Consider the following 72,089-nt stretch of genomic DNA (forward strand, 5'->3'; position numbering starts at 1 on the left):
GTGTTCAATCTGTGTGGTACTAACTCCAAAGCACCACTGTCAATGGCCCAAGTAACCCAACAGTAAAACAGAATGGCTAGCACACAGATGAAGGAATTTTCTTGCAATTAAGTTGCTATATTAGAACAAACCTCTGTAGCCAGCAAATTTCGCAACATTTAGGGCGAAGCCCTTTGTGAAGACACTAGTAGAATTATCTGGCTTCACATGGGTCTACTTAAAGGGGTTGTCCCGCGCCGAAACGGGTTTTTTTTTTTTTCAACCCCCCCCCCCCGTTCGGCGCGAGACAAACCCGATGCAGGGACCTAAAGAAAGCTTACCGGAGCGCTTACCTTAATCCCCGCACTCCGGTGACTTCTATACTTACCGGTGAAGATGGCCGCCGGCATCCTCTTCCTCCGTGGACCGCAGCTCTTCTGTGCGGTCCATTGCCGATTCCAGCCTCCTGATTGGCTGGAATCGGCACGTGACGGGGCGGAGCTACACGGAGCTACACGGAGCCCCATAGAGAACAGGAGAAGACCCGGACTGCGCAAGCGCGGCTAATTTGGCCATCGGAGGGCGAAAATTAGTCGGCACCATGGAGACGAGGACGCCAGCAACGGAGCAGGTAAGTATAAAACTTTTTATAACTTCTGTATGGCTCATAATTAATGCACAATGTATATTACAAAGTGCATTATTATGGCCATACAGAAGTGTATAGACCCACTTGCTGCCGCGGGACAACCCCTTTAATGTGCAGGAAAATAGAAAATGCTCTGGATTTTTTTGCATGATGCAATTGCGCACGCTTGTGAATGAACCCATTGAAATCAATAGGTTCTATTTTCTGCATATTGCAATTGAACAAACATCCTGCGCAAATATTCCGGTGTGAATCTGGCCTTATTGTTGGATAACCTGGCCTTTAAGCCTGCCAGGCTGTCTGTGTAAAATCAAAAGTATTGCAGTGTATTATCAGAGTGAATATAGAATTGCAGGTTGAAGTCCCCTACAAGAGAACAAGTAAAAAATAAATAAAAATCCTCATTTTCACACATTCCTTTTTAGGGTGACTACCCACTACAGTTTTTTTTCACTGCGAAATTCGCAGTGTTTTTTTTTCTGCAGGGGTCTATGGGACTTGTAATGTTAAAATCGTGAACGCGCAAAATCGCAATTTACCGCGAAATTGCGATTTTGCACGATTGCGACTTTAACATTACAAGTCCCATAGACCCCTGCAGAAAAAAAAACACTGCGAATTTCGCAGTGAAAAAAGACTGTAGTGGGTAGTCACCCTTATAAAAAAAAAATACATATGTGGTATCACCATATCTGTAACACAATTTTTATCTTTTTATCCTGCAAGGGGAATAATGTAACAAAAACACAATCAAAGTGTTCAAAAAGTGACATGTACCCCAAAATGGTGCTAACAAGAAATTCAGCTTGTCACACAGCTTCTTCAATGGAAAAATAAAAATTTCATAAGCTTTTTACTGCAGCATTGCCAAAAATAAAGAATATTATACACTGCATAGTGAACGCTGGAAAAAAAACAGAATTTTTTTGTGATTTGGAGGTAACAGCACCTGACCAGTGGCTCAGCGCTCAGTAGAGGCTGCTGGGTGATGTGTAATGTAGCACAATGTATTCTAAAGTGAGGGGGAGCGCTGTAGCTGCTGAAATTAGCCACACAGCTAATTCCTGGTCAAAATCCATGGATTTTTGATGTTTTTTATATGCAGAAATTATGCGAAATTTACGGTGGAATTTTCCGTTGCAAACATTTTGCAGCTTTTCTGTTGCATGTGAATATACCCTAAGCGGTAAAAATAATCTTTTTATTTAGAAGTATGTAGCTTGTCCAATTTTATTTAGGGCTTATTCACACGAGCGTATATCGGCCGGTGTTTTCACGGCCGGCCGATATATGCTACTATGTGATGCATGGGCTCGGTGTATATGCCATCAGGCAGGGAGAGACAGTTGAGCTCTACTAAGCTGTCCCCCCATTCCCTTGCCCTCGCTGGCTCGCCTCCTCTCTCCTCCCCTCTGGCTTTTTGCAATGGAAGTGGGCGGGATGCAGGTGGAGCTAAGCTCCTGCACCCTCCCCACCGCTTGTCTACAGCCAGCAAGCTTCACCCTCTCCTGTTGCAAACAGCGGCAAGGGGCGGGGAGGAGAAGTGGGAGGGAGTTCAACAGTTACGCTGCTAAACTCCCTCCCACTTACTTTATCCATCCGCTGTCATTGGCTCCCATAGGAGCGGCCATAGTCCAGCCAGGAAGATAGTTTCCTTTCTGGCATAAAAGCACCCGACAATAAGCCTTTGAGATCCGATGCATTGGAATCCAATACATCAGATGGTAGCGTATATCGGCCAGCCGTGCAAATATGTGCTGATATACGTTTGTATGAATAAGCCCTTAGCATGTGAAAAAGAAGGGATGATAAAAACTTTATGCAATTCCTAAATGGTTAGTGCAATAATTTTGTTAAACTGAATTACAGCTAAAATCTACACATCAATCACATGTTTTTGGCTTCATTGCAAATCCATTGTAGTGATGTACAGAGGCAAAAATCACAAAAATTTTGTCACCGTCCAAAGACCTCAGAATCCAACTTGTCCTGCAGTTCCATCTCGGGCAGATATGCCAATTAGAGATGAGCGAGCATACTCGTCCGAGCTTGATACTCGTTCGAGTATTAGGGTGTTCGAGATGCTCGTTACTCATAACGAGTACCACGCGGTGTTCGGGTTACTTTCATTTTCTTCCCTGACAAATTTGCGCGCTTTTCTGGCCAATAGAAAGACAGGGAAGGCATTACAACTTCCCCCTGCGACGTTCAAGCCCTATACCACCCCCCTGCAGTGAGCGGCTGGCGAGATTGGTGTCACCCGAGTATTAAAATCTGCCCCTCCCGCGGCTCGCCACAGATGCATTCTGACATAGTTTAGGGAAAGTGTTGTTGATGCCGGAGCTGCTATACGGAGAGTGTTAGGAGTGATTTTAGGCTTCAAGAACCCCAACGGTCCTTCTTAGGCCATAGAAATCGCAGATCGCACCTATGTGCGATCTGCGATTTCTGTTCTCTTCTCTATATGCACTCAATGGGGCCGGCGGCAGCAGCGCCGACCCCATTGAGAACATATAGAAGACAAATCATTCTTCTCTGCCACAGCTTTAACAGCTGTGGCAGAGAAGAACGATGTTTGCCCATTGAATTCAATGGAGCCAGCGATACAGCAGGTTCCACTGAAAGCAATGGGCTGCCGGCGATCGCGGGATGAATTGTCGGGAAGGGCTTAAATATATAAGCCCTTCCCTGCAATTCATCCAGAAATGTGTTACAATAAAAATATATACCGGCGTATAAGGCGACGGGGCGTATAAGACGACCCCCCAACTGTCACCTTATACGCCGGCAATACAGCGGAGCAAAGAATAAAAATCATTACTCACTTCTCCTGGTGTTCTGCGCCGCTGCTGCAGGCTGTCGCTCCCTCCTGGTTCCCGGCAGAGCATTGCTTTCTCTACGAAGGGCTTTAAATCCCCGCCTCCAGAAACACACGTGCCTTCAGCCAATCACAGCCAATGACAATGATGTCATTGAATGGCTGTGATTGGCTGAAGGCACGTGTGTTTCTGGAGGCGGGGATTTCAACCACTGCGTCCAGAAAGCAATGCTCTGCCGGGGACCAGGAGGGAGCGACAGCCTGCAGGAGCGCCGCAGACCGTCAGAAGAAGTAAGTAATGATTTTTATTCTTTGCTCCACTGTATTGCCGGCGTATAAGGTGACAGTTGGGGGGTCGTCTTATACGCCCCGTCGCCTTATACGCCGGTATATATTTTTATTGTAACACATTTCTGGATGAATTGCAGGGAAGGGCTTATATATTTAAGCCCTTCCCGACAATTCATCCCGCGATCGCCGGCAGCCCATTGCTTTCAGTGGAACCTGCTGTATTGCCGGCTCCATTGAATTCAATGGGCAAACATCGTTCTTCTCTGCCACAGCTGTTACAGCTATGGCAGAGGAGAGCGATCTTTATGCTGACAGTGGGGGGGGGGGGGGCCCACTCTTGCCGCTATTGTGGCTTAATAGTGGGACCTGGGAACTTGAGATGCAGCCCAACATGTAGCCCCTCGCCTGCCCTATCCGTTGCTGTGTCGTTCCCATCACTTTCTTGAATTGCTCTGATTTTCACAAATGAAAACCTTAGCGAGCATCGGCAATATACAAAAATGCTCGGGTCGCCCATTGACTTCAATGGGGTTCGTTACTCGAAACGAACGCTCGAGCATCGCGAAAATTTCGTCCCGAGTAACGAGCACCCGAGCATTTTGGTGCTCGCTCATCTCTAATGCCAATGATTAGAGTTGTGGTGATTAGATGAACGGTCTTGTCACCTGAGGCCCTAAAAGGTGTTCCACCCTTGGCCTATAAGAGGCTCTCGGAGGCTCCATGTGTGTAGTGACCTCTCTTTCCCCTTGTGTAGAGCTTTTGGACCACTAGATGCCTCTACGATGCAGAGAAGAGATTACGCCCATGTTAGAGAAGCCATAATGCTCATTTATATTATCTTGCCTTTGTCTATCCCAGAGTTAATTTTTTACTTTTCTCTCTTTACTAAAATGCGTATGCAGGTGGTTTGGCTCTTGCATAGAGCACTTAAGAGGAATCCAAGGTCATTTTGCATGAAGAACCCAATTAGCTTGGGTCTAAATTGAAAGTATACACTGAAGGGGGAACTGGGAGGAATAAAACAAATAATAAGAAGTTGGATTCTGTTTTGAGAAACAAATATCTTTGCATAATTGACTTTTACAGCAAAACAGATACATATTTTTTTCTATTTAATATGTAAAACTCTTTGTGTGTGTGTGTGTGTGTGTATATATATATATATATATATATATATGTTTGTATATATCTCTCCATATGTTATTAAATTGAATTTAACCTTTTAAATCCTTAAAATGGATGTACTTAATTTACATATGAAATTTCTATCCTTTATGTAGCCTTAATTGATTAATTACTAAACACTGGCAGTGTATAAGCTTATAAATGTATATGTACTAACTAATTTAATGATCCTAGAAGTAGGTACCATACAAGTATGGCCAGCGAAGAGTTAACTCTGGAGAGTTTATAGACCAACCAAACAAGGACCCAGAGGAATGTTCAGCCTTCTGACCAACGTCACTGCGCACACTGAGTACCAAGGACCAATGATAACAAATGCATTGTAATAAGCTATACATGTTCATAAGCAAAGTGTCTCTTAGCAATGTCTTTGTCTAGAACCTATATATATTACCAGCTGTTCTCAAAATAAAGTAGAAATTGTCTAGTTTGCACAAGCTCTTTGTGGCCAGTCAGTTTTGTGAGCAGCTCCTAAGTCAACCATTTTTTTAATTCGGGAAGCAAGACTATAGCTATGGGGTTAGTTTGCGCTAACAGCCCAGTTGAGAGAGTTTGAGATGGGGCTCATTATTGCAATGCAAGAAGCTGGATGGTCGTATCGATGAATTGCTGCCACCTAGGCCATTCTGACCAGACACTTAGGGCTCCTTCCCACTGACGGATCTCCGCCGCGTTGCCCGCAGCTATTAGGTTCTATTGAACCTAATAGCTCAATGCTCACGGTGCAGAATTCCATCGCGGAATTCCGCACCGTGAAATCTCCCGTCCTCACCCGCAGCATGCTCTATTTGCCGCTGGTGTACGCGCGGACGGATTCCATTGCAGTCAATGGAAGCCGTCCGTCATGCTATCTTCTGCTGTAGCACAGCGGAAGATAGCGTGAAACCGCTTCCCCGCCCACCGCCAGCCGCGTCATTTGATGCCGCCGGTGCGTCATGTGATGCTGTGGGCGTGTCATATGACGCTGCGGCGTGTCACGCGCTCTATTGCGCATGCACGCCGAAGTGTCATGCGGGACGGAAGACACCGGATCCGGAGGTAAGTATTGGGGTCTCTGGGGGGCGCCGTGACAGGCTCCGCCGCGGAATTCCGCAGTGGAGCCTGTCACGGCCATGGGAACCTGGCCTTAGGCCTCATGTCCACTAGCAAAATTCAATTGCGGATTCCGCGGGTGAAATTTTGCCCATAGGAATATCATTGGCCATATGCAGTGATTTAAATTTTGCACCGGCAAATGGCATTTTAATCGATTTGCGTTTTTCACGCACGGAAAAAAAAACGCAGCATGCTCCATTTTAGTGCATATTCTGCGCAGATCGGCCACATTGCGATCTATAGGTGGGGATATCCGCATGCAAGAAAAAATACCATTTAAAGCAAATCCGCGTGGAATCTGCTGCAGAAATCTGCGGGGATTGTATTTTTCTAGTGGACATGAGGCCTTAAGAGTTTTTTTGACCAGTGGATGCATGAGGGCAAACACACAAGGCGACCGGGCTCAGGACACCCTCGACAGACCACCATTAGAGTGGATTATTGTGATAGATATGATGATTAGTCAGTATAAAATGTCTATTGATTTGTATAAACCAAATATATTATGCTATTGTAATGACTTTTAACTTAGTGGAGGGTAATGGCCACACAATCTCATCATGGTATTTGCTAGACAATGGGATGGTGAAAGATGTGTGGTGTAATGTTAGCTGAGTACATAAAGTTGCACAAACAGCCTCTAAGAGTTAAAGGTCATAGTGTTATATGTATACTTGTCCAATACTGAGTGTTTTCCTAGCCCTCTTCCACCCCCCCCACACTGAAGTTAGTTAAACAATGAGTTGACACGCACACAGAAATGCCTTCAGCTAGGACAAAGTCCACACTACATCAAGACTTGAGGAAGGGTGGGCAGAGAGGTGGGAGATTCTATATGATCCGACAAATGAGAATCTTATATGTTACTGATGTAATCTGTTGCACGCCCATTAAAGGGCAGGTGTTATGTCTTGCAATAAAAGGGGCTGTCTGGGTGTTTCTGCCCAGAGCCATTTTGGATATGAGACTGATAGCTTGTGTCTGATCTGGTCGATGATGTGTGCACACTATACAATTTGGAAGCTACAAAATACCCCAAAACCTGCTGGAGAAAACCATATTCCAGTTCATTATCTGATTGCCGACAAGCATGACCAGCTGCAAATGCTTCGTTGTCCGTTATCCACAGACAGGTGGCGCCATCATCACACCTCTGTGTCTGTCAGAATCCTTTTCAGGCACTTGGCTGAAGGACATTTGATCTCACAGCCCCATTGCATGTACTGCCTTTGACACCCACTTACCATCACCATTTACAGTGGTGTCGTGGATGATGAAACTAAACTGCTAACGATTGGAACCGGGTTGTCTTTAGTGACAAATCCAGGTTTAGTTCGGGCGCTGACGACAGTAGTGTTCGTATCTGGAAACCTAAGGGTGAGCGCCTCAATACTGTCTTTGCTGTGGAGCGGCACACTGCCCCCTGCTGGTGTTATGGTCTGGGGGGCCATCGCATATAACAGTTGGTCACCCCTAGTAGTAGTACGAGGGACAATGACAGCTTAGTGATATGATCAGGACATCCTGCAGCCACATGTGTTCCTCTCATGGCGGCTTCCAAGAGGCATTTTCCAGCAAGATAATGCTCGGCCACACACACAAGGGGGTCACAGGAATGTCCCCACAACATTGTCACACTCCTGTGGCTGCCCGGTTGCCATATTTATCGCTAATATAACATGTATGGAACCATCTGGGATGCCAGCTTCGGCAGCCTACCAGTTTGCACAATCTAGAGGCTCAGTTACAGCAAATATAAACTGATATAACGCAGAATACCATACAGAACCTGTATGCCTCCATGCCCACCCGTATCATATTTGGCATCCAAGTTATAGGTGGCTCAACAGGGTATTGGAGCCTCCATGCCTGCCCGTATCACATCTTGTATCCAAGCTAGAGGAGTAACAGCAGGGTGCTAGAGCCTCCATGCCTGTATCACATCCAAGCTATAGGTTGTACAAGACGGTACTAGAGCCTCCATGTATGCTCACCTGTATCACATCTTGCATCCAAGCTAGAGGAGGCCCAACAGGGTACTAGAGCCTCTATGCCTGCCTCTATCACATCTTGTATCCAAGCCAGAGGTAGTACAACAGGGTACTAGAGCCTCCATTACAGCCCATATCACATCTTGTATCCAAGCTAGAGGCAGCACAACAGGGTACTAGAGCCTCCATGCCCACCTGTATCACATCTTACATCCAAGCTAGAGGCAGTACAACAGAATACTAGAGTCTCCATGCCCACCCGTATCACATGTTGTATCCAAGCTAGAGATAGCCCAACAGGGTACTAGAGCCTCCATGCCAGCCCATATCACATCTTGTATCCAAGATAGAGATGGTACAACAGGATACTAGATCCTACATGATTGCCCATATCACATCTTGTATACAAGCTAGAGGCAGTACAACAGGGTACTAGAGCCTCCATGTCTGCCCATATCCCATTTTGATCCAAGCTAGAGGCGGTACAACAGGGTGCTAGAGCCTCCATGCCCGCCTGTATCACATCTTACATCCAAGCTAGAGGCGGTACAACAGGGTACTAGAGCCTCCATGCCCGCCTGTATCACATCTTACATCCAAGCTAGAGGCGGTACAACAGGGTACTAGAGCCTCCCTTCAAGGGGTCAGTTTCCCACAATAAATTCTCTTAAAAATATAAGCCCTTATCTGAAAATCATCCTAAAATGTGTAAAAATAAAATGTATACTCACTAGAGATGAGCGAGCGTACTCGGAAAAGCACTACTCGCTCGAGTAATTTGCTTTATCCGAGTATCGCTGTGCTCGTCCCTGAAGATTCGGGTGCCGGCACGGAGCAGGGAGCTGCAGGGGAGAGCGGGGAGGAACGGAGGGGAGATCTCTCTCTCCCTCTCTCCCGCCCGCTCTCCCCTGCTCCCCGCTGCGACTCACCTGTCAGCCGCAGCGGCACCCGAATCTTCAGGGACGAGCACAGTGATACTTGGATAAAGCAAATTACTCAAGCTTTTCCGAGTACGCTCGCTCATCTCTAATACTCACCTTTCCACTGCAGCCGGAGTTCAACCGCGTCTGGCCGGCAGTTCTCCTGAACTGCTTTCTGTAGTATTCAGCAGGTGGGGATTGAGCTGCCTCTGATTGGTCACAGCCTCACCAATCAGAGGCAGCTCTCACTCACCCATTCATGAATTCATGAATGGGTGAGTGAGTGCTGCCTCTGATTGGCTCAGCGCAGGGACCAATCAGGGGCAGCTCTTAGCTGAATAACATCTGAGAGCTGCCCCTGACTGGTCCCTGTGCTGAGCCAATCAGAGGCAGCACTCACTCACCCATTCATGAATTCATGAATGGGTGAGTGAGAGCTGCCTCTGATTGGTGAGGCTGTGACCAATCAGAGGCAGCTAATTTAGCAGGCTGAATACCACTCACAGCAGTTCAGGAGAACTGCCGGCCGGCCGCGGCTGAACTCCATCTGCCGGGACAAGGTGAGTATATTTTATTTTTTACTTTTTACACATTTCTGGATGAATTTCAGGGAAGGGCTTATATTTTTAAGTCCTTCCCGAAAATTCATCCCGCGCTCGCCGGCAGCCCATTGCTTTCAATGGAGCCGGCTGTATTGCCGGCTCCATTGAATTCAATGGTCAGTGCTCGTTTAATCGAGACGAGTACCGCGTGGTGCTCGTCTCGAGTAACGAGCATCTCGAGCACCCTAATACTCGAACGAGCATCAAGCTCGGACGAGTATGCTCGCTCATCTCTAATTGTAATCACTTATATCAATGTTACAAACAAACATAGAGAGTTTCATTTCATTCCAAGATCTTTTTCTAGGGTGAGGGATTGTTTTTTACAATGAGTGTATTTGCAGTACTCGTGTTTCAATAGCCATCGCCTCACCCGTCTATGTATGCTGTCTTTCAGCAAGCCTGTTGAACAGTCAGTAGTATGAATGCAGCTCTGGATCATCTTACAGACTCATCAGTGCAAAATAAATGAAGTCATATATTTACATAGTGACTCCTTTTTATGTAGATTACATATATGCCGTACCATACTGCTCATCAACTGACATATCCTTTAGTATTTCCAATACAGCAATACAACCGAAGAGTCACTTTTTCTAGGAAGTACATGAGCGCAGGAAATGAGCGCTCCATATGAGATGAATGTGTGCCTGCTGCCATCTAGTGTTCACATCACAGGATGACAGTTATTGTGTCTGAGATCATGTTAGGACACGACTGCCAGTTTGCCAAAGCGGAAATAAAAATATGAAACTGAAATATTTGTCGGCAGTGCATACAATGATATGTGTATTCATGGGAATACAACAGGAAAATCACACTGCTCTGTACACAGGCTAGGAAGTTGGAAAAGCCTAGAGCTTTGATTTATGAGGTCATCAGCATGCAAATTTAGGCTAGGAATCCCCAATGACATTCTGTCCCCTATCACAGACTGCCAGGGGATGCTGAGTGTTGTAGCTGATATATTATTTTTTTCAATTGTATATTTATGTTAACTCCTTTTACCCATTGTGTTCTGCAATGGGGGTATTGGGGGGGCGATACATCATTAAAGGGGTATTCCCAACTGAGATTTTTATGGCAGATCTACAGGATATGATCCACCTTCAGGATTCACACCTATTTTAAATTCAGGCCCCCACTATCCTAGCCCGTTTGTGGTGTCGAGGAGTAGCCGTGAGGATGGATACAGCTGAGTAGGCTTCGCTATGCTGTTTTCGTAACTCCCATAGAAGTCAACTGGAGTAATGGAAATAGCATAGCACAACTTCTATGGGATTTACAGAAACAGCGTAGCCTAGCCCATCCTCCTGGGCAACAAGCCACCTAATTTTTGGTGTTTTTTTCTGGCGTGGACCTATTTGTCCTACATGGAAACATCCATTTAACGTTGTAGAATTCATGAATGCTTGAGTTGGAAAAAAAAGGGTACAAATTGAGTAACTCTGGTGCAAAATTATCAATGTGGCAAGCCCCATCATTTTTTTAATGTATCTCAGTAGACACTTTCACGTTCTTTTCGAGTTTATTCAGATGAGTGGGTTTGATTTGAGTCTTTGAAAAAAAGGCCAATTTTAATCTGTGTGTATGTGTATGTTGTATCCGTATCTGTTGCATGTGTCCATTTTTTACTTTGACCTGTGTAAAAAAAAAAAAAGCCCATAAAAGGCCAGACTTAGGAAAAAAGTCTAGAAACAGTACCACTCTTGCCCATGGCCTGTGTCTGGTATTGCAATGCAGCATCAGTATCTTGAATGGAAATATGCTGCAAGACCAGAAACAGGCTATATAAAGGAATGGTGCTATTTCTAAAGAAAAAGCAGGCCCTGTAGACATAAAGGACCGCCCACCTGTGCATGAAAAATCAACACATACAAATCTTACATATCTGCAGAAAGAAAATTATGCCCTTATCTGTTTTTTACTTTGAGGTTTTGTTCTGATGCAATTAGAAAGCTTCATACTGTGTCTCCACTGAGATTTATTGCTGGGGTGTTCACAAATCCCTTACTTTGTAATGTGTCCCACCACCCAGCATGCTCTTCCTCAGGAGAGCAGGCTATGGGAGGTGCTGATAGGCTTTGCTCTCACTAACTGATTTTGCGAAAATGTTAGTCTTCCAATCTATTGTGTCTTGGAAAACAATACAATAACAGTATCTGATATAATAACTGCTCTTTTTGATATTTTAGCACAGTTGGAGCTATAGTGGTAATGATGTCTGATAGCTGGATAACCTTTAATAGACTGAGCTCCAATACCACCCAACAGGCACACATGCATGGATGTCACTGTATTGGCTACTGAAGAGAAAGGGCAGCGGAGCTGTGGCAAGTATCTCTGCCTCTTCTAACTTTTGATTAGTGTGGAGCCTGGTAGTCAGACTAACAGTCATCATACATTGATGGCCTATTATACATGTAGACTACTAACGTAAAGTAAAGTACATTTAGTACGTATAATAAAATCATTTTGTAAATCCACATCTTTCAACACTTGAAATCATTTGCATCCAAATATCGCACCATTATACTGTGCCAAACTGTAGGAGTTATTCATTAGCTGGAAGTAGTAGTTTATTTTCATGTGCTAACATATTGAGTGACTGATATAAGGATGTAATGAGCTAAAACTATGTCATATATTGTTTACTATATATATATAGTATGGATCTGGAGAATCTGGAGGATAAGTCACCGCCTTGATCTCTTTGTCATGTTGCTCATCCATTCCTAAACAATTTTTGACATTATGGCTATATGTTACTACTGAGGGATATTATGGCTATTTATTACTACAGGGTACATTAATTCCTACAGGGGGACAGTTAGGCTATATATTACTACAGGGGGACAGTATGGCTATTTATTACTACAGAGGGACAGTATGGCTCCATAATACAGGAGCATTGTTAATCATTACTCAAGGGGCGCTGTGAGTTGCGCTGTTATACAGTATTTAGGGAACTGTATAACTATTATTAAGAGTTTATCTTCCTATAGGAATTACAGTTATGAAAAAGCAGAAGGCCAAAGACATTAGTGTGGAAACCTACGAAGAGACAAGATGTATTCAAGAAAAGCTGTGTTTTCAATCGGAACTGGATGGAGAAGAAAACCACAACACTTAATTAGAGATGATTTCACATGTCAGAATGTCATTGCTTATTCTGCTACTCGCTACCTCTGATCAGTCCTGTAGTCACTGTATGGTCTGAGTGATGATGGATAGTAGCATTCTTGTTTGTGATTTGACAACTCTTATCATACAAGTTGTACTAGGAAGTATAAACTTCAATAGCAGGGGCTGACTTGACTCTATAGTTTATCCCTTTATAGATATTGGTTCTAGTGCTGTATTTATATATTAAGCTTGATCCTGGTGCTGTATTTACGTACTGAGCTGGGTTCTGGTACTGTATTTATGTAATGAGCTTGGTTCTGGTGCCGTATTTATGTTATGAACTGTTCTACTATTAATGATAATAATAATAATAATATATATTAGAAGCATTGTAATTGTTTTATTGGTCTATTAGTTTAGGGACATTCTTCTGTGCCAGTCTTCATCGCAGGCATTTCACCCAAATAATTTAATTAGGCAGGTAATAATCATGCTGATAAAATTTTGAGTCTAACTCCTAAAAGCACTTCCTCCTGATAGATTTGGTGTGGTTGGAAACGGGGCTTAGAAAAATTGCTGCCGTACGTTTTGCACGTCGCCTTACCTGCCCCTTTCCTTCTCTGTAAAGTTGGGAGGTATGATACCAATGTACAGTATGCATCAGGTAGTCAGAGGAGCTTGTGTCGCTATCTTTGTTTCTCTAGGTCATGGTAGTAGTGAGGGAGGGGGGGCGCTCGGGCCCCCTAACTTATAGGCTCCCCAACTGTGATATCGCTACTCATGGAGGATGAAGCCAGTGGTCTGTCTATTTGCATATTGGCAAATCCAGTCAGTGCCTTGGGTTGCCTGGAGGCCGCCTTGGGGATGGTGGCCCTGGGTAATTGCCCAGTATGCCCCCCCCCCACCCCAACAATAGGCCCTGTACACCTATATGTGCTATATTGTAATTTGTGCAAAAGCTGGAGAAAATCAGTTCCAAATGTTTTCTGTAGATGTCTGAGTAATTAAATATTGGGCATAAAGTACCTGCACTGATGCAGAGCAAAAGACGTAGAATATATTGGTAACAATCACAAATCTTATTAGCCTGGTATACTCTCTTGTCGTTGAATGTCCTAGCTGCTTCCTCTAGATAATTTAATGGAAGTGTGTCACACTTCTTAACCCCAATAAATCTATGCTGACCATCGATGAGCCATAGAAAGACAAATTTATATATCTATTTATCTTTCTCATTTATATAGCACACATATACTCCGCAGCACCCAGACCCAATTGGTGGTTCACAACCTAAATTCACCTATTAGCATATTTTGAAGTATGAGAGGAAGTCAGAGTATCAAGAAGAATCCCATGCAAAGATGAGGAGAACATACAAACTCCATGCAGATTTTAGCATTGGTCAGATCTTAACCCAGGACCTCAGTTCTGCAACGCTAACCCGTCAGACACCTTTTTGCAACACAAAGTGCTGCCTGGGCTCCAACATTGCCATTTTCAAACTATGCGAATCAGGTGTAAACCATCAAAACGGTGGTTCACTTGCTCAGACTGGGCTAGGCTTTCTTCCCCTTGCTTGTCCTAAACTCATCCCCCTGCCTAGTGACATTTTCAGCGTCCTTGGCCTGGGGATGCTGCACATTTTGGTGTGTCGTGTGCCAGGTTTTGTGAGGGATAGTAAACAGGTATTCCAGATTATGCATAATATGAAGTGGCAAGAGGGGTACATTGACGTTCAAGTGCTGTATACCTCCCTCATGTACGGTTGTTGGTGCATTGTCGGACCAACTGGGGAGGTTCACTAATTTTTCTGAAATATTAAAGGAATATTTATTGATGATTACATAATTCCTTCTTGCTCATAATTACTGTAATTTACTTTTGATGAGTTGTACTTACTTCAGCAGGTCGGTTGCCCTGAGGGGGCCAGTTTCTCCCAATCTACTTGCAATATCTACATGCTGCTATACAGATCGGGGTGCCGGCTTCTGCGCTGCTGCCGCTGGGGAATGGGGGTTTCAGCAGGGGAAATCCTGGGTAGCAGCAGTGGCCGTCAACGCACAGAGGTGCAGGCCGGCGTCCTTTAGTAAGGCACTTCCTGCTGCAGCATTATTAGTGGCCTTCCAGGACCTTGAGGCAACTAACCTGTGCAGCCAATCACATTCAGGGGGCGTCACCCCTGTCAATCTTGACTCCACCAGGACTTCCTGGTGGCGTCAAGATACACTAATACCGACTAAAGGTACCCCCATGTAGCTGGACCTCTTGCCTACGACTCCAGAAGAGATGGACCCTTTCCTGCTTTCAAACACTCACTTTTATAACCCCTCTCATACCACATGACAGGACATGAATTGATACATTTACAGACAGTCTCCAGGCTTTGCAAACACTAAGGGCTCATGTCCACGGGGAAAATATGATTTAGGATCCGCAGCGGATTACCTGCACGCGGATCCGCACCCCATAGGGATGCATTGACCACCCGCGGGTACATAAATACCCGCGGATCGTCAATAAAAGGGATTTAAAAAAAAATGGAGCATGAAAAAATCTGGACCATGCTCCATTTTCGTGCGGATCTCCCGCGGGGACGGCTCCCGCGGGCTTCTATTGAAGCCTATGGAAGCCGTCCGGATCCGCGGGAGACCTAAAATAGGAATTAAAAGCATTTACTCACCCGCAGCGGGCCGGGAAGCTCTTCTCTTCCTCACGGCCGCATCTCCCTTGCTTCGGCTCGGCGGATGTGCCCGGCGCATGCGCGCGGCACGTCGACGACGTGGCGGCGACGTGCCGCCGGCGTCAGGAATTTATCCGCCGGCCGAAAAAGAAGATCCGGCCGTGAGGAAGAGCAGAGCTTCGCCGCCCGCTACGGATAGGTAAATTCTTATTTATTTGTATTTTCAGCGCTCACGTCCGCGGGGCAGGAGGGACCCGCTGCAGATTCTACATGTAGAATCCGTAGCGGGCCCGATTTTCCCCGTGGACATGAGGCCTTAACCTCTCACTTGCTGCAGCTGTGCAATACACATAACAGAATGACAAGACAGTCTTGCACAGAGCATCTACATAAGGCATACATGTATGACATTGTGGAGGGGGCCAGGAAAGCATGTACTGGGCCACTACACTGGTATTTATTATAACTTCTATGAGGGTGTGATATTAGGTGCATGTTGGGGGGACACCAACTGTATGTGTATACATATATAACTTTTTGGAAATAATTTTTGTCTAATCATGGGGGAATTTTAGGTGTTTGCACACATTGGTGCAAGACCTTGTGATTATCTGTTATTTGTGGGTCTGGTTATTCCCCCCATATATATAACCATATATGTGGTAATTCCACTCCCATGCTTCACTGAGCATCTGTGTCTGACATAGTATTTATCTGTTTCTGGCATGTATTATATCTTGTGAGGCTGTTATATTAGGTTCATGGGAATACACCAACTTTATGTGTATATATATCTATTTGGACAGAATTTCTGTCTGCTTATGGTGATATTTTAGGTGTTTGCACACATTGTTACAACGCCCTGCGAATATTTGCTGCATGTGGTTTTAAATGTTTTAACTGATTTGTCTGTGTTTTTGGCACATTAAGGCCAGCTTCACACGGGGGATAAAATCACGCGAGATTTGTGCATTTTAAACAGTGCCGGCCTCATTAAAAGTAAGGGGAGAAACTCTGCGATCCTCTGCCGCGGCTGTGAGGTTCCCTTCATCCTCGAAGTGATGTGGGGCTGTTTTGCCATGAAAACGCATCGTATTCTTGGGGATTTCACATGATGGGGAGCGCAATTTGGAAGCAGGATTCATGGCCCCGTATTGAGCTCATCCGTGTAAAGTTAGCCTTAGGCTAACTTTATCACGCTAGCGAGCGTGATATTGGCCCGAGAAACCTGGTCCAATATTGCGCTTGTCAATCTGTGTTCTACCCACCGATGCGAGGCGTTTTTCATGCAAAAATGCCTTGCGCCACTACTCTGGAATTTTGATTTCATATGCGTCAAAGAATAGGCAAGTGTTTCCCATTGACTTCAATGGGAAAAATTACATTGCACTCGCATGCACATCACATGGCATGCAATGTGTTTGACTGTCCCATTGAAAACAATGGGCGGTGTGTGAGGGAAAAAATTGCTTATGGCCGCCTGCAGCAGGATCCGACCCAGTGCCCATCAGGCGACCCTAGAGCACCTCTCCGGTGTTTTCTCATCTCTGCGAATGTTGCGATGATGCAGCTTCTGCCACCATTCTGCAATGATGATTGCAGAATGGCCGCAGGACGGATGGCTTCCATTGACTTTAATTGAAGCTGTCCATGCATAGCCTGCACAAAATCGCGGTATGCGACGATTTCTTTCCTGCAAGCGGAACATCGCAAATGATGTCCACTTGTGGGCAGGAAATCACGTATTGTCATAGCATACTATGGGCTGGATTTGCTGCAGAATCGAGAGGCGGACGCCCACTCCAGATTTCGCAATGCAAATTCGCCTATGTGCAGGCGACCTATATGGATGATTCTATTAAAAAAATGGAGTTCATATTCACATGAGTTTTGTGCATTTTGCAATGCACAAAACTAGCACAGGATCCATCCTCAATGTGAATGTATCCTAATAAAGACTTTTGCTTGGTGTTTATCTTGGTGTCATTTCTGGTCACATGGCACACTACTTTCTTTTTTCTTTTGTTTGAGCATTTTTTCACTGTTTGACGACACGGTATATATATTATAGTACAGAGTACAACGATGAATATAGAGTACTGTGAGCACAGTGATTGGTGCCTTGTCTCACTGAAGTGTTCCCCTTCTTCTCTGATATGGACATGGTATGTATGAATTTCTGGTTTGAAATACGTAAGTGTCAAATACCCTCCTATGGAGTAATATAGATTCTGCATTAGTAAAATTTGTTATTAAAAAATGCTGCCTTTGTCTGTCACTGCCACACCAAAAAACCACTATCAACCTGCTTCATCTTGGGGTAGTCAGCAGGGTGGTGCCAGCGGTGGCCAGTGAAGTGCAGCAGTGGAATCATCCCCCAGGGGTAATATTGATTGCCAGAGGACTGGCAATGTAATAGCAGGGGGGAATGTAAGGGGGAAAAGCGGCCAGCTTCCCTCTTACAGTGAAGCAGCTTGCATGAGCAGCTCTAAAGCAGCGGTGTTAAGCCCTATGCCCTCAGCCTCGGGACCCAGAGTTAGTCAGGAAGAGACAGCAGGCCAGCCTAGCACTGGGCGTGACAGGCACCTGTTGGGACCGTGAAGAGGCACACCGAGGGACCGATGTGCAAGGTCCTACTCATCTCCTACAGAGCAGTGGCAGGGCGAAGGGAATGACGGGTGCACTACTTTGTTGATGCCTTGTGTGAAGCTGCAGGCGGCAAGATGATGTGGGTGGTAACACAGCTAGCACGTCACCGCCTAGAACTACCCCATGACAGAGACAATGTACAGTATGGGGCTCAGCCCTGACTAGGCCTGCCCACCTTCCGAGCAGGGAGAGAAAGTTCTCAGCACTTTAGATGCTCTGTAAAAGGGGAATTGAGGCCACGGAGTATACGGCAAAGGCCAGACTCGTGGAGTAGTGCAGGAGAATGTAGTGTCCCAGCACATCATCCTGGTCCCCTCCATAAATGTCATACATGTTTGTTATGTAGATGCACTGTGCCAGCCTGTCTTGTTATATCCAGTGTGTGTGATGCATAGCTGCGGCGCTTGAGAGGTTAAATTTCATAAAATCAAAGTTTGTAAATGTATCCAGCCTGTCATGTCATGTGGTGTGAGAGAGGGTATAAATAGGGTTGCTTGAGAACGGGAAAGGAGTTCTGTCTTCCATCTTGTCTGCTACCTGAGAGAGTCAAACACAGAGCCACATGGAAGCACCTTCAGCTTCCTTGTGGTGAAGATGGAGCAAGATGAGAGCTATCCCGTAGTAAATGAAATCTGAATGTAAGTGGAGTGAGTTCCAAGCCTAAGAGAGAGCATTCATAAGTAATTCTGTGATAGAGGCCAGTGCAGAGGTACTAATTTAAGCTTCCTATGCGGCCGTCCAAGTCTAGTATTCCCACGTAGAAGTACGCTACTAAGTGTCACCCATGTGTCTCCAGTGCGGGGTGCAAATCCTGAAAGTCAATTAAATATTTCATGAGTGTCTGTGGAGTGACCCTATCCCTTTCCTCCTCCGGATTGCTCCCTGTTCAGGAGCAGTTCCTGACAGATAACGTGGACTGTAGGACTGGTTTCATCCTGTGTTTCCTCCCTGACCTCTGATCTTTTGAGTTGCCTGTACTGTGAAGACTGTACCTAATTTGTCCTGTAAAATTGTTATCTCCAGTTTTATTCAAGTAAAGTTTGTACTGGGCCCTAACTGTTCCTGGGCACCCGAGGTACTTAGAATCTGTGTCTGTGATTATTCTCCGCCGTGTAGGAACGGTGGCGTCACCCGTGACAACTACTACCCCCATCCTCCTGTTTATTGGCATTCCCTATCCTAGAGGTGTCTTTGGCGAGCTGCAGGTACACTCTGGCCTTGGCTGCGTGTCATCCCTCTGGGCAAGGAGCCTGGTAAGTACCGCCATGTCAAGCCAACACTTAACCGTCCCAGCTCCCTATGTAAGTCAGGTGACCGGAGTACTCCACTGGGGTACTGCAAGAAGTCCACTAATATGGCCCAGATAGTATTGGAATACAACGTAGGCCGAAAAGGCTTTGGGGTTGGGGTTATAATTTATTAGCCAGTGAGGTTTTCTGAATTTTGAAAAGGAAGACCCGCTTTACCACAGAGCTCAGTCATAAGTCAAAATTATATATATTTATTAACCTTTGATAAATTATAATGTTCTTTTCCCTTATTTGTCTGTAGTTCAGTAGGATGTGATGTATCATGTTTAATCAAGCAGCAGATGGAAGTGGGCGTTCTTCCTTTATTTAATGGCAATTCAGTGTTGCATGTGTAATGCCATGACTAAGAACCCTAGGGGTTTGAAATGTGTAGGATAACAGGATGTCCTGATTTTACTAGTCATTGACTAAAGCTATTGGTTTTACACATCATTATCCAGTTTCAGTGCTGGACCTTTTCTATCTGTGCAGTCCCTAGGGAGCTAGAGATCTCAATTAGTAGTCGGAATAGGGGGTGATGAGGTTGAATGGGGTTGGGAATTGAGAGACCAAACCCGTCCCAGTGTGTGAACCATCTCTTGATTAGTTTACACCTCAGTCGCATACTGCGAAAAGGGAGCAACAATGTGAACTAAAAAAAGCATGGTTACACTTGTGTGGTACAGAGTGTTGAGGCAGCAGAAATGCAGTCCTAAACTCTCAGGTTCAATCCCCGCTTGGTTCAGGTAGCTGGCTCAAGATTGACTCAGGTTTATCCTTCTGAGGTCGGTTAAATGAGTACCCATCCTTCCGAGGTGGGTGAAAAGATTACCCAGGGGGTAAAAGATGACTGGGGAATGCAATGGCAAACCACCCTGCAAAAACAGTCTGCCAAGAAAACTTCACAATCTGACCTAACCCTAGGAGTCAGTCATGACTTGGTGCTTGCACTTTACTTTTACTTCCTACCATTTATGTTTAGTATAGTTTTATGGGACAATAAACGTGATGGACTTCCTTTAGGGTTATTCTCACCAATCATCTGTGTACTTCTCTGCAGTGAGGTGGAGTTTGCACTGTACCCCAGACATGCATGCTGCTGCGCAGTCTACAGCCTCTCCTGGGCCTAAGGGCTTAAACACATGGGCATGTTTTAGTCCCGCTTTGCGGCCGCGGTAATCACCACCACATAATAGGGCGAAACAAAATAATTAACTTCAGTGGGTACGCTTTCATTAGTGGTATTCTTGCCCGTTAATAGTATGGGAGAGAAAGGATAGGACCTGCCCTAACTTTCGTGCACGTAGTATTAACAGGACCTATCTTCCTGCAGTTTTTTTTCAAATTCTATGACTCGGAGTTTGAATGACCCAAGAAGGAAAAAAAACCCTGTTCATGTGCAACTATGCTCCGCAGTGGTGAGTGTAGTTGCGCATATTGCCATGTGAAGGCGCCAGCTTCACACAGACATTTTTTTTTGTATAAATTCTTTATTTATAAATTTTGGGGTGGGTACAGAAAGGAAAAAGGGAAATCCGCTTATCCGGATCGTCCACTTTTAATTTGTTATTCTAACAATGCTCTGCATGTTCGCAGAGAAACTGTTTCTTGTTTTTCTTTCCCACACAGGTATTTTTCACCATGCAAAACTTGCGCGCACGATATGCAGAGAATAGAACCTATTGATTTCAGTGGGTTCGTTCACACTTTTATATTTTGCGAGCACATCTTAGTCACACAAAAAAAATGGAACATGTTTTATTTTTCTGTGTCCCACTGGAAGTCATTGGGGGTGCATAATATGCAAGGAAATGCGTGAAAGACTGCATAATGCCGCCGGAAAAAGAACACATGTGGAACTCATTAGCCATTTCAATCGGTGCTTTTCTTTGCCGCATGCAAATGAATATGCCTTGCAGGGACAAAAACGACAGTAAAATGCACCGATGCGCACACAAAAAACATTGTTCATTCCACAAAAATGCAGCATTGAGATGCAAAAACGCAGCACTCAGATGCACGCAGATGCACTTACACTCGTGTGAAGCGGGCATTAGATCTGCATTTGGTTCTGTCCAACATATTGCTCAAAATGTAGAATGATTTGTGTAACTTTACCTTCTAATAGAGTATGTGATCTAGCCATACTACTACGTGCAGACAGTGATTTTTAAAATTATCTTCTAAAAAGCAAGGTAGCAATTAATGGAGGAGAGGGAGAAAGCCGCTTAGGCCTCATGTCCACGGGCCCGCATGGTTTCCCCATGCAGAATCCTGTAGTGGATTCCACCTGGCCCGCAGACATGAGGCCAGAAAATACATAATAATAACCTGTTCGGACGCTGCGGGGCTCTCCTCCGTGGCGGGTGGATCTTCCTTCTTCTGTGCGGCAGATGCGCTTGGGACGCGGGCAGCGTGCCGTGTGCATACACTGTCTTTTTTAAACTCCTGCTTTCCCACAGTCCGCGGCATGGATGCAGTGACAGCCGCGTCTGTGCCGCGGATCTGGATGGCTTCCAATTGCTGTGGGAGATGTCCGCGTAGGAAAACCGCACAAACATGGAGCATGCTGCAGTTGTTTTCCCACGCGTGCGATCCGCATGCCGGGGAAAAATGACATCCGCAGATATTTAATTACCTACAGGTGCCCAATGACTCCCTATGGGAGACCCGTGCGGATTTTGTTTATTAATTTATGCCGTGGACATGAGGCCTAATAATAATCAAAGCCAGGTTAGTGGTAGCTGACATGACAGAAAGTGTAATATCATATGATTATTAAGTTATATGGAGGCACTAACTTTAATGGGTGTCATAGATGTTAGTTCCTTTCTTCCTCAAATAAATGCAGTTATAATTCAAAAAAATGTTTGAAAGTGATCATTCATTTCATTGACATCATTCTGCGGGATCATTGTGCAATAACATTGCAACATATAGAACGGCATGAATACTTTTGCACTGTACTGTATTTGAAGACACTCAAAAAAAACAACTGAAATTTGTTAAAAATATGTTTTATTTTTATAAAAATATCTCCAAAAGCCATTGAAGTAATATAAATATTAAAACATTCCATTGTACATAGTGAAATTGTCACATTTTAGCCTGTATATTGGGAGAACAGTATCCATGGGGAATAAATATCTATGTGCTGTCGTGGTTCTTGGTCGTTTTTTCTTAAATATTCATATATAAATAATGGTCATTGTCAGCATCTTGATTGTAAATAGCATTGAAGCAAACTATGCCTGTACATTCATCCCATTTTAGTGCACGCTGTCTATGTAATAGTGTAAGTCAGGTTTAAAAGCCCCCATTAAATAAATATATGGCCATTATTTACATTAGCTTATGATGACAACAGTTCATAAATAATATATATGACTCTAAAAAAGCATATTATTCCAATGTATCATCTGTGTTAAAGAAAAAGCGAAGCTGAAGAGGAGCTGCTAATATAAGTCATGCCTACGTAAGAGGAGTTTTGAGTACTTTCTGGACTTCCTGTCAACCAAAGCACTACAATCAGCCTCTTCCAAGCCTGAATTGGTGGATAACAGAGAATGAAAGTTGGCAGTTAACTACACAGCAACTGGTGATAAGATGCAAGATGGCATGCAGTGCCCGCCTAAAGTCAACGCCCACTGTTAAACACCATGTTGAAAATGTTGTGCCTATTTAATGTCTTCACATATGTTATCTGACACAGAGCTCCACATGATAAGAGTTAAATGATAAGATTTTGACCGCCTGCAGCCACCACTAGAGGGGGCTAAAGAGCTTACTGCATACTGTTTATACATTGAACTCTATAATAATGCAGTAAGCTCCTGAGTTCCCCCTAGTGACGACTGCAGTTAGCAGATTTTTTCAACTCTGTGTAGGAGATTTGAAGCTCCATATCAGTAACAATTGCTATAAAGATCTACTATGAAATGAATCGCAACATTTTGGGCTCATTTAGGCTAAAATATCCAAAATGTGTTAAAGGGTAAACATTCACTTATAGTCAAATTTAATGTTTATAGCACAATCATGTAGCAACTTGCGTATTTCTTATGTAACTTTTGACTATATAAGACAAGGAATTTTTTAACATTGTCCTGTCATCCATAGGAGGTGATCGGCGCTACACCCATTTACAGTTGGAGGCATTACACATAGGTGAAAATGGGACATAACAGGGTATCTGATCACTATGGGGCATACCAGCATAACACCTAACCCTTGCTGGAGGTGGTTCCTCTTCATCTCAGCCTAATTTGTCCAACGCATTTTTCTAAAATTAAAGGAACACTCCCAGTGGTAAATGATATAGTATATCATACGTAGTACAGATCCTCAGGGGTGGGTCCTGACACGGGTATTCTCTTAGATGGTCTTTAAATCACTCACAAACTTGGTGAATCATTTTTGCCTGGAGTGCCTATTTAATATATAACTTCCTAAGTATATGTTCAGTCATATTTAATTAGTCATCTGTTGGTTACAATATTAAGGGGTCTCTATGCAATGACATATTGAGGGTAGATACTTGCCATCTGCCTGACATGCCAATTTGTCCAGATTTGTTCTTTTAGCTTGTTCTCTTTATTTCCATTACGTGACTCAATATTGACTAAGGCATGCACAGTATCACATCCAGATTTAGCACAAATACAGTACACGACTAGAAATATACAAAAAGTTATAACATATTTGTTAAAATTAAATAATATGAAAAAGATTCCCATTATGTAGTGATCAGAGGCAAGGTCAAGCATGACTGTTCAAAAGAAGAGAATGTGGAGTGTGTAAGAAAATCTGGGCATGACTTAGTAATATCAGTCCTCCTTGCTGGTCATAAGTCTTTGAACCTTAAAGGGGTTCCTTCCAATAACACCACTCCTTTCTGGAAGAAAGCAGTCATGTTTTTTTAATCCTTCACAAACTCTTCAAGGTCCTATTAAATAATATAAGGAACTCTATAGGGGACTTAGTTCACTGGGGTTGTGTTAGGTTAGGTTAAGAGTAGGGTTTAGAGTCACTTAACACTTCAAGACCCATAATTTCCGAGGCCTGGAATATGAAAAGTGGTAAAGCACGGTAAAACATCTGACATATCAGAAGATGTGATCAAGTGGAAACAATAGTATGATAGAGCAAGACTGAGCCAATGGCCACAATGGCATATCAGAAAATGTTTTTAGATGGTTTTCTCCTTTAACATGTTAACACTTGAGATATATGGATGATTTATGGTAGTGTAATCACAATCCTTAAATCATCCATGACCTATATTTTAGCCATGGTCATGCTCACATTTAGAGCAGTATAGCCACAAGCCTTATGGGTGCATATAATACCAACATTTCCGAAAATCAACCACTTAGTCAAAATTCATTCAGAGAAGAAGAGCACCATTTGAAATATTATGTTTTTCTGATACTGGAACTGAGTTGGATTCGACCTATGGTTGGAGCAATGGAACATAAAGCTCAATAGACGTCATTAATCAAGGTATAAAAGATATAAGGACTTCTTCTAATCAAGTCATAGAAAATTCCAAAGTTTAACACTATGTCCATAGACCCCACAGAAGGTACAGTAGCACCTATGTGCTAAAAGCAAAGTTGTATTGTTTCAATGATTTTCTAAGAATGTGCACGTAGATGCATGAAAGCTTATTGTTCCACCTATCAGCTTTAACAAACAGAATAATGTGGCTTATTGGGCCTATAGGGCGGCAAATAAGAACAGCTGACTCTTAAAGGGGTAGCCTCATCAAAGACAAACCTTTTCAGAGAAAAGACTCAGTAGCGATCAACTGATACTCTTGGCACCGTCATCAAACAGGCCTCTTGAACAGACTACTGGCATGCCTCTGCTCTGACTAAAAGAAGGAGTAAGAATTTTTATTAAGAGACCCCATTTATGACCTTAATTGCCCTATAATGTTGCCTATAATAGACAACCTCTTAAAATCTAAATTTCTATTATCTATGGTGCTTGATAAGGTTTGCAAACCCGGACTTACAAAGCATAAGCACCAAAATAATTTGCCCCTTCTGTCATCTTAAGATATTCATTTTCTGTGGATTTAACATACAACTCATCCCCCTTTTCAAGCTTAAACAAAGCTCCTTGAAAAATGGATTTGTTCCACCGCCTGGTATAGTTTCCTTTCTTGGCAGAAGTGGCTTGTGCCAATTCACAAGGTGTTTTATCTGCTCGGAAAAGCTGTATTGGTTCATTATGCACAGTGGACTGAAGAATGACACTAAGGGAAATAAAATTCTTGTCATTTGGGGGGCACTCTGATCCGCCAAAGGTGAGCTGGGCATATACAAAGTACAGGCCCGTCTGCCCGACATGTAGTTTGTTGTCCTTGAGTGTCAAGCCTCCTTGGGTGAAGCAGTTGTCTCCGTCATTCGTCCATGTCAGTTTGCCCCTTTCAGTTGTATCAGCTGTAGGAAAGGAAATGATGGATAGTTATTATGAAGATTAACCTGCTAACTATGATCCTGACTAGCTTGTTTCAACTGTAGTTCAGACACAGCCTGTTGATGGCGATGGCATGGATGACCTGGCAACCAAGACTTGGGCCCCCACTGTATTGGGATATTGGTATTTAAACATTGTATAGCATAGCACCTATAACAGATAACTTTATGTATGCAACTGTTACTTGGACATACTATATTAATACTATCTGATCACTGTATGGTGGTATTTACTGATCACCGTATGGTGGTATTGTATGGCATCGTATATTATACTCATTGTCTAAAAAAAATCAAGTACGTATAAGGAGTTGTCAGAATCGAATGAAACTTTGTGTGATTGTAAAGTTGATATAAGTAAGAGATTAGAATATCAGGGCAAAAGGATAATTTATTGCAGAATACTGAACACTTAAAGGGAGACTCTAGTAACCTGTTCAACCTCCTCTAGCTTGGATACAAGATGTGATATGGGCGGGCATAGAGGCTCTAGTACCCTGTTGTACCGCCTCTAGCTTGAATGCAAGATTTGATACAGGCAGGCATGGAGGTATAAAGGTTCTGTATGGTATCTTGAAGCCTTTTGGTCCACATTTACAGTAACTGAGTGTCGTGCAAATCTGTACGCTGTTGAAATTGGTGTCCCAGATGTTCCCATACATATTCTATTAGCGATATATTTGGCGATTGGGCAGGCCATGGAAGTGTGACAATGTTGTGAAGGCATTCCTATGACTGTCTTGCTATGTAGGCCAAGCATTATCCTCCTGGAAAATGATTCTTGGAAGTCCTGGCAATTTAAACCTGGATTTGTCACTAAAGACAACCTGGTTCACAGCGTAGCAGTCTAGTCCATTGTTCAAGGCAGTGCACGTAATGGGCGCTGTAAGACCTAATGTTCATCAGCCAAGCAGCTAGAAATGGTTCTGACAGACCCAGGGTTCTGTAACAATTGTGTCAACTGTCTCTGAATGGCGGAAAATGAAACAGTTGGAGCTACACATCCTTGTCGGCGATCAGACGATCCGCTCTGCTGGGGGTTTGTGGAGGACACCTTGAGCCCGGTTGTCTTGTGTACCCTCCAACATCTACTGGTCCAAACACTTCCTAACAGTGTGGTCAGAACAGCCCAGGTGGCGGGCAATTCGCCAATATAACCATCCAGTTTCTCACATAATGCTAATAATTTGCATATGTGCCTGAGATGTAACTGTGTGACGAGTTTTTCAGCAAAACGACAACTTCTTCTAGGGGCTTGATTTTTTTTTGACAAAGATGGTATTTTTTCAGGGATCTTCGACACGGTTATTCAGCCACCATATCGTATGACACTGATGATAACTTGGCATCAGATGATATAGCTATATGCATGTATGGCCACATTCCACATTAGGGGGTTACCAACTGAATATATCGGGCAGGGTATGGCCCAATTTTGGTGTCTCTGTACAGTAGCCTTATCTAGTAGCCATAAAGCTATAAAGCTACAAAGAGCAGATACAAAGAATATTTGTCACTGGAGCATTCAGTATGCTCAATGATTATGTAATCAGCCTATTGATTTCAATGCAGACTTTGTAATGCTTCATTTAACCCTTTTGGTGGCAGTGTGGTTAGCTAATCATTAGCTTATCATGAGTACAATCTTCTAATAATAAAGGGCCCTTTACACGCAACGATTATTGCTTAAGCGGTCAAACGATTGAATGAATTGGTGACATTTTTGCATAAAATTTCTGGCACCTAATCATCTCTATTTTACTTCATTAGCTTAAGTAAACTCAGTAGCTGTTGTTTGCTTAGATGGTCGTGTGTTTATGAGAGGTTTATCCTGCCAGCAGAATCCCATTGTCTTCTCCCTGCATGAATAAACAGTGTACACATTGTGTATGCAAAGCACACACAATGAGTACATTATTAAGAATGTCTTTTGAACAGCCAAGCAATGATTTTTATACGGGCTAAAAACCTGTGGCTAATGATAAGTGAACGAGTAGTGCATGACTGCCCACGTTTACACGCAATAATTATCGCTCACTTTCGGCCGTTTGAACAAATTTTGCGCGATAATTGTTGCCTGTAAAAGGGCCTTTACACAGCCTGCTTATCTTACACAAACATCCCAGATAATTGGGCAGTGTAGATGTGCCAACGATCAGCTTTTGCTCATACATTGGCTGATCAACTCATTTATGCTGCAGAAAATATCGTTGTTGGCAGCGCAACTCCTTGTGTGACTGGGAAATATGCTGCCATCAATTATAATAGCGTATCGGAGACTAATGAATGTATTAACGATCATTCATCTCTAATACACTTGGCATAGGCCCATATAAAGACCATTTAAACAAATGCTGATCTCGCCAATTGGCACTTATGTAAACGGCTTCTGTCGACCCATGTAAAATGACCCTAAAGCACTGTCTAGACTTCCCCTTAAAGATATATCTTTTCTCTATAGTCTTTTACTAAAGCCTATTTCTACAATTGATAATTACCTTGAAAACTTGCAGCAGGTCTCTCAGCGGATCTTTTTACTGAAAAAGAGGGGATAGAATTAGGAGTGGCGTACACTATAGAACTTTATTTACCAGGAACAATGTACCAAAAGGAAGGGGATATTAACTAATTAATCTATACAAGAACACACAAAAAGAAAGACTTGCACTCACAACTATAGACGTTGTCCACTTGGATATTCAAGGGGTACATTTAGCTCTTATTTGCAAAATTAGTCTGTCCATGAAGTCAGTAAAGCACCTTGGAGCTGTCCCTCTACAATGGGGACACATACATCTGAACAGCATGCAATAGGACAAGTGGGCATCACCACTACAAATCCTGTATTCCTGTGACTATATTCCAGTATGTTGAGTGATGGAACTGATAAAAATAAATACACTTCTGCATCAGTTTGAGCTCCAATTATCTAAATTAGATCTGTGATGGTGATGCGTAAGTGTGAAGTCGATCATCTTCTCTACTTTGTTCATTATTTTTAGAAAGCGAGAAGGATGTTCAGATAAAGGTCACTGGTCTCTGTATGAGACACTTTTTAATGTTGTACAATAGAAATTAAGACACAGGAAAACCAAAACCACTAACGTACAAAGACAAGCATGATAAACTACATACATTATGAAAATAATGCCAGTGTTCAAAGGGAGAAAAATAGTTGTGATATGGAATAAAAAGGGGTTTTTGGTTGAAAATAGCATCATTCAATTAAAAGGGTGACATAAAATGTTTCTCTCCTGAGTCCCCATGACAACACTTCCTGTCTGTGCTCTAGCCATGCAGCCTTTTTATAGGGCCATTTTCTGGATGCAACTTCATGCAGTAACTGTCTTAAGTTATACAAAATACACTGTGGATACTGATCTGGATGAAAACAAATCAATGTCCCTATGAAATGGTTGAAGACCCAAAGCACAGACGGAAAGTGTTGTCATGGGGACAAGACAGGAGATGACTAGCTGGAATCTAAATTTAGGAATAATGTGGCAAAAAGTGAAACAAATTGGGAAACTGTGAAAATTGTGAATTTCATCCAATTCATAACTGAGCCACATGTACAAGTATAGTGTGGAATATAGTATTAAAAGGGGTTGTACCAGGATCGCAAGTTATCTTCTATCCATAGAATAAGGCATAGCTTGCTGATTGGTGGAGGTCTCACCAGTGAGACCCCCACCGATTTCGAGAATGAGGGTCCCATGTCCCTGTCTGCCTGTAACTGCGGGGTTGCTTCATTCCAGCAGTGATGTCAGAATGAATAGAGCACTGGCGGCGTATGCGCAACTGGCGCTGCCATAATTTCAATGGGGGCTGACAGAAATACCCATGCGCTATCTTGGTGATCAGCATAACTTGTGATCCGGATACACCCCCTTTAAAGAACATCTGTCATGTTCTATGATAGCCATTAACTAAGGTTATGGACTACTACGATAGGTGGCACTGAGTCCAGGCATGTGACTTTTATACTCACCTGCCTCCGCATTTCCTTGCTGTCCGCCCGCAAAGCTGACGTACGGTTTATTCAATGCACACACACACACACACACACACTGTCCAAAGGAAGGTTTGTGTGCATGCAAAGAAGAGGAGTCCGCTCAATACAGCGAGCACCAGCTCTGCAGGCGGACAGTAAGGGAACGGGTGAGTAGGAAAGTCACATCTCCCAACTCAGCGTTCCCTCTCCTATAAGCTCATAACCTTAGTTTCTGGTGTTCATAAGGCGTGATGGGTTCTCTTTGCATCTTACTTATACCAATAATTTATCATTATTATTTAGACCAGGGGTCCCCAACTCCAGTCCTCAGGGACCACCAACAGGTCATGTTTTCAGGATATCCTATGGTAAAAACATATGTGAGAAACTCTGAGGCACTGACAATAATTACATCACCTGTTCAATACTGAGGAAATCCTGAAAACATGACCTGTTGGAGGAGCCTGAGGACTGGAGTTGGGGAACTCTGATTTAGACAGTAAAATGCCCAAATAGGCTGTGAGCCCACAAACCCTCTGGGCCATGGTATTTGCAAAACTTTGCCTGGTTCTGAAACTGACCCCAGAAGACAGAAATGTTTCTTGTTTAGACACTTCCATTTTATCTTGAGGTCGAGCTCCTCGATAAACTGTATACTCATACTAAGTATGATCTGTCCAGAGCATGTCCAGAAGGAAGGTGTTTCATTCACAATATACTATGCAGAGATTTAACACAACTCATAAAACAAAAAGTTAAACCAAGACCCAGAGTATAAGACATCAGTAGTGACAGGACGCAGAATAAACAAATAGGAAATATATGTGAACCTACCTAAATCTGCTAATCCTTGATGTTGAGATGTGTTGGCTTCTCTCTGTATACAGAACATTTAATTGTTAATTTAAACACAATGCAATGTACAAGACGGCTAATAATATATCAGTCTAAGACATCTGGAGATAATCTGCTATAGGAACTTTCACATACAAACTTTTTGACCCCAAAAACAAAATTATGCCCATTAAACATTACTCATCAAAGCATTCTCTTTTGTTAAGTTGGAAAAAAAGTACAATTTCCAGTATAACCTGTCAGTTCATCATCAGACAATAATATGGTAGGACAACACCTGTGAAACTACAACCCCAAAAACGATCAGATCGTGCTGGAACCTTGGCAAAACACATATGATCCGTCACAGAAGAAGAAAATGAAGATTGGGGTAGAAGAGGAGTTAGAACAGACTTTAAAAGTAATCAAGACTAGACCGCTAAATTAATTTGGACCCTGAAATTAGTTCAAAATCTACACAAGACTCCAAAATTCATTCAGATCTTAAACCCCTAAATAACCCTAATAGTAAGTTGGACTCTAGACTTGACCCCTAAATTAATTTAAACCCAGACTACATCTCTAAATTGATCCAGATCCAAGTTGCTTAAAGTAATTTGGACTCCAAATATGTTCGAATTCTAGACCAGACCCCAAAATTAATTAATTTAGATCCCAAACTGCATCACTAAATTAATGCAGTTCTCAGACATGGCCTCCTAAACTAATTCAGACCCCAGACAACTTAATTATTCAGACCCCAGATTAGACCCCCTAAATTAATTTGGGACCCTAAATTTATTTAGACCTTAGATCAGACCCCTAAATTAATTCAGTCCCCAGAACAGACCCCTAAATCAAGACAGGTTCAAAATCAGACCCCCAAAATTGGTTTAGACCCTAGACAGAGTTCTAAATTAATTTAGAACCCAGACCAGACCACTAAAATGACCCAGACCCCAGACAAGACCCCTAAAGTAATACAGATCCCAAATCAGGTAAATTCATTCTTGCATCTTCCTCTTTCACCTGTTTTCCTTTATCTACTACCAGTCGCTGCCATACAACATTTGCTGGTTAACATCTGGACCTTGTGTGGTGGGTCCGTTTAAGCCCCATAGCAGCTGCTACATACGTTTTGTATACAGTTTGTCACACACCTTTCCAAGAAATAAAGATTACTAACAAATTAAAAGAGGATGCTGCAAAAAGAAAGAAGGAAAAAGGACATTTTTGCACGGACCCCGTAAAAAGGGTGAGAGCTCTTACCTGCACTGGAGACCCAGCTGTGAGGCACAGGAGGCAGAAAAGGGCCATCAGAGTTCCCGTTCTTGAATTAGCAAGGTTCTGCCAAGCCCATGTGCTTCTGGGTAATGTTACAGGCATGGTAGCTACTTTGAGATTCGGAGGATGCTGTCGTTGGCAGGTCTTGAATGAGGAAAAATGTGCAAGTGACCTGTCTTATAACAGCGCAGATGAGAAGGTGGAAGGAAATAGCAGGGGAACCCCCTGCCTGAACCACGAAGCTACACAGCATGCAAGAGAAATGTGCATAGAATAGACATACTGTGAAATGCATCAATAAGACCGGACATATTATCAAATTATCAATTATTTTGGATTCAATTAAATTATACACAAGAGAATTGCATATAGCATTACATCTTTAACCCTTTCCAATCCACTGTCTGACGTCTTCCTACATTCTGATTGAAGCTTGTACAGCTCCAATGTCAGAAGATGTCCAACAGGGAATTCTTACCATCTATTGCCAGCCACTCCGCTGTCGGAGCCTCTCTGGCGCACACACACTGGCTTTAGCCAGCTGATGGCACCGTTGTATACCAGTAAAGAGAGAAATCCTTTTAGGAAACCCTGAATCCAGAATTGGATTGGAAAGGGTTATATTGCAGGATTGGAGAAAGATCTGCTTTCATTCTCAAGAAATAGTGCCACTTTTGTCCATAGTCTGCATATGGTATTGCATCTCAGTTCTATTTAAGTCCTCCCAGAATTCACGGCTTTAGCCAAATTCATACTGGGCTCACTGGTTCAGGAATAAAATGTCAGAACCAGAGTAAAGACTGACATACAGGCACAAATGTCTTTAAAGTCCATCTGGGAGCCCGTTGATGCTTGAACAAAATAAACCAATGCACAAATTATATGGATGAGAGTAATAGTCGCATTCCTTTAATTTTCCAGCAATGGAACCTAAGAGGTGATGGGCTATGGAAATGTATCACACACACAAAAAAATAGGACATACTCCATTTTTGTGCAAATTTGTGCACCAAAGGTCCCCATAGACGTCTATGGGACATGCACAAATGTACGCGCAATTCCATGAAAAGAAGAACACATCTGGACCTCATTAGGTTATATAGCCATTTAAATAAATGTGTGTTTGTCTGCTGCATGCAAATGAATATGCCAGGAAAATATGCCGATACACGCGCATAAAAACCTGGTACATAGTGCAGATACATTGCGCTGGGGCGTACACAAAAAAGGAAACGCTCGTCTGAAGGAGTCCTTAGAGAGTTCTCCTGTCTGTTTCAGTCATTGGGCTACTCATATATCCATACATATTTTGAACGACTTCCTGGGCGGTTCTGTTTTGACAGTAAGATGGTCCTTGTTGCCCATCGCAACCAATCAGAGCTCAGCTTTCAATTTACCAGAACCAAATGAAAGCTGAACTCTGATTGGTTGCGATAACGTTAAAAAAATGTAAAAATCAGTTTTAAAAATTATTAATTATTAAAAAGAATAAAAGGTACTAATAAAAGCTCAACCCCCCCACCCTTTGCTATATTTATAATGAAAAAAAAATTCAAACAAAAAAGGCCCTGAACTAGAGATGAGCGAGCATACTCGCTAAGGACAATTGCTCGACCGAGCATTGTCCTTAGTGAGTATCTCCCTGCTCGGGACAAAGGTTCGGGTGCCGGCGCGGGTCACAGGTGAGTTGTGGCCATGAGCAGGGGGGAGCGGGGGGAGAGAGGGAGAGAGAGATCTCCCCTCCATTCCTCCCCGCTCTCCCCCGCAGCTCCCTGCCCACTGCCGGCAGCCGAATCTTTGCTCCCGAGCGGGCAGGTACTTGCTAAGGGCAAAGCTCGATCGAGCAATTGCCCTTAACGAGTATGCTCGCTCATCTCTACCCAGAACATATTTGGTATCGCTGTGTCCATAAAATTATGATCTATCAAGGTAATGCATTATTTACCCCACACAGTGATCATTGTCAGAAAAAAATAGACAATGTCAGAATTGCGCTTTTTTGGTCACCCTGTCTCCAAGAAAAAATGGAGTAAGAAGAGATCAGATCCAGAATAGTATTAACAGAAAAAAAACGAAAAAGCGAAAATTAAAAAAAGAAGCCTGAGTCCACAGGGGTTAAACGCGCACGAACCCCCCTTCTCCCCACATGGCATTAAAGAGACTGTCATTTTTTACTGCGTATCCTAAAAACATACTCTCAATTGTACATGTTAAGGCAAGTAGTAGTGCGTCTTAGGGCTCCTTCACACCGACCTATTTGTGTGCATTTTTGCACATTCAAAAATTGCACGCGCAAAACACAGAAAATAGAAGCCATTAATTTCATTGGGTTTGTTCTCATTTCCTTTTTAGTGGGTGCATGTCGCTTGTGAGCAAAAAAATAGGTTCAGCTATATTTTTCTGCATATTTGTGCAGTAAAATTCCCGCAAGGGTATGTGCAATACTGCGGGGAAAAGAACACATCCAGACCCCATTAGGCTACATAGCCTTATAAATCAGGGTAGGGGGAGGGGGTGTCGCACACGCATTAAGACATGCCAGTGTGCGCAAAAACGTACTGTACTAGGCGCAGACATGTGCGCAAATCAACCTAGTTCACTGCGCAAATACATTGTGCTAAGGCGGGCGTATTTGCACACAAACTCATCTAAAGCTGCCCTCATACTGTATAATCATTGGAAATGAAGAAGTTTCTTGTAGCATGATGCCAAGTGAAGACACCCGAGGCCCACAGACCACGTACTTTGCTGCCACTTTTGTTTCTCTCCTGTAACTTTTTATTCACTGTAACATTCACTCTTCTCAACATGTTCTGTTACAGGAAAGAGAGAAACCTTCACCGCACTGATTCTCTGACAAGTGATGAAATTCCACTCTCGTTACATCTTTTACCAGGAAGCACAGACTGACCAGAAGCAAAACAAGGTCAAAGAAACGATGAAATTTGGCAAAAGGCGGAAATACGAACTGATGGAGAGATACTGACCAATCACTGTAGAATAGTGGAAAGTAGTGGGCATCTCATGTCCTCAATATGAGTGCTTTATGTGGAGGGGAAGCCCACTGATGTGATACTCTTATAACCTAAAATGCCATAAACAGCATTTACACAAACGTGTGTGGGCTACATGAAAGTCAATGACATTTCAAATGAAGTCTACTCACAGAGCCGTCACAAGAAAATAGCAAAAAATACCCAGTACTACTCATAGGGAAAACTTCCAAACTACACCTAACATGAGCTGGCTAGTGTTTGTCAGGCAGTAGAGTACAGTGCTCCAGTCCCTAGTGATTTAGTGCTCCGATAGCTGCGCTAAAAAAATTGCGGCTATCAGAGCACTAAATTGCATGATCGAAGAATAGCCGCAACCAAGTCGTGGCTATTCCCTGCAAGTTTACATGGCTGGCTGTGGCGTCTTGCAGTGCACTTATGCTGCAGCCCCGAAATCCATTCATTGTTCTGGTGGCGGGGACTTTCTTTATCTCCGTGGGGATTCCTTTCATCCACTCAGTGTTAAACTCCCCCCCCCCCCCTGCTGGCTGGTTCACATAGTCTCTCATAGGAGTCTATGGAGCTGTTGGTGTTGTGCCATCAAAAGAGAGGACTAGTCTAGGATTTAGATAAGAAAGAGTTACTGCAGAAAGATGGTGGGTGTTGTAAAAAGGAGGGTGGAAGTATGCCTATTTTAGGGCGGGAGATGAGACAGCAGTTGTAGGGTTAAAGAGTTACTGCACCTCTGTAGTACTGTAGTCAAATATAACCAATTCGGTTTTTTTAGATAACGAAGGAATGAGTAGGTTTTCCTTTTGTTGTTGGTTCAGTCTTTTGGAAACTAGTTCAACTAAACACATATGTATCAATACAATAAAGTGTCTAAGCTTTCTGAAGAAACAACCTGGGTATCATTGGACTCTACAATAGGTTTATTTTTTTACCCCCAAGCAGTCAACATTTGGGCTCTTACTCTTGGTGTCTACCATAGTAGTTTAGTGTCCTATGCCTTTTTGTTTTTCGGTTGCAGCATACAATATTTAGTGCCCCATGCACAGGCACAGAGTTGGTGGACTAAATGGCCATGACCTTCTTTATTAAGCTAAAAACATCAAATTTAACTTTAACCGTAAACTTTGTTAACCACAATAGAGTCCAACCATAGGCTCAGAACCGCCTTAAATTACAAAAAATAGTCCATCCCATCAAATGAACGACTTTACACTAGCTTCATTCAAAAGGCCATGGCACTTAAAGCAAACATAATGCCAAAAAGTAATAATGCCAGTTACCAGCTTTGACCCCAGCTTTTATAACCTCCCTAGTCACATGGGCTTGTTGTGAGCCCCAATACCCTACTGTTGCAGCAGAGGCAGCGAAATCTTACCCCAGCAACAGCAGCCAATAGGTCAAGGACTTGACCTATCAGCTGAACCCGTTTCCAGGCAGAATAATAATTTGCCTGGAGATGATCAGAAAAATAGGTATCCCAGCTGCTTGGGGGCTCCACAAGAGTTGTCCATAATCCCATGTGGAACCTTCCTAAATATCTGGTTTCCTACCAGTGATTATGGCCTCATGTTCATAGCAGTTTTATGGATTTATACTGTACAGATCCATAATCCGCCACCCATAGACTGCTATGCGCACTACACAGCCATGTGCATCCAATTTTATGTGGAGTGTCACAAAGGTTTTTTCATATGGAATCAAGGAGAAAGCAGAATGTGGCCTTTTCCCAGAACACCTCATATTACAGACTTCTACAGGACAATACAACTCGTCATGGAGGCACCAAAACAGCAAGATCTTCCACGGGTCTTCAGTACAGATCCTGTGGGACTCTGTGAGCCACTGGTCCTGGTGTCCTATGGTCTAGTGTCCCAGCTGCTAGTGCCCAGTGTTTGGTTTCCAATGAATGGTAAAGTTGGAATGGACCTCCAGGGTCATCAAGTCCAACCCCCTGCTCAATGCAGGATCACTAAATCATCCCTGACAGATCTCTGTCCAGCCTGTTTGAACACTTCCATTGAAGGAGAACTCACCACCTCCCGTGGTAACCTGTTCCACTCATTGATCACCCTCACTGTCAGAAAGTTTTTTCTAATATCTAATTTGTATCTCCTCCCTTTGAGTTTCATCCAAACTCTTCCTTCACTCTTTCAGCTCTCTATCTCCAACCATTGCAAAACTCCCCCTCCCTTTCTGTGCCTAGAATTGCTTTTATATGCAAAGCATGGGCCTATGAGGTATATAATACGTACACATATACTGTATATAGTTCTTGCTTATCGCTGCAGGGACTATATGGCAGGGTTATACTAGAAGCATGAAAATGTATGATCCTTTAGTTTATATCATCATTTATATGATCATTTAGTAAAATTCTGTTACTAAAAAACAATAATACTAATAATACTATCCAACGTTAAACAAATGGTCTGTGAAAACCACTAATGAAAACTATTGTGGCATCCATACTTTTTCCAGACCTTGAATGGCATCTATATCTATTATTATCCAGATCCCCATCCCAGATGCCAAATGCACATTTGGTGGTCCTTGGAAGGCTGAGTGACATGTTCTACTACCTTCTATTAGTAGTTGTCAGCACGAACCTGTGTAGGAGGCCTAGTAGAGGGTGAATGGAATATGGAAGGTATCATGTAGGAGGGACTTTTACTTCCAGACTTTCTTTAGTTTCGGGGAGAATGCTCTTTACACTGTCATGAGCGCAGCGCCATGTGGTTACTTTGTGCTTTCCAAACCAACATCTTGTGGGAGTGGAAAAAAGTTGAAGATCACAAGTGTAAACCAGACTTTTAAGTTTGCTTCTATTTTGGCACCTTTTGTCTTTTCTTGCAGGAAAATGCGGCTGCAGTTTTCGATGGCTAGGTCTGGTGGAACAGACACGGTCATATTTCGTGCTTTCCCCCAGCTCAGCAAGAGAATATGAACACTCAGAACGGAGCGGAAAGTGAGGATACTCTATCAAACGCTATCTTTTGTGGTTCGACAACGTTTGATTTATTTTAGTTTATAGGAATCACTTAAATAGTTACTTCTATATTTTGAAGGGGTATTCCCATCTCATAGAGTGCTGTCTTATCTCTAAGTATACCTCACAACTTTCTTGGAAAGAGGGACCATTTCTGTGACACATGCGGTGTGCAGCAGCAAATTTCTTTTATTACATTAGGTCATGCCTATTTTACACTAAGCCGCGCCCTGTGAATCCCCCTCACAGTATTAGTGCACATTAGTGATCCCCTCGCAGTAATAGTGCCTCTTAGTGACCCCCTCATAGTACCAATGCTTCACATACCTCTTCCCTACCAAACCACTCAACCAACTTCTGGCCAAGCAGAGCTGGAAACAGCACAGCAGAGCTTGAGTATTTATTTGAGATTTGTCCCTACACCTTGCCCTTCCGGTATTTTCTTGCGTGATGTCCAGGGTCCATAGTTACCACCAGTGATCACAGATATGACGTCTTCTTTGATAGGAGTCATTTGTTTTCATTTTTCTTCTCTATCTGGCATCAGACAGCCATGAAAATGTAGAGGGGTAGCCGCTCTACACAGCGCATGTTATGTGAGGGACCCCTGTAAGAAGAATTACCGGGAAGCTTGCTCCAACTAGTGGCAAAATGTTTAAAATGCTGTTTTATAGTATTGTTTCCTGTTTAAGCACTCAGCCAGCTGATTGGACAAGTGGGATCAGGTGACTGGGTAGAGCGGTCACATCAGGGGTCCTACCTGTGCCCCTCTGAGGTAGTCAGTGTGGTATAAGACGTAGTAAAGAGAGGAAGTGTGTCCTGTGCTCTCTGGTCAGAGGAGATTGAAATGCCATATGGGCTTTGTTTGAGTGCGGGATCTGGTTGAGAAATAAAGTTAAGTACAAGCAGCAAACTAGATTTCGAGGTATGCCTGGAAGCCTGATTCCTGACCGCACAGAGTGGGACACCATTCCTGCTGTCATTTCCCCATGCAACTACCTGTACAAAACCTTCCAATGACTTCTCTCTGTATGAACTCCTCATCTTACCACTACCCACAATGCCCCTCTCTATAATTCCGCACACCCTCTATGGCACCACAAAATCATAGTGCCCCCCTCTGTAGCGCCATAAAGTAATAGTGTCCTCTTTATGGCCCCACAAATTAATAGTGCCTCTTCTATGCTCCCACAGGATGTTAATACACTCTCTGTGGCACCATCTATTTATAGTGCTCCCATTTACTAATAGTACCATCTCTGTTGCTCCACCTAGTTCTAGTTCCCCCTGTGTGGTCCCATTTATAGTGTTCTCTGACGTATCCTCCTACTCCATTGCTCTGAATATAGTGTATATTAGAGAGCAGGAAGGAGTCAGGTTATGGTGCAATGAGAGCTGCTCTGTCTGCCTCCGCTGTGTGAATGAGGAAGATGATTTCACTGCTACTCAATGGAGTTAAGTCACTGCAGCGAAAGTGTTGGGACAGGGGAGAGCGTAGGACAAGTGATATATCTCCGAGGATGGCGGGACAGCCTCCAAAGTTCAGAACTGTCCTGTCAAATCCAGGATGATTGGGAGCCCTTGACAATCACTATTATTATAGTCTTATATATACTGTTGTATAGCAGAACTGGGGCAGATACTATTATAGAAGCACCATGGCAGGCACTATTACAGGAAAACCATGTTAGCTGTCACCCAGCTTTACCGAAAACAGCAATACCTCTGAAATAGCTGAATAGCCCTTAGCGGCTCAACAGAAGAGGACGGCTAAAGGACTTTTATTTACTGGGTACTTTTTGATATTAGGAGGAAATGCCGTTTATTTCAGCAAAGATGTTAAGAAAAATTCTTCTGAGAATAAAAAGAATGATGATGAGATAACGGACAGAGGTGAGACAAAGTGAAAAGGGAACAGAAAGTTATGAGAAACAGATTCATCTGAGGACCTATTATAGTGAACTGAGTGACAGAGAACAGCGGATGCTCTTATTGAATCAACCACAACAAACATCATGCTGGTAGAAGAAAGTGATCAGATCAAAGCTGCAGGGTGGCGCTGGAGAATCCGTTTTATTAATACTGACTGCGAGGTGCCTGCATTAGCGGTAAAGATAAAATCAGAGCCAGCATCGGCCAGAGTGATGGGAAAGGAAGAGTGAAGGTTTTTTTTTTTATATATATTATTATTATTTTATTTATATTCTTAAGATAAAATCAGCAGCCAATCGCAGGTAAAGTAGAGAGCGTACGATGAGTCACTGATACAAAGCAGGGACTTTTTCAACACAACACTTTTACTGCATTCTGTCATCTAATACCTCTAACAGAAATGGGGGAATTTACACATAGTGAAAAATGAGGTTAGCTATAGCCGCTATATTTTTGTCTCTTTTTGGGTTCAATGGTGAGTTTATAAGATTAACCCCTCGGACGTGATTATTAATCACCTGGAATTACGGGGATTAGTTGTTTGCAAATTTCTCAAAAGTAATTTAAAATTGTGCTTTACATTTTCACTATATTAAATGTGACAAGATTTCAATGGCGTACAGAGTATAGCGGGAACGTGGTGTGTACGCTAGAGGCTTGACTGTGTATGCTATTGGGGCCTTAAACAGTTATTCCCATCTTGGGAAGTTATTGCCTAGCCACAGGATAGGGGAAGACTTGCTGTTTGTTGCTGGAATCTCCTTCAATCCAGATAGCAGCAGGTTGACCATTCGCAGTTGTAAGTGAGGCCTCATTAAAAGCCGTACAGTGTACACACCAATAGTGACTTGTCAATTAGCTAGCAGTCTGCTGAAGTGTAGCAAGTAGTTGGACATTAGGGATTCAAACCATAGTGATATTTTTGGGGCTCAAATAGCTAGGAGCGAACTCTAATTGGGCATTCTATAACATCAAACCTGAACATTTGTGGAGTTTATGTAAACCATTTCTGAGTTCTGCCTGGGCACATGAAATTATCTTCTTGTTGACAAAATGTGGGAAGAGTACTGTGATTCATAGAATGGTAGAGGTGGAAGGGACCTCCAGGGTCATCTGGTCCAACCCCCTGTTCAATACAGGATAGCTAAATCATTCCAGTCAGATGTCTGTCCAGCCTTTGTTGGAAGGCTTCCACTTGAGGAAAACTCACCACCTCTCATGGTAACCTGTTCCACTTGTTGATCACCCTCACTGTCAGAAAGTTTTTTTTCTAATTTCTAATCCATGTCTCCTCCTTTTCAGTTTCATCCCATTGCTTCTAGTCTTTCCTTGTGCAAATGAGAATAGGGCTGATCCCTCTGCACTGTGACAGCCCTTCAGATATTTGTAGACAGCTATTGTCTCCTCTCAGTCTTTTTTTTTTGCAAGCTAAACACTCTCAGATCCTTTAACCGTTCCTCATAGGACATGATTTACAGACCACTCACCATCCTGGAAACTCTTCTATGAACTTACTTCAGTTTGTCGATGTCTTTTTTAAATTGGGGTGCCCAGAACTGTATACAGTATTCCAGATGATGTCTGACCAAGGAAGGGTAGAGGGAGATAATTAACTCATGTGATCTAGACTCGATGCTTCTCTTAATACATCCTAGAATTGTGTTTGTCCTTTTTACAGCTGCATCACACAGTTAACTCATATTCAGTCTGGGATCTTATAGTATACTCAAGTCTATTTCACATGTGCTGCTGCTTAGCTCAATTCCTCCCATTCTGTATGTGCTTTTTTCATTTCTTTTTTTCTCCCAGATGTAGGACTTTGTACGTCTTCTTGTTAAATACCATTCTGTTAGTCGCTGCCCACTGTTCAAGTTTGTCCAGATCTTTTTGAATCCTCTCTCTTCTGCAGTGTTAGCTATCCCTCCTAGCTTGATCAGTTTCCCCTCAATTCTCTCTTCTATATCATTTCTAAAAACCTTGAACAATACTGGGCCCAGGCCTTGTTCCATTAACCTGTGTGTGAACATTCAAGTTGCCTTAGGCAGCTTTCACATCTGTGTTAGGAACCTTAATTTGGAGGTTTCGTCACAGATCCAGTGCAAAATGCCAGAAGAAAAAGTTCTGCATGCAGGATTTGTACACCTGATAAAGTGCGGGACAGCTCAACGGAGACCAGACAGTCAATGAGGTCCGTTTGGCGCTGTTGAGTTCCATTACAAGACAGATTCATTCAGTCAGTGAATTCCCATTTCCTTCTCCCATTACTGAGCAGGAAAACAGAACATGAATGGAGGTATGAAAGTACACGTATTCATACTGTGTATTATCATTATTGGGATCATTCTCTACAACGTGTGAAACAGTATAATGTGGTATTGTGCATATAATAATATTCAGAAGAGTTAGCAGTCAAGAATTTTCCTGTGAAAGTTGTTGCGTTTCTTTTGTGAATAAACCGTTAATTCTTTATGCTTTAAAAAATAAAATGGCATCTTTTTGTAACTCTGTCTTCCGCATCACATCCTGGAACCTGCATTGCGATAGGTATGCACAACCACTGCTGTCAAAATTTGGAACCACCACTGATCGGTAAGGTATCCCTTATCCTGTGAATGGGGCATAACTTGCTAAGAAGGGATTACCCCTTTAACCCCTTGAGTGGCACGCCCGGAAATTTTCCGGGACGAGCTCCACTGCCCATAGCTATATCGCCCGGAAGATTTCCGCACTATGTATCACTATGGGAGCTGCAGAGCACAATGCCACAAGCGGTGACAGTGTGCTCTGCCCGCACAGTCCCACAGAGAACAAAGCAAGGGCTTTGAAAAACCAGCAGAAGATATTGCCGATCTGCCGGCAATCTCCTGCTTCTAAGTCTCCTGCTTTGTTTATAGGTTGCCATAGAGACCATCGGCTTGTCAGAAGCAAGCCGATGGTCTCTGTGGCAGGGAGAGCTAGTGCTTGGCTGCCAGAGGACAGCTAGGTACCTGCTCTTACAGCAGAGATCAGAGAAAACCTCCGATCTCTGCTGTGTTAACCCTTTACATGCTGTCTATGTGACTGCAGCATGTAAAGGGCTGTCACTGCAGTATGTAAAGGGCTGTCACCATCGGACCCCCGTAATGTGATCAGGGGGTCCTGATGGGTCCCTGTGGAAGTCCCCTAAAGGGACAAAAAAAAAGTAAAAAAATAATAAAAAAAATAATAAAAACACTTGTCTGCCTTTACTTGGTAAAAAATCAAAAATAAAATCACACATGTGGTATCCGTGTGCGTCGTAATGACCCAGAGAAGGAAGTTAATGCATTATTTAACCCCTTAATGACATGGCCCCTTTTTTTCTTTTTTCCCCATTTCTTTTTTTCCTCCCCCCTGTTAAAAAAATCACAACTTGTCCTGCAAAAAACAAGCCCTTATATGGCCATGTCAATGGAAAAATGAAAAAGTTATGGCTCTTGAGACACAACTGCAAAATTAGTTGAAATTCAATGATTAGACCATTTTAAAAAACCTGCCCAGGTGGGCACGACAGGGTGGTAGGAAACCCGCCACTCAAGGGGTTAAGACACATAAGAGCTGAGATGGTACTTCCGCGGTTCTGTTGCTAAGGAGAACATTGCTGAGAGGGCCTATGTCAGTGCATATGTAGTCAGCAGAGTCTTATTATCCCTGACGAGTGTCAAGCCATTGCCTGTGAGAAGCTGAATTCTGCCAGAGGAGTAATGCCAGGGAAGTGTGCTCACTAGAGACTGAGCAGAGCCAAGCCGATCAAGTGTCATACGCTATTTCCACCAGAAAGAAACCACCCTTTGCCTCTTGACAGTTTCTTAAGTAAATAACTATAAGACCTCCTTTATATGGGCGACATGGCATCACAGGGAGAAAATCACAGCGATATCGCATCACTGCTCAGTGCGATATCGCTGCGATTTCTCGCGGTGATACCGCGATTTTTTAGCGCTACAAAGTCACATGCGACTTTGTAGCACCACACGTGAGGATAAGCCCTACCCCGAAAATATGCCATAGCTGCAGTAAAAAAAAAGAGGTATTCATCACCTGTACAGCGTTCCCCGCAGCTTCTTCTCGTCCTTGGCAGTCTTCTTCATTTCTTCTGGCCGGGGATTGAAAAATCCCTGCGTCCTGGAAGCGGTGGCTGTGATTGGCTGCATTCCCTTACCATGAGCCCACAGAAGTTTAAATAGTCATTCTACCATTTGAAGTCACAGCGATCACTTCCTCAGTACTGAAGATTATTGCACCTCTACATACTCCTGCTCTTCGGCCCCCTGGTTGTCAGGGCCCTTTTAACGATCCTCTGTATTTGGCCCCTGATCTTCAGGCCATTTTAGTCTTGGCATTTTCTTGCACTGCCCCCCAGCATTGGGACAGTTCTGCTCAGGCCACTCTCTACAGTCAGCAGCTGCTATCAATTCACTGTTATATGCTACGTGGCCTCTCTTTGCTACATTCCTCAGTGGGTACTACTGCTTCCACTGCTGCGTCACTCCCTGTACTGAGCTTTGACACAGCTCTTAAACCTTTTCTAGCAGGTGTCTGACTTGCCATGAACATTTTCCCATCTTTGGGAAGGTGGGCAGGGCTTACCCCATTCAGTCCCCTGCTTGAAGGCAGTATTTACAGCGGTGACATGCTAGTTGCGTCACCACTGAAATCACCAGGAGACACAGCCTTCTCTACATGGTGCTTCCTGTATCCCTTCCAATGCTCCATAGCACTTTTTCTGCTTCTCGTCATTACAATGGCAGGGAAGCAGGACTTCTCATTGGCACTTCTGGTGCCTTCATTGTTTCCTCCCTCCGCCCAGCAGAGTCTCAGGCCAGAGGGGGACTGAGCTAATTCCCTACTTCGAGAATGGCCCCTTGTCACAACTGCTGAGCCACTAGTATACCAAGAAGAGCGGGACAGTGCTTCCCCCCAACATATGCACCCTATTTGGGCATGTGAACATTATACAGCGGTCTGCTGCTCACTATTAATTTGTGAGGCCTCAGAGGATACATTATTAATTTCTATTAATTTGTGGGGCACAGAAGGGGAACTAGTACTATTGGGGGTTGTCGGAGAGGGGCACTATTACTTTGTGAAGCCCTAGTGAGGACAGTACTTCTTTGTGGGTCCATACAGGGTATATGTTGTAAGATGCACCAGCTTCATTTCATATGTGCGCCCTTTTATAGGGTAAATTTCAGTGTATTCGATGCCAGCCCCACTTAAGGGGTGCAAGGAAAAGTGCTACACATTCCAAAAGAAGTTGCACCAAATTTATTATACCACATGCACAATTTTACTAAATTTAGCACAATTAGCAATGTTTTAGCTGACTCATAAATTTATGCATCCTACGCCATTAGAAGAGGCATAACTTGAATTGCATGGGCCCCATTACGAAATCTGTAAGAGCGCACCCACCATGTGCTATTTATAATACTGGTGTTATCTAATGTGGCATAGGCATCTAAGTCCCTGGATACTATTGATAAATCTCCCCCCATTGTATCACATGATGCCATTAATTCTGTTTAAGGGCATTTCTTAGTATTATAACCTATTCATTTATAGAACTGTGTCAGTTTAAACTGCCGTAGGATTCCTGCTTTTACTGTAATCTCATGATTTGAATTGAAACTAGCAGTTAGATGTGTGATTGCTAAAGCCAGATATGAGTCTGAAAGAGTTCGTATACTTGTATAATTTATACACAGAATCATTGACCGAACAGTGAAAACTGCATTCTGGTCTATATCAGGAGTCGGCAGTATTGCTCCCCCCCCCCCCCCCCCAAGTATTTTCCCTGACAAATTCCTTCCATGATTCTTTTAAAAAGGAGGCAAAAAAGATGACTATCATCACTTTTTGTACGTGCACTTCAGAGCACCAGTTTACTGTATTCACAGTATATAGAAATTGGAGTCACTGTGTACATACATTACGTATCCTGTACCAATCCTGAGTTACATACTGTATTATACTCCAGAGCCGCTATCTTTTCTCCTTAGGGAGAGCACCTAGGCGGTGAGTGAGGAGACTCAAATGGCAATGTACGCTCCTCTGGGTAATATACAAATAAGGGAGATGGAATAAAACCTCTCCAGTGCCACCTATTGGAAGGCAGCATGTCTTCAAGGCAAAGCGTTTCTGACCGCCATCCCAGGCCTCTCATTAGCAAAGCCAGACTCCTACTGTACACTGATGAAGGGCAAAAACCCTGAAACAGCTGTATGTACATGGAGTCTCTGGCTTTGCTTTTAATTTCCAGTCATTGTTACAAGGCTTGCATAAAAAGTCTGACTTTGGCTTGAAGGAATGCTGCCTTCCAATAGGTGGCACTGTAGAGGTTTTATTCCATTTCCCTTATACTCCAGAGCTGCACACACTATTCTGCTGGTGGAGTAACTGTGTACATACATTACAGTACTTATCCCATACTAATCCTCAATTACATCCTGTATTATACTCCAGAGCTGCACTCACTAATTTTCTGGTGAAGTCACTGTGTACATACATTACATAACTTATCCTGTACTGATCCCGAGTTACATCCAGTATTATACTCCAGAGCTGCACTCACTATTCTGCTGGTGGAGTCATTCTGTACACACATTACATTACTTGTGCTCATCTTAACTTACTTTCTGTATTAAACTCCGGAGCAGCATTCACTCTTCTGCCAGTGGAGACACTATGTACAATACTGAAGGCCCTTTTAGGGTGACTACCCACTACAGTTTATTTTCATTGCGAAATTCGCAGCGTTTTTTTTCCTGCAGGGGTCTATGGGACTTGTAATGTTAAAATTGTGATCACCCAAAATCGCGATTACGCGGTAAATTGCAATTTTGCGTGATTGCGATTTTAACATTACAAGTTCCATTGACCCCTGCAGAAAAAAAAATGCTGCGAATTTCGCAGTGAAAAAAACTGTAGTTGGTAGTCACCCTTAGGCCGGCTGCACACGGCCGTGACGGGCTCTGCTTCGGAATATTCCGCGGCGAAGCCCGTCACGGCGCCCCCCCAGAGACCCCATACTTACCAGCGGATCTGGCGTCCAGGGTCCCGCATGACGCTTCGGCGTGACGCGCCACAGCGTCATGTGACACGCCGGCCACGTCACAAGACACGCCCACAGCGTCACATGATGCGGCCGGTCGTGTCATATGACGCAACGGCCGCGTCATATGATGCGGCGGCGGTGGAAGGAGAGGCGATTTCACGCTATCTTCCGCTGTGCTACAGCGGAAGATAGCGTGAGCGGACGGCTTCCATTGACTGCAATGGAAGTCGGCCGCGCGTACACCCGCGGCAAATAGAGCATGCTGCGGGTGAGGACGGGAGATTTCACAGTGCGGAATTCCGCAATGGAATTCTGCACCGTGAGCATTGAGCTATTAGGTTCAATAGAACCTAATAGCTGCGGGCAACGCGGCGGATTTTTGCCGCGTATTACGCGGCGAAAATCCGTCCATGGGAAGGAGGCCTTAGATGGAACAAATTATTGTTCAATAAATTGTTAAAATGTGCGAAAGTGAATGATAATCGTTAAGTCTGAACGCACGCCAACGACCAAATGACGAACGATAATTGTTCCATTTTCGTTCATTATTCATTTTATGCAGGCATAAAAATCATCGTTGGCTCATGTTCACTTATCGTTTGGTTGAAATATCGATCGTTCAGTCATTCTCATTCACTTAGGCTGCTTGCACATGGCCGAGAAAATCGCGCGACTTTTGTGCGTTGCGAGACCCTCAAATCTCTCATGAATATGAAGCCAATTGTTTTGAATGGCGTCACATACTTGTGCAGCATGTCCCATCTTTGGCTGTTCCCTCAGAATGTAGCGCCCATTGTTTTCAATGGGGCTGGTAAAAGCGTCGTACGAGGTGTGAGGTGCGAGTGCAGAGTAATGCGAGGTTTCCCATTGAAAACAATGGCAGACTCTTGCCAATCCTGCCACGTGGCTGTCAGCTGCGCTGGAGGACGGCTACTTCTCTGAAGTGATGTGATCTGCAGGGACATCATACGTTTGCTGATTGCGATATCAGTTTGAGTTTCACGGCCCAATATTGCACTCGCCTGTGTGAAATTATACAGCGAATGCGAACGACTCAACGATTTCTCATTCGAATGAGCCAATGAAGTATCGCCGCAAAAATTGCATGGGGAATACGCAGAGAATAGAACCCATTGATATTAATGGGTTTGTTCTCAATAACATTTTTTGCACATGCTAAAAAAATAGGGCCTGCTCTATTTTCCTGTGTATTCGCGCACCAAGGGCTCTATAGAAGTCTATGGGAGGTGCGGAAATACGTGCGCAAAACACAAGGGGATGTTGTGCGAAACACTGCGCAAAACCATGGGGAAAAAACACATCTGGACCTCATTAGGCTGAACAGCCTTTTAAATCAGGGCAGGGTGTTTTGTGCGTGCATATGAACTGGCCCTGCGTGCAGGAAAAGTACAATAATATACACAACCACGCACGCAAATGAAAAGTCATTTACTGTGCAAATACATTGTGCTGAAGTGTGCGCAGTGGCACATATGAGCGTCTGATACCGCCCTAACTCTGACATCATTCGCTTGTTCAAATGATAATCGTTTGCTGTTAATAGACCCTTATCCTGTACTGATCCTGAGTTGCATCCTGCATGACACTCCAGAGCTGCACTCACTATTCTGCTGCTTATCACACAAACTGCATACTACTAGAATGGCTCTTTGTATCGTTCGGGGACTTAGAACGGTACTACAAGCTCAGTCCCATTCGCTTCTTGCCATCCATTGCCATTTTAGGGTATTGACCGAGGCATCTAAGGGGTTAAATGTCCTGGATCAGAGCTCCCTGTGATCCTGATCCATTACAGTTGAGTGTCAGCTGTAATGTACAAACAAATCCTTCTGGGAAGGGGTTAAATCTATGTCTTTGCAGGGCATTTGGAGCGCTTAGCAGAAAAACAAAGGTCCAGCCACTATGAAAGTATAAGCAATGAATCAGCGCTGAGGTCCGCACCTACTTACATCAGTTACACAGGTCGGACTTGCACTTTCGGAGTTTGCAGACTTTTGTTAGGTGTCAGCCTCAGTGGTGATAGTCGGAGTCTAACTTGCAGAAAAAAAGGGAATTTTATGCTGAATTGAAAAATAGAAACTTTTGTCCAGGGACACAAAATTCCCAGGGACAAATCTTCTCACCCTGGGACTGTCCCGACTGCTGAGCATAATGAGGAACTCTAATGATGTGAGTGTCTAATAACTATATAGGCCAGGAGATGCTGATCTCTCTGAATTACACTTAGCACTAAATCAGTCTTTGCCTAAGATAAGATTGCAATACTGAATCTCATACTGATCTAGAGTTATACTCTGGGCTGCGAATGTCAGCGCCGAAATGTCCCAACATACCCACTTGGTTCCATGTCTGCAATGAGTTTGCTCTAATGATCTACATTCTGGAATGTACTGTACAATAATCCAATGTAGAAAACCAACTGCCACAAGGGGGCAGCACTGAAAACAGTGCCCCTTACAGTGGACAGCAGCTCAGCCACTGTCACCAGCAGCTCAGAAGGGGGTCCAGGACCTGGCCAGAAGGGGGAGCAGGAAGAAAGACAAGCGCTGCAGAAAGTCCCCTTTAGCTAGCCAGATAGGCCACGGATCGGAAGGCTTCCATTGACTTCAATGGAAGCTGTCTATGCGGAAAACGCTACTAAATGGAGCATGCTGCGATTTTTCCTCTGAGAGCGGAAATCGCAGTTGATTTTTGCTCGTGTGCACAGAACAATTGGAACCCCCCCCCCCTCACCTATCCTCCCCATTCCTTCATTTCTCCTCTCTAAAACCAAGTTAGGCCCTGGCCAGACCGACTATACACTGTTTCTATTACTTAACAGCCTAAATCCGAGATTGGGCCAGGATACAAGAGAGGACTATCTCAAAAGTTTCCGGATATGTATCCCCTCCCCCCAATCAATAGTTTTGTAGACTTAGCTTGTTATACACCATTACAACTGTAACACTTTTCAGTAAAATGTTCATTACATTGCTGTGAACCTTAAAAGCCTCAAATAAAACTACAGTAATACAAAAAAAGAACAAGCATTTTTGTATTGCATCCTATGAACGGATATTGCTGCGGAACCCATGGGCAGATGCCCGCCATGGATTTTGCAGCAAAAATCCACCCGTGTGCAATCAGTCTTAGTGAGAAAGTAGAGATGATTTAAATGTGACAATGTGCGCCAAATATGGGCTCAAAGGAAGCCAACCAATGTGTAGAGTTAGATAGAGGTGTCTGAGGATGCATCACATTTACCATCCAGTATGGCGATAAATATGGCACACTTTTAGACTCACTGGTCTGAATTTACACTATTAGACCCGATTAGTACATCTGCGATGATAACATTGATTATTGGGTAAGATTTGTGAAAACTGTCAAAGAACAAGCAGCTTTCAGTTTTCAATGGCAGAATATGCAGTGAAAGCTGCCTTGTGATTGGTTAAAAAGTGTCAAATCTCCCGTTGTCCCAACGGATAAGCTCCGCCCCCGGTGTGTTATACTAGCTGTTAAGATTCCACGATGCACCATTTCCATCTGCCACCCGAGAAAAACAGATTGTCTGCCAATCATCTGCTACCGTAAAATATGAAGATGGAGAACGAACTCCCGACCAGGTGTAGGTACAGGGAAGATCATACTTATGGATAGTTGTAGTTAGGCTGTCTGTCACCCAGACAACAATCTAATTCCCTGCCTCATCTCTGGTCTAAATACCCCTGCCAGGGTCTCTTGGTGCCCCTCCAGGTAACGAGTACTGGGCACACTGTATTACCATGGAAGCCCCCTACTACACCCATTCCAAAAGGGTACATGGGACTCTTTGTTGCCCCTAGCAACCAATCAAGACACAGCTTTCATTTTACCACAGCAGTATGAGGAATGAGAGATGAGCTATGATTGGTCCTACGAGGAACAAGGACAGATTTGATAGATTAGGCCCCCAAAGTTAATGGCAGCCACACCGCCAAATGTTCTCTATCCACAGGAACAGTCAGAGAGCCAGTACAGGCATTGTTACCATGGATGCCATGGTTGCAGCGGCCATTTTGTTACAGTCAGTTAGAGATAGAGGGCATGTAGACCTCAATGTAGATAGAGAGCCGAAAAGGTAGAAGGTGGAAAAAAACAGAACATAAAAAGAAACATAACTGGAGGGCGAGATTTATTATATGAAGTAAATAAAATGTGACGAATGCAAATTACTTAAACCTCTGGAAATAGCAGAAATATGAAGAGCATGATACAATAATCAGCGAAAGCTGCGTTTTGATTGGTTGCTATGGGTAACAAAGGCAACTGTCTTTAGATGAGGCCGAAAATCTCCCATTGTCACATTGGATAAGCCCTGTGGATAAGCCCTGCCCCTGTGTGTTAGGCTAGCTGTTATATCCCATGATGCATCATTTCCAACTGCCAACCATGGAAAATTACAGATCATCTGCCACAGTAAACTATGAAGAAACCAGGGGCGTAACTATAGAGGATGCAGGGGATGCGGTTGCACCCGGGCCCAGGAGCCTTAAAGGGGCCCATAAGGCCTCTCCATATAGGGAACCTAGTACTATAAATAAAGCATTATAGTTGAGGGCCCTGTTACAGGTTTTGCATGGGGGCCCAGGAGCTTCAAGTTACGCCTCTGGAAGAAACCCGTGTGGACCACAAGTACAAAGTCCTGATGCCGTGAAGGTATTGAACGCTTGTACTTGCGCAGAATTGGAATTAGGCTTTTTTTCACCCAGGGCAAAGATTTAATTTCCTATCCCGCTTCTATGAGTACATCAGGGCCGAGGTTTGTTGGTGCCCCTCCTGGTGCCCAATATTAGGGACACACATTATGCAAGCCCACCTGCAACACCCATTCCCAGGGTTACTGCCAGCCATACCCCCAAATGTGTTATATCCATAGCGACAGAGAGCCAGTATGGGCATTGTTACCGCTGTTACCATGGTACAAGCAGACATTTTGGTAAACGGGCACGCGGCTATTGGGCCTAAATATAGACAGAGCGCTGATAACAAGGTAACATGGGAAATAATAGAACATTTGACGTTTTATAAATCGTCAAATGATTAGTACATATCCCATAAAGCAGCGGGAGCAGAAGAGAAATATAAAGGGGACAATATAATTACAATTATTCTGTAGTTATAAAGCACCAACATACTACACAGCGCTGTACGGGAGGCCAAACCGCAGGACATGACAGTAGTAACAAGGAACCCTGGCCAGAAGAGCTTACAATCTATGGGCTGCACTGACTATAAAGGGTCACCTTCATACAGGCGGCTGGTATGTCGTACCTCATAGATAATCCAGCTTTCTGAATTCTCTAACAGCATATGTTCAAAGGGGTATTTTCTCATAACATTTCCACATTTCTTCTTAGGGGGTCTTCCATTCGCCATGGAAACGTACAACACCTGGAAGCCACAACGTATCAGACACCATGTGGAGCTCGACATGAAGATGTAATCCTGCTGATACTTCCTGACGCTCATTACCAGGTCTGTTAGTATCTAGATTACAGCCGGATTACATTCTGGGCTATTTGAATTGATGAGCTATCCTCTAGAAAAGTCATTAGCAGTTAGGGTTGCCACCTTTGTCAAAGAAAAATCGGCCAAGGTTAAAAAGGGCGTGGCTTATAACAAACCTATGTTTTACATCCGCTATTCTAGTGTCCGCAACTAGTAATTGTGCCCCCCTCAGTGGCTCTAGTAGTAATAGTGCCCTTAGTAGTCACTCCAATAGTAATAGCGCCCCCAGTTGTGGCCATAATAGTAACTGCACCCCTAGCTACCGCCCCAATAGCAACTGCACTCCCAGTTGTGGCCCCAGTACTAATAGTGGCCCTAATACTAATAGTTTCCCACAGTAGTGGCCCTAGTAGTAATCAGTGGCCCCAATAATAATATTATGCTGCCAATAGTAATGATGTGCCCCCTAATTGGCTCTAAAAGTAATATTGCCTCAAAAATAACAGTGCGACTCCTTAAAGCCCCCAATAGCAATAGTTCCACCAATAGTGCACCCCCTAAATTACCCTAAAAGCAATACTGCAGCTCCTAAATGACCCCAATAGCAATAGTGTGCCTACTAAATGGCCCCTATAGCAATAGTGCGCCTCCTAAATAGCCCCAATATTTGTAGTGCTACCCCCTATATGGCACCAATAGCAATAGTGCGCCTCTTTAATGGCCCCTATAGCAAAAGTGCACCTCCTTAATGGCCCCAATAGCAATAGTGCCCCAAATAATGTCCATAATAGCAATAGTGCCCCCAATAGTAGCCCCAATGGTAATAATGTCTCCAAAAATAATAGTGCACCAATAGTAGTGGAGCACTCCCATAGTGGTCTCAGTAATAGTGCCCCTGGTTTGACCTGCCACTGATCCTGATTTTATTAGTTGATTCTGATTTGGCCTGATGCTTATCTCGACTGATTACTCGGTACTTTCTCCAGGACTTGCTGTTTGCTTTGTTGCATGTTTGCTCCACCTGTCAGCGACTACTTTGGAGATGCAACCTAGGGGTTCGTAGCAGCGAAGTCCAGATCCCTTTACATGGGGTTGAAGAGTGAAAACCTGCAGTCCCTAGGTCTAACTACCCAGAATAGCCATCGCCACGTCTGGCTTTTGAAGCACAGTTGCTGTTTTAAAGGTGTAACATAGTAACATATAGTGCCCCAGATATTGGCCCCAGTAGCAATAGTGCCCCCAGTAGAAGTCCCAATAGTAATAATGTCTCCAAAAAGTGCGCCAAGTGCGATATTGGTTTGAGTTTCACGGCCCAATATTGCACTCGCCCATGTAAAATGAGCCTTATACAGCGAATGCGAACGACTCAACGGTTTCCTGATTTGAACGAGCCAATGACGTATCGCTGCAAAAATTGCATGTGCAATACGCAGAGAATAGAATCCATTGATATTAATGGGTTTGTTCTCATTAACGTTTTTTGCACGTGCCAAAAAATAGGACCTACCCTATTTTCCTGTGTATATGCGCACCAAGGGCTCCATAGAAGTCTACGGGAGGTGCGGAAATACGTGCGCAAAACACAAGGGGATGTTGTGTGAAACACTGCGCAAAACCGTTGGCAAACAAAACACATCTGGAGCTCATTAGGCTGAACAGCCGTTTAAATCAGGGCGGGGGTGTTTTGTGCGTGCATATGAACTGGCCCTGTGTGCGAAAAAAGTACAGTTATATGCACAACCATGCACGCAATTTGCATATGATCGTCTGATGCCGCCCTAACTCTGACGTCATTCGTTTGTTCAAATGATAATCGTTTGATGTTAATGGACCCTTATCCTTTACTGATCCTGAGTTACATCCTGCATGATACTCCAGAGCTGCACTCACAATTCTGCTGGTGGGATCACTGTTTACATACATTACTTATCTTGTGCTGATCCTGCGTTACTTCTTGTATTATACTCCAGAGCTGGACTCACTATTCTGCTGGTTATCATACAAACTGAAAACTACTAGAATGGTTCTTTGTATCATTCAGGGCCTTAAAAAGGTACTACAAGCTCAGTCCCATTCGCTTCTTGCCATCTATGGTCACTTTAGGTTATTGACCGAGGCATCTAAGGGGTTAAATGTCCTGGGGTCAGAGCTCCCTGTGATCCTGATTCATTACAGTTGAGTGTCAGCTGTAATGTACAAACAAATCCTTTTGGAAAGGGGTTAAATCTATGTCTTTGCAGGGCATTTGGAGCGCTTAGCAGAAAAACAAAGGTCCAGCCACTATGAAAGTATAAGCAATGAATCAGCGCTGAGGTCCGCACCTGCTTACATCAGTTACACAGGTCGGACTTGCACTTTCGGAGTTTGCAGACTTTTGTTAGGTGTCAGCCTCAGTGGTGATAGTCGGAGTCTAACTTGCAGAAAAAAAGGGAATTTTATGCTGAATTGAAAAATAGAAACTTTTGTCCATGGACACAAAATTCCCAGGGACAAATCTTCTCACCCTGGGACTGTCCCGACTGCTGAGCATAATGAGGAACTCTAATGATGTGAGTGCCTAATAACTATAGAGGCCAGGAGATGCTGATCTCTCTGAATTACACTTAGCACTAAATCAGTCTTTGCCTAAGATAAGATTGCAATACTGAATCTCATACTGATCTAGAGTTATACTCTGGGCTGCGAATGTCAGCGCCGAAATGTCCCAACATACCCACTTGGTTCCATGTCTGCAATGAGTTTGCTCTAATGATCTACATTCTGGAAAGTACTGTACAATAATCCAATGTAGAAAACCAACTGCCACCAGGGGGCAGCACTGAAAACAGTGCCCCTTACAGTGGACAGCAGCTCAGCCACTGTCACCAGCAGCTTGGGAGGGAGTCAAGGACCTGACCTGAAGGGGGAACAGGAAGGAAGACAAGTGCTGCAGAAAGTCCCCTTTAGCTAGCCAGGGGCACAGCAGGGGAGAGCATAGAGAGGTCCCCTCCCCTGCCAGAGAGCAAAGAGAGGTTCCCTCCTCTGCCAGAGAGCAAGCAGTGGCAGGAAACTGGGACTGGGGTTAATGGGCATAAGTGACAGTGGCCCCATTTAGTTGAAGCCTCTGGGAAGCTTTTGAAAGGCTGTCTCGCCTCCAAGTGACATGGGTGGTGACGTGGCTAGCATGTGACTGTCCAGTAAACTGCCCTACTGATAGGGTATTTTGCGAGCTAAACCCCATTTACCTCCTTAAGTCCTGAGGAAGGGCTTCTAGCGTAATAGCAGGCACAGCAGCAGCGCATCCAGAATGTGCAGCAGCTAATACAAGAGCAGGGTGTCACAAAGTGGCAATGAGCTCTGTGCTGCTCCCCATGCTGGGAGCAGCACAACAATATAAAGAGCTGGGGCCAAAACAACCAAATAAAGGGCCTGATGACCACAGGTCAAAACTAAGGTGACCAGATTTTCCCAGGGTCAAAGCAGGACAAAAGGGTGTGGTCAGGGGTGGCGTTATCACGATATATGATTTTACCTCCATCATGATAAAGTGTACAGGGCCATTTTAAAAAAACACAGGCAGCAAACTCCGCAGCATTTCTGCATTCAAAAAGCAGTCAAAATCCATACCATTGGTACAGATTTTTACTAGAAATCAGCCGCGTACCTGCAGATGATTTCATACAATCCGGCGCTCCCCCTCACCTCCTCCAAAAGCTTCTCGCTGTCAGCGCTCCCCGGCTTCTGGTTTCCAGTGGCCTGTAGAGTCCTTACCTGATGAGCAGAGACATAGTCCACAGTAGCCCCAGTAGTAATAGCGCTCCCCTATATCAGCCTCAGCAATAGAAGTGACCACCATAGTAGTCCCAGTAGTAATAGCGCTGCCCTATACGAGCCCTAGCAATAATAGTGACCCCCATAGTGGCTTAAGTAGTAATAACGCTCCCTATACCAGCGCCAGCAATAATAGTGACCCCAACAATAGCCCCAGTAGTAATAGCACTCCCTTATCCCAACCCTAGCAATAATAGTGACCCCCACAGCGGCCTCAGTAATAATAGTGTCCCCTATACCAGCCCTAGCAATAATAGTGACCCCCACAGTGGCCTAAGTAATAATAGTGTCCCCTATACCAGCTCCAGCAATAATAGTGACCCCCACATTAGCCCCAGTAGTAATAGCGCTACCCTATTTCAGCCCCAGCAACAATAGTCTCCCCCACAGTAGCCCCAGCAGTAATAGTGTTCCCTTATTCCAGCCATTGCAATAATAGTAGCCCCAGTAGTAATAGCGCTCCCCTATACCAGCCCCAGCAATAAAAGTGACCCCCACAGTAGCGCCAGTACTAATAGATATGCCCCTGAAACCCATATACATACCTCCTCTTGGTCTTCAGAGTGCCGCTGCTCCTCTTCTCAGCACTGCTGCGGGCGGAAGTGTGTCTGCCCGCAGCAGTGCCTCCTTCCTTTCTCCTCTCTTTCTGCAGAACCAAGGAGGAGAGGTCAAGGGAGGAGGATCCCGGGAGCACACCTTGCTATCAGAGGTGTACATCCTGCAGTAGCGCCAGTGAGTGATTACCAGCTGGGGAACTGTGGCACCCCAGCTGGTAATCACTTCAATGGTGACCCCTCATCCCAAAAGTGGGACAAAAACGGGACAGACGTCCCAAAATAATATGCAATGAAAGTATTCTGGAAGTGGATCTAGATTCTTGGGCTTAAAAAGTTATATCACACTGATGAAGGCTGAATTCAGACAGCCGCAGTTTCTGTCCATGTGCTATGTGTATTTCACAGACAGCATGGAAACCCTTTACAGCCTATGAGGCCATTCACATGGGCTAGTTTTCACATGGGCCGGTAGTAGGATGCAAAATATCCACTGTCCCGCAGATCGGACTATAAGGAAGAGTGTCTGTGTGCTATCCAATTCGAGTTGCGTCTGAGATTTTCTTGTGCAACTTGTATACATGGCCATTTCAATTTTGCCTTGTTAAGGAAATGTCTAAAGCAGTAACAAAACTGATCTTTAAAAGAAGTTTTTTCAGGACTACACTATTGTTGGTCTATGCTGAAGACGGGTCATCAATATTTGATCAGTTGGGGTCCACTTCTCTGAATCTCTGCCAATGATCTGACTTAAGTGACAGTATCACTTGGGTGAGTGCCACCATCACTCCAATTCACACCAGGCACAGTACTGTACTCTATAGTGGCTGGGACTAAGCTGGATTGGATGTATTACTTTGTCAGGGCTGTCCAGCACTAGGTCACCGGTGGGATTGATGGCACAGCAGCAGGGAGTCAAATACACCAATGTTGTAGGATACCATATGCTAGAGGCTCACTGTGATACCATATGCCAGAGGCTCAAGACCAAAGTAGGTCTTGAGCCCAATATTTTTGAGATGAGATACACCAATGTTGGCATCAAGAAAGCCTACAGGATTTATTTAGCAGCCGGGCATGTACACATACATATATGTATATCAGCTCTAGATTTTTTGCAGAGTGTTTCGTAACAGTTGCAAAACAATCTCATTCAATGTAAGACCATGTCTGTCTGAGCCGCTCACTAGGAGGTATTGGGTACCAATAGTAGTATGTCATAGATGAAAATAACATACAAATAATAGTGTATTTTTTGCCAGTCACGGTAATCGGTCCTCAGTTTTGATCCCTTGCTCCCATGGATGGCAAAAAACTATTCTATATAACAGAGGATTAAAATCTGCATTATTTTTTACCCTTGTTGGGGCAGCAGTGTGGCAGAGCAGTTATAGACTGGTACTGATAATATATGCATCCTATGAACGGATATTGCTCCGGAACCCATGGGCAGATGCCCGCCGCGGATTCTGCTGCAAAAATCCACCCGTGTGCATTCAGCCTTAGTGAGAAAGTAGAGATGATTTAAATGTGACAATTAGCGCCAAATTTGGGCTCAAAGGAAGCCAACCAATGTGTAGAGTTAGATAGAGGTGTCTGAGGATGCATCACATTTACCATCCGGTATGGCGATAAATATGGCACATTTTTAGACTCGCTGGTCTGAATTTACACTATTAGACACGATTAGTCCATATGCGATGATAACATTGATTATTGGGTAAGATTTGTGAAAACTGTCAAAGAACAAGCAGCTTTCAGTTTTCAATAGCAGAATATGCAGTGAAAGCTGCCTTGTGATTGGTTGCTATGGGCAAGTGTTCTTTTAAAATCTGTCATAAATCTCCTGTTGTCCCAACGGATAAGCTCCGCCCCCGGTGTGTTATACTAGCTGTTAAGATTCCACGATGCACCATTTCCATCTGCCACCCAAGAAAAACAGATTGTCTGCCAATCATCTGCTACTGTAAAATATGAAGATGGAGAACGAACTCCCGACCAGGTGTAGGTACAGGGAAGATCATACTTATGGATAGTTGTAGTTAGGCTGTCTGTCACCCAGACAACAATCTCATTCCCTGCCTCATCTCTGGTCTAAATACCCCTGCCAGGGTCTCTTGGTGCCCCTCCAGGTAACGAGTACTGGGCACACTGTATTACCATGGAAGCCCCCTACTACACCCATTCCAAAAGGGTACATGGGACTCTTTGTTGCCCCTAGCAACCAATCACAGCACAGCTTTCATTTTACCTCAGCAGTATAAGGAATGAGAGCTGAGCTATGATTGGTCCTACGAGCAACAAGGACAGATTTGATAGATTAGGCCCCCAAAGTTAATGGCAGCCACACCGCCAAATGTTCTCTATCCACAGGGACAGTCAGAGAGCCAGTACAGGCATTGTTACCATGGTTACCATGGTTGCAGTGGCCATTTTGTTAGTCAGTTAGAGATAGAGGGCATGTAGACCTCAATGTAAACAGAGAGCCAAAAAGGGAGAAGGTGGAAAAAGACAGAACATAAAAAGAAACATAACTGGAGGGCAAGATTTATTATATGAAGTAAATAAAATGTGACAAATGCAAATTACTGAAACCTCTGGAAATAGCAGAAATATGAAGAGAATGATACAATAATCAGCGAAAGCTGCGTTTTGATTGGTTGCTATGGGTAACAAAGGCAACTGTCTTTAGATGAGGCCATAAATCTCCCATTGTCACATTGGATAAGCCCCGCCCCTGTGTGTTAGGCTAGCTGTTATATCCCATGATGCATCATTTCCAACTGCCAACCATGGAAAATTACAGATCATCCGCCACAGTAAACTGTGAAGAAACCCGTGTGGACCACAAATACAAAGTCCTGACGCCGTGAAGGTATTGAACGCTTGTACTTGCGCAGAATTGGAATTAGGCTTTTTTTCAGCCAGGGCAAGGATTTCACTTTCTGCCCCGCTTCTATGAGTACATCAGGGCTGAGGTTTGTTGGTGCCCCTCCTGGTGCCCAATATTAGGGACACACATTATGCAAGCCCACCTGCAACACCCATTCCCAGGGTTACTGCCAGCCATCCCCCCAAATATGTTATATCCATAGCGACAGAGAGCCAGTACGGGCATTGTTACCGCTGTTACCATGGTATAAGCAGACATTTTGGTAAACGGGCACGCGGCTATTGGGCCTAAATATAGACAGAGCGCTGATAACAAGGTAACATGGGAAATAATAGAACATTTGATGTTTTATAAATCGTCAAATGATTAGTACATATCCCATAAAGCAGCGGGAATAGAAGAGAAATATAAAGGGGACGATATAATTACAATTATTCTGTAGTTATAAAGCACCAACATACTACACAGCGCTGTACGGGAGGCCAAACCGCAGGACATGACAGTAGTAACAAGGAACCCTGGCCAGAAGAGCTTACAATCTATGGGCTGCACTGACTATAAAGGGTCACCTTCATACAGGCGGCTGGTATGTCGTACCTCATAGATAATCCAGCTTTCTGAATTCTCTAACAGCATATTTTCAAAGGGGTATTTTCTCATAACATTTCCACATTTCTTCTTAGGGAATCATCCATTTGCTATGGAAACGTACAACACCTGGAAGCCACAACATATCAGACACCAAGTGGAGTGCGACATGAAGATGAAGATGTAATCCTGCCGATACTTCCTGACGCTCATTACCAGGTCTGTTAGTATCTAGATTACAGCCGGATTACACTCCGGGCTATTTGAGCTGATGAGCTATCCTCTAGAAAAGTCATTAGTAGTTAGGGTTGCCACCTTTGTCACAAAAAAAATTGGCCAAGGTTAAAAAGGGCGTGGCTTATAACAAACCTATGTTTTACATCTTTTATTCTAGCAGCCGCAACTAGTAATTGTGCCCCCCTCAGTGGCTCTAGTAGTAATAGTACCCTTAGTAGTCACTCCAATAGTAATAGTGCCCCCAGTTGTGGCCATAATAGTAACTGCACTCCCAGTTGTGGCCCCAATACTAATAGTGGCCCTAATACTAATAGTTTCCTACAGTAGTGGCCCTAGTAGTAATCAGTGGCCCCAATAATAATATTATGATGCCAATAGTAATGATGTGCCCCATTATTGGCCTTAAAAGTAATATTGCCTCAAAAATAACAGTGTGACTCCTTAAAGCCCCCAATAGCAATAGTTCCACCAATAGTGTATCCACAATAGTGATCTCAATGATAACAGGGTACCCCCTTAGTGGCCCCAATAGTAATGGTACACCCTTTTTTGTGTTCTAATAAGATTGGGGCCCCAATAGTAATGGTGTGCCTTCTTAGTGGCCCCAATGCGCCCGCTTAGTGGCCGCAATAGCAATGGTGCGCCACCATAGTGGCCCCAATAGCAATGGTGCGCCACCTTAGTGGACCCAATAGCAATGGTGTGCCTTCTTAGTGGCCTCAAAAGCAATGGTGCACCCTCTTAGTGGCTCCAATAGCAATTGTGCACCCACAAAATGGCCCCAATAGCAATGATGCACCCCTGAAAACTCTCCAATATCAATCGTGCGCGCCCTAAATGGCCTCAATAGCAATAGTGCCGCCTTCTAAAAGGCCCCAATAGCAATAGCACACCTCCTAAATGGCCCCGATAACAATAGTGCCTCCTCCTAAACGGTCCAATATCAATTATGCCGCCTCCTTAATGGTCCCAATAGCAATAGTACACCTCCTAAATGGCCATAATAACAATAGTATGCCACTTAAATGGCCCCAATTACAGTATTATGCCCCCTAAATGGCTCCAATAGCAATAGTGCGCCTCCTAAATAGCCCCAATATTTATAGTACTACCTCATAAATGGCACCAATAGCAATAGTGCGCCTCCTAAGTAGCCCCAATAGCAATAGTGCCCTCAATAGTAGTCCCAATGTTAATAATGTCTCCAAAAATCATAGTGCACCAACGATATTGGCCCCAATAGTAATGGAGCACTCCCCTAATGGCCTCTATAATAGTGTCGTTAGTTTGGCCTTGCACTGATCCCGATTTTATTTGTTGATTCTGATTTGGCCTGATGCTGATCTCTACTGATTATTATTATTTTATTTTATTATAATAGTTTTATTGTAATCGATTCAATGAATGAGGTGTTGGAGAGGACATAACCTATTCACACCACTTATTTATTCAATTCATTTTATTATGTGATTTACATGATTATATGGATACATTTTTATTACAATGGATTTAGTAGATCGTATACGTTTAGATCTATTTATTGAAGAATTTTTTAGCGGTATATTATATAATATATTATATACTATGTATATTATATATTTTATGTATACAGAATGTATGCTCTCCAACCATTATGCAATTTTATACAATCCATATGCATACCTATATGTAGATTGTATGTAAGATAATAGTTTTTAAATTGATATGGTTTTTATACAGATATGATTTACTCAGGAATGACAGATGGTCTAAGTGTCACATGAGGATTACAACATGGAGAATCCTGTGCTAGTTTTTCATCAAAGTCCTCCCTTATTTGGAGTAAATACATGCGTTCTTATGTAGGACCTAATGCCGGCATGCAGCCGCGTTATTTACTCCACCAGATCACATGGCTCTCATAATTCAGTCACGTGATCTAAACGGGACTCCACTTGACCGCCACGTCCTGACGTCAGCACGTAGATACATTTTGACGCCAGCACGCTGTCACGTCAGTTGACGTTGCCTACGTCACTGGTCACACCCCAACAAGGCGGCGCCAGGTGCTTGCATTGGATTTCGAATGTGATATATAAATGTTCTGTTCTACGTTATATGTTTATGCTTGTCAAAGGCTCTGAGGTAACGGGCCGAAACGCGTTGCATTCCAAATAATGAAGCTCAACCATACATGATAGGAGATTTCCACAGTCTGTTCTCTGAAGCGCTAGGTGTTTTTTTTAATGGCTTTATCTTGGCTATTGAAATGCATGAAGTACAGTACGCCTGCCTGATCTGTGCTTCCCGCACTGCCTGACCTGCGCTCCCTTCATTCGGGAACTGACCGGGCCTCCGTTCTTGTGATTAGTGGGGTCCCAGTGGTCGGACTGCCACTGATCAGCTAGTTATCCACTGTCCCATAGATGCGGAATAACTTGTTGGAACCAGAATACCCCTTTAAAGGGGTTCTGTTACTAATAAAAACAAATTTCTATACTTACCTATTCCCCCCAGGCAGCCTTCTTACCAGATCTTCACCTCACCGATCTTCTCCTGGCTCTTACAGTCCCCTGGGTCACGTCACCTCCGGCCGGCCAAATCCTCTTCTTCCTGTGACGAGGCGTACATTGCCAGCATTCTGTTTCCTGCAAGTAAATATAGGCTATGTCACTAGTGACATAGCATTCACAGGATAGCAGGGAATGCCGAATCCTTGTCAGCCTGATTTAGTGCAACTGCGAATGCACAATGTCTCACCGCTAGTGTATCACATACTATATAAAACACAAGCAGCGAGATATTATGCATGTGCACTAAGGCAGGCTGCCGAGGATTCGGCATTCCCTGCTAGGCAGCGAATGCCACATCACTAGTGACATAGTGTACATTGACCTGCAGGGAGCAGAATGCTGGCAATTTAAGCTTCATCACAGAAAGAAGAGCTTCCGGCTGGCTGAAGGTGATGTGACCCGGGAAACTGGGGGGCCAGGAGAAGATAGGCGAGGTGAAGTTCTAGTAAGAAGGGACGAAGAGGTAAGAATTACATTTTTTTTTTCGAAAAACAGAACCCCTTTAAAGGGATACTCCAGTTCCAACAAGTTATCCCTTACCTATGGTGCAATAGCAATATTGCGCCTCCAAAATATCCCCAATAGCAATAGTGTGCCCGCTAATTGGCCCCAGTAGCAATAGTGCACCTCATTGATGGCCCCAATAGCAATTGGGGGGGTTAATGGATAGGGAGGGAGGAGGTGGGTGTTTGTGGGACAGGGAGGGAGAAGGTGGGGGTTCCCCATTTTCACCACCTGTTAGCGACTACTCTGGAGATGCAACTTAGTGATTTGTAGCAGCAAAGTCCACATACCTGTACAGGGGTTAAAGGGTGAATACCTGCTGTCCCTAGCTCCTGCTACCCAGAATAGCCCTGGCCACGTCTGGCTTTTGAAGCGCAGTTGCTGTTTTAAAGGGGTAATATAGTAACATAAAGTGGCCCAAATATTGGTCCCAATAGCAATAGTGCCCCCAATAGTAGCCCCAATGGTAATAATGTCTCCAAAAAGAAATGAGCGCAAACGATATTGGCCCCAATAGTAATGGAACATTGGAACACTCCCTTAGTGGCCTCAATAATAGTGCCGTTAGTTTGGCCTGGTACTGATACCGATTTTATTTGTTGATTCTGATTTGGCCTGATGCTTATCTCTACTGATTGCTTAGTACTGCCTCCAGGGCTTGTTGTTTCCTTTGTTGCCTGTCTGCTCCACCAGTCAGCGACTACTCTGGAGATGCAACCTAGGGGTTCGTAGCAGCGAAGTCCATCTCCCTGTACATGGGGTTAAAGGGTGAAAACCTGCGGTCCCTAGCTCCTGCTTCCCAGAGTAACCAGCGCCAAGTCTGGCTGTGGTAGTGCAGTTGCCAAACAGGTAATTCCGGACACAACAATGTTACAGCTATTTAGCATTATAAAAAATATAGTAGTAAATAATTAGCAGGCCAGATTATGAGCTGGTAGATGTTCGAAATTAGAAGTAAAGCTTGAGAAGGTTTATGGGGAAGGGGGCAGGTTTTGTGGGATAGGGAGGGAGGTGGCGGGGGATTGTGGGATAAGGAGGGAGGTGGCGGGGGTTTGTGGGACAGGAAGGGCGGTGGAATGGGGTGGTGGGATAGGAAGGTGGTGGGAGTTGTGGGATAGGGAGGTGGTGGGGGTTGTGGGATAGGGAGGGAGGAGGTTGGGGTGTGTGGGTAAGGAAGAGAGGAGGTTGGTGTCTGTGGGATGGGGAGGGCGGAGGTGGGGTTTGCCTTTTGCACCACCTGTTAGCGACTACTCTGGAGATGCAACCGAGTGATTTGTAGCAGCAAAGTTCACATCCCTGCACAGGAGTTAAAGGGTGAAAACCTGCAGTCCCTAGCTCCTGCTACCCAGAATAGCCTTCGCCATGTCTGGCTTTTGAAGCACAGTTGCCTTTTTTTTAAAGGGGTAACATAGTAATATAAAGAGCCCCAAACATTGGCCCCAATAGCAATAGTGTCCCCAATAGTAGCCCCAGTAGTAATAATGTCTCTAAAAATTATAGTGCGCCCACAATATTTGCCCCAATAGTAGTGGAGCACTCCCTTAGTGGCATCAATAATAGTGTCGTTAGTTTGGCCTTGCACTGATCCTGATTTTATTGTTGATTCTGATTTGTCCTGATGCTTATCTCTACTGATTGCTTAGTACTGCCTCCAGGGCTTGTTGTTTCCTTTGTTGCCTGGTTACTTCACCAGTCAGCGATTACTCTGGAGATGCAATCTAGGGGTTCATAGCAGCAAAGTCCGGATCCCTGCACAAGGGGTTAAAGGGTGAAAACCTGCGGTCCCTAGCTCCTGCTACCCAGAGTAGCCAGCGCCAAGTCTGGCTGTGGTAGTGCAGTTGCTAGACAGGTAATTCCGGACACAACAATGTTACAGATATTTAACATTATAGGAAATATAGTAGTTAATAATTAGCAGGCCAGATTATGAGCTTGTAGCTGTTCGAAATTAGAAGTGAAGCTTAAGAAGGTATATGGGGAAGGGGGCAGGGTTTTTTGGGAATAGGGAGGGAGGTGGCGGGGGTTTGTGGGATAGAGAGGGAGGTGGCGGGTATTTGCGGGATAAGGAGGGAGGTGGTGGGGGTTGTGGGATAGGGAGGGAGGAGGTTGGGTTTGAGGGTAAGGAAGAGAGGAGGTGGGTGTTTGTGGGATGGGGAGGGCGGAGGTGGGGTTCGCCTTTTGCACCACCTGTTAGCGACTACTCTGGAGATGTAACTGAGTGATTTGTAGCAGCAAAGTTCACATCCCTGCACAGGAGTTAAAGGGTGAAAACATGCAGTCCCTACCTCCTGATACCCAGAATAGCCCTCGCCGCGTCTGGCTTTTGAAGTACAGTTGCTGTTTTGAAGGGGTAACATAGTAACATAAAGTGCACCAAATATTAGCCCCAATAGAAATAGTGCCCCCAATAGTAGCCCCAATGGTAATAATATTTCTAAAAATCATAGTGCGCCAACGATATTGGCCCCAATAGTAAGGGAGCACTCCCCTAATGGCCGCTATTATAGTGTCGTTAGTTTGGCCTTGCACTGATCCCGATTTTATTTGTTGATTCTGATTTGGCTTGATGCTTATCTCTACTGATTACTTAGTACTGCCTCCAGGGCTTGTTGTTTCCTTTGTTGCCTGTTTGCTCCACCAGTCAGCGACTACTCTGGAGATGCAACCTAGGGGTTCGTAGCAGCGAAGTCCAGATCCCTGTACAAGGGGTTAAAGGGTGAAGACCTGCAGTCCCTAGCTCCTGCTACCCAGAGTAGCCAGCGCCAAGTCTGGCTGTGGTAGTGCAGTTGCTGGACAGGTAATACCGGACACAACAATGTTACAGATATTTAGCATTATAGGAAATATAGTAGTTAATAATTAGCAGGCCAGATTATTAGCTGGTAGATGTTCAAGAATAGAAGTGAAGCTTGAGAAGGTATATGGGGAAGGGGGCAGGGTTTGTGGGATAGAGAGGGAGGTGGCGGGGGTTTGTGGGATAGGGAGGGAGGTGGAAGGGGGTTGTAGGATAGGGAGGTGGTGGGGGTTGTGGGATAGGGAGGGAGGAGGTTGGGGTTTGTGGGTAAGGAAGAGAGGAGGTGGGTGTTTATGGGATGGGGAGGGCAGAGGTGGGGTTCGCCTTTTGCACCACCTGTTAGCGACTACTCTGGAGATGCAACCGAGTGATTTGTAGCAGCAAAGTTCACATCGCTGCACAGGAGTTAAAGGGTGAAAACCTGCAGTCCCTAGCTCCTGCTACCCAGAATAGCCCTCGCCGCGTCTGGCTTTTGAAGCACAGTTGCTGTTTTAAAGGGGTAACATAGTAACGTAAAGTGCCACAAACATTGGCACCAATAGCAATTGTGCCCCCAATAGTAGCCCCAATGGTAATAATGTCTCTAAAAAAAATAGTGCGCCAACGATATTGGCCCCAATAGTCATGGAGCGCTCCCCTAATGGCCTCTATAATAGTGTCGTTAGTTTGGCCTTGCACTGATCCCAAATTTATTTGTTGATTCTGATTTGGCCTGATGCTTATCTCTACTGATTGCTTAGTACTGCCTCCAGGGCTTGTTGTTTCCTTTGTTGCCTGTTTGCTCCACCAGTCAGCGACTACTCTGGAGATGCAACCTAGGGGTTCGTAGCAGCGAAATCCAGATCCCTGTACAAGGGGTTAAAGGGTGAAAACCTGCGGTCCCTAGCTCCTTCTACCCAGAGTAGCCAGCGCCAAGTCTGGCTGTGGTAGTGCAGTTGCTAGACAGGTAATTCCGGACACAACAATGTTACAGATATTTAGCATTATAGGAAATATAGTAGTTAATAATTAGCAGGCCAGATTATGAGCTGGTAGATGTTCGAGATTAGAAGTGAAGCTTGAGAAGGTATATGGGGAAGGGGGCAGGGTTTGTGGTATAGGGAGGGAGGTGGTGGGGGTTTGTGGAATAGGGAGGGAGGTGGCAGGGGTTTGTGGGATAGGGAGGGAGATGGAAAGGGGTTGTGGGATAGGGAGGTGGTTGGAGTTGTGGAATAGGGAGGTGGTGGGGGTTGTGGGATAGGGAGGGAGGAGGTTGGGGTTCGCCTTTTGCACCACCTCTTAGCGACTACTCTGGAGATGCAACTGAGTGATTTGTAGCAGCACAGTTCACATCCCTGCACAGGAGTTAAAGGGTGAAAACTTGCAGTCCCTAGCTCCTGCTACCCAGAATAGTTCTCGCCGCATCTGGCTTTTGAAGTACAGTTGCTGTTTTGAAGGGGTAACATAGTAACATAAAGTGCCCCAAATATTGGTCCCAATAGCAAAAGTGCCCCCAGTAGTAGCCCCAATGGTAATAATGTCTCTAAAAATCATTGTGCGCCAACGATATTGGCCCCAATAGTAATGGAGCACTCCTCTAATGGCCTCTATAATAGTGTCGTTAGTTTGGTCTTGCACTGATCCCGAATTTATTTGTTGATTCTGATTTGGCCTGATGCTTATCTCTACTGATTACTTAGTACTGCCTCCAGGGCTTGTTGTTTCCTTTGTTGCCTGTTTGCTCCACCAGTCAGTGACTACTCTGGAGATGCAACCTAGGGGTTCGTAGCAGCGAAGTCCAGATCCCTGTACAAGGGGTTAAAGGGTGAAAACCTGCGGTCCCTAGCTCCTGCTACCCAGAGTAGCCAGCGCCAAGTCTGGCTGTGGTAGTGCAGTTGCTAGACAGGTAATTCCGGACACAACAATGTTACAGATATTTAGCTTTATAGGAAATACAGTAGTTAATAATTAGCAGGCCAGATTATGAGCTGGTACATGTTCGAAATTAGAAGTGAAGCTTGAGAAAGTATATGGGGAAGGGGGCAGGGTTTGTGGGATATGGAGGGAGGTGGCAGGGGTTTGTGGGATAAGGAGGGAGGTGGCGGGGGTTTGTGGGATAGGGAGGGAGGTGGAAGGGGGTTGTGGGATAGGGAGGTGGTGGGAGTTGTGGAATAGGGAGGTGGTGGGGGTTGTGGGATAGGGAGGGAGGAGGTTGGGGTTCGCCTTTTGCACCACCTGTTAGCGACTACTCTGGAGATGCAACCGAGTGATTTGTAGAAGAAAAGTTCACATCCCTGCACAGGAGTTAAAGGGTGAAAACCTGCAGTCCCTAGCTCCTGCTAACCCAGAATAGTTCTCGCCGCATCTGGCTTTTGAAGTACAGTTGCTGTTTTGAAGGGGTAATATAGTAACATAGAGTGCCCCAAATATTGGTCCCTATAGCAATAGTGCCCCCAGTAGTAGCCCCAATGGTAATAATGTCTCTAAAAATGATAGTGCGCCAACAATATTGGCCCCAATCGTAATGGAGCACTCCCCTAATGGCCTCTATAATAGTGTCGTTAGTTTGGCCTTGCACTGATCCCAAATTTATTTGTTGATTCTGATTTGGCCTGATGCTTATCTCTACTGATTACTTAGTACTGCCTCCAGGGCTTGTTGTTTCCTTTGTTGCCTGTTTGCTCCACCAGTCAGCGACTACTCTGGAGATGCAACCTAGGGGTTCGTAGCAGCGAAGTCCAGATCCCTGTACAAGGGGTTAAAGGGTGAAGACCTGCGGTCCCTAGCTCCTGCTACCCAGAGTAGCCAGCGCCAAGTCTGGCTGTGGTAGTGCAGTTGCTGGACAGGTAATTCCGGACACAACAATGTTACAGATATTTAGCATTATAGGAAATATAGTAGTTAATAATTAGCAGGCCAGATTATGAGCTGGTAGATGTTCGAGATTAGAAGTGAAGCTTGAGAAGGTATATGGGGAAGGGGGCAGGGTTTGTGGGATAGAGAGGGAGGTGGCGTGGGTTTGTGGGATAGGGAGGGAGGTGGAAGGGGGTTGTGGGATAGGGAGGGAGGTGGAAGGGGGTTGTGGGATAGGGAGGGAGGAGGTTGGGGTTTGTGGGTAAGGAAGAGAGGAGGTGGGTGTTTGTGGGATGGGGAGGGCAGAGGTGGGGTTCACCTTTTGCACCACCTGTTAGCGACTACTCTGGAGATGCAACCGAGTGATTTGTAGCAGCAAAGTTCACATCGCTGCACAGGAGTTAAAGGGTGAAAACCTGCAGTCCCTAGCTCCTGCTACCCAGAATAGCCCTCGCCGCGTCTGGCTTTTGAAGCACAGTTGCTGTTTTAAAGGGGTAACATAGTAACATAAAGTGCCCCAAACATTGGCACCAATAGCAATTGTGCCCCCAATAGTAGCCCCAATGGTAATAATGTCTCTAAGAATCATAGTGCGCCAACGATATTGGCCCCAATAGTAATGGAACACTCCGCTAATGGCCGCTATTATAGTGTCGTTAGTTTGGCCTTGCACTGATCCCGATTTTATTTGTTGATTCTGATTTGGCCTGATGCTTATCTCTACTGATTGCTTAGTACTGCCTCCAGGGCTTGTTGTTTCCTTTGTTGCCTGTTTGCTCCACCAGTCAGCGACTACTCTGGAGATGCAACCTAGGGGTTCGTAGCAGCGAAGTCCAGATCCCTGTACAAGGGGTTAAAGGGTGAAAACCTGCGGTCCCTAGCTCCTGCTACCCAGAGTAGCCAGCGCCAAGTCTGGCTGTGGTAGTGCAGTTGCTAGACAGGTAATTCCGGACACAACAATGTTACAGATATTTAGCTTTATAGGAAATATAGCAGTTAATAATTAGCAGGCCAGATTATGAGCTGGTAGATGTTCGAAATTAGAAGTGAAGCTTGAGAAGGTATATGGGGAAGGGGGCAGGGGTTTGTGGGATAAGGAGGGAGGTGGCGGGGGTTTGTGGGATAGGGAGGGAGGTGGAAGGGGGTTGTGGGATAGGGAGGTGGTGGGAGTTGTGGAATAGGGAGGTGGTGGGGGTTGTGGGATAGGGAGGGAGGAGGTTGGGGTTCGCCTTTTGCACCACCTCTTAGCGACTAGTCTGGAGATGCAACCGAGTGATTTGTAGCAGCACAGTTCACATCCCTGCACAGGAGTTAAAGGGTGAAAACCTGCAGTCCCTAGCTCCTGCTACCCAGAATAGCCCTCGCCGCGTCTGGCTTTTGAAGCACAGTTGCTGTTTTAAAGGGGTAACATAGTAACATAAAGTGTCCCAAATATTGGTCCCAATAGCAATAGTGCCCCCAGTAGTAGCCCCAATGGTAATAATGTCTCTAAAAATCGTAGTGCGCCAACGATATTGGCCCCAATAGTAATGGAGCACTCCTCTAATGGCCTCTATAATAGTGTCGTTAGTTTGGCCTTGCACTGATCCCGAATTTATTTGTTGATTCTGATTTGGCCTGATGCTTATCTCTACTGATTACTTAGTACTGCCTCCAGGGCTTGTTGTTTCCTTTGTTGCCTGTTTGCTCCACCAGTCAGCGACTACTCTGGAGATGCAACCTAGGGGTTCGTAGCAGCGAAGTCCAGATCCCTGTACAAGGGGTTAAAGGGTGAAAACCTGCGGTCCCTAGCTCCTGCTACCCAGAGTAGCCAGCGCCAAGTCTGGCTGTGGTAGTGCATTTGCTAGACAGGTAATTCCGGACACAACAATGTTACAGATATTTAGCATTATAGGAAATATAGTAGTTAATAATTAGCAGGCCAGATTATGAGCTGGTAGATGTTCGAGATTAGAAGTGAAGCTTGAGAAGGTATATGGGGAAGGGGGCAGGGTTTGTGGGATAGGGAGGGAGGTGGCGGGGGTTTGTGGGATAGGGAGGGAGGTGGAAGGGGGTTGTGGGATAGGGATGGAGGAGGTTGGGGTTTGTGGGTAAGGAAGAGAGGAGGTGGGTGTTTGTGGGATGGGGAGGGCGGAGGTGGGGTTCACCTTTTGCACCACCTGTTAGCGACTACTCTGGAGATGCAACCGAGTGATTTGTAGCAGCAAAGTTCACATCGCTGCACAGGAGTTAAAGGGTGAAAACCTGTAGTCCCTAGCTCCTGCTACCCAGAATAGCCCTCGCCGCGTCTGGCTTTTGAAGCACAGTTGCTGTTTTAAAGGGGTAACATAGTAACATAAAGTGCCCCAAACATTGGCACCAATAGCAATTGTGCCCCCAATAGTAGCCCCAATGGTAATAATGTCTCTAAGAATTATAGTGCGCCAACGATATTGGCCCCAATAGTAATGGAACACTCCGCTAATGGCCGCTATTATAGTGCCGTTAGTTTGGCCTTGCACTGATCCCGATTTTATTTGTTGATTCTGATTTGGCCTGATGCTTATCTCTACTGATTGCTTAGTACTGCCTCCAGGGCTTGTTGTTTCCTTTGTTGCCTGTTTGCTCCACCAGTCAGCGACTACTCTGGAGATGCAACCTAGGGGTTCGTAGCAGCGAAGTCCAGATCCCTGTACAAGGGGTTAAAGGGTGAAAACCTGCGGTCCCTAGCTCCTGCTACCCAGAGTAGCCAGCGCCAAGTCTGGCTGTGGTAGTGCAGTTGCTAGACAGGTAATTCCGGACACAACAATGTTACAGATATTTAGCTTTATAGGAAATATAGTAGTTAATAATTAGCAGGCCAGATTATGAGCTGGTAGATGTTCGAAATTAGAAGTGAAGCTTGAGAAGGTATATGGGGAAGGGGGCAGGGGTTTGTGGGATAAGGAGGGAGGTGGCGGGGGTTTGTGGGATAGGGAGGGAGGTGG

At 44.3% G+C, this 72,089-nt stretch overlaps 1 protein-coding gene across 1 annotated transcript; it reads right to left on the minus strand.

Moving 5' to 3' along the window:
- Positions 1-22,360: 22,360 nt before the first annotated feature.
- On the minus strand, positions 22,361-32,000 carry LOC136579758 (tumor necrosis factor-like). The gene is made up of 4 exons (XM_066579821.1): positions 31,857-32,000; positions 30,588-30,630; positions 28,258-28,296; positions 22,361-25,723 (listed from the first exon to the last, which is right to left on the minus strand). Exons 1-4 carry the CDS (start codon positions 31,971-31,973, stop codon positions 25,290-25,292), a joined length of 633 nt encoding a protein of 210 aa, XP_066435918.1. The 5' UTR covers positions 31,974-32,000; the 3' UTR covers positions 22,361-25,289.
- Positions 32,001-72,089: the final 40,089 nt, after the last annotated feature.

This window comes from Eleutherodactylus coqui, chromosome 10 (assembly GCF_035609145.1).
Source record: "Eleutherodactylus coqui strain aEleCoq1 chromosome 10, aEleCoq1.hap1, whole genome shotgun sequence".
Taxonomy (NCBI): domain Eukaryota; kingdom Metazoa; phylum Chordata; class Amphibia; order Anura; family Eleutherodactylidae; genus Eleutherodactylus; species Eleutherodactylus coqui.

Bases quoted from the DNA above. Each gene is read 5' to 3' on its own strand.
- LOC136579758 (XM_066579821.1), bottom strand. From the start codon at position 31,973: ATGCCTGTAACATTACCCAGAAGCACATGGGCTTGGCAGAACCTTGCT. The intron at 28,297-30,587 runs GTAGGTTCACAT...CCTCTTTTTCAG, and splicing joins TCAAGGATTAGCAGATTTAG to TAAAAAGATCCGCTGAGAGA. The intron at 25,724-28,257 runs GTAATTATCAAT...CCTTTCCTACAG, and splicing joins ACCTGCTGCAAGTTTTCAAG to CTGATACAACTGAAAGGGGC.